Below are 72089 nucleotides of genomic sequence, written 5' to 3' on the forward strand. Positions count from 1 at the left end.
GTACTGACATGTTCCCCAATTATACAAGCTTTTCATATCTGCGTTTACTATGTTTCACGTCTTTAGAAAAAGAAAAAGATAATCAAGCGCATGTGATAAGTATCTAAGTCAACACCATGGAATTCAAATAAGTGATGTCTCCTTGTGTTGCACTGGTTTATTATAGTTGTGGCATGAGCCGTGCATGTACTCTCATGAAGTGACAAGTGGATGCAGAATGACATAGGTCTTTGTGCGAAAGTGTTCAATGCCCAAGTCACTGCAAGACTACCGACCCCACAAAGAGCCGTGACAAAGCCACGCTACCGAAAGCAAAAATCACCCGTGCGAGAGCCCACATTGCATGGCCCAAAGCATGATCTTAACCACTTCCTCTTTTTGGATTACACTCTGCGCCGGGCACTCACGACAGTTGATACCCCCATTGTACCAACATCACACGTTCCAAAGAGGGTTGCAATATCTCAAGTGTATCTCCCCATCTCAACGACTGCTTCTCTAACAACGAGGCTAGGGCACAATCATCACTCTAATATCCATTTCCTGAGCCTTCGAAGCTTGACATTTCCCAACCCATTGAAAGGTTGATAGCCTCAACATATTGCAATGGTTGTACTCATGCAAGGCCAAAAAAAAAAAAAAGCACAAGAAAAAGAAAACGAAAAAGCAAAAAAAAAAAAAAAAACGAAAAGATACAAAGCACCCACGATCACAACACAACACCTAGGGGTCCTCAAATTAGGTACGTCCAGTGACCTTGGTTGGCTGGCTCCGTCCCTAGTCCCCTAGCCCTTTAGCATCACCCACAATTGTTTAGGGCACATCAAGGGCAGGACATACCTAGGGAGCTTGTCTCGCCTATGGTTAGACCTGTCCCCCTGACCCATTCGCACGATTCCCTCTTACACTCTGCCTTAATACCATTGCATTCAATTGTGGTAAGCACCGCATGAATGGCCATGAAAATTACACCGTCCTCATCAAGCAAGTCCACTAGCTCCCAGCTACCGAAAGTGTGGTGTCCCTGTGTTTAATTATGCTACGTCATGCAATCACAATGCAAATGATGTCTCATACACCTTTACGTGTACTTCTTCTCAACATGGATAGCTTTGCTTCATCCACACATTGTTACGAGAAGCCAGCCTACGGTCTTCTAACCACGTAATATCTAAGTATGCACGAGCACTCACATAATATCTACACCGAAATATATACACAGTTTGGGTCCTCTAGTGTAGAACAATACTCTCAGCTCGCTTAGAGTTTGACCTGTCTCCCAAACTAATTGAACTATGTCTTGTGCAAGACTAGCACTACCCCTAGGGAGAGACCACCTATGAGAGGTTTTCAATTGTAGGTATTAGACTCCAACGAAAATGTCGTTCGCTCTTCATCAATACCCAACTCTAAACTCTTATCCTTTATCATCCTACAAGCCCGCCAAGAATTGTCATGTGCAGAATCCCCAACAAGCCAACACTTGTGCTGGTCATCAGTGCAATCCCCAACAAAGAACAGCCCTACCACCAACTCCAACAACCCTACCACCAGCCACCTAGGCCACCAACGTGCTCCCAATGACCTTCCTCCATACCACCACCAACACTCCGCCATGGCAACCATCAATGTCCCTTTCACCCACGTCTTCAGTGCATGCCAAAGCCTACTACCTATGACAGTGAGTGCCATGGGACTGGCACTCGTCTAGAAGGGGGGTAATGTTAACCCTCAAACAAACAAAGGTGGAAATTTTGGAAAAGCTGAAGCTGAAGAAAAGGCCAAGGAAAAAGTGAAATGGAAGATGAAGGCGCGCCAAGCAAAATCTAGAAATACAAGAAGCGCAGAAAAGTTCTAAATAAGGGAAAAATGCACACAAGGAAAAGCGCAAGTCAATACTTTTGTAAAGGAGCACAAGCGCATCATGATTTAATTTAAGGAGCGTCGGGCTCTCACCCGTGCAATTTGTAAATGTAGATGGGCGATGGAAAGGAAGCTAGGAAGATAGAAGGACAATGGGAAAAAGGGCCTAGGCCACGGTCAGCCATGTAAAAAAGGGGATAAGGGGATGACCACCCAAAAGGGATTTAGGGTTTTGTATATAAAGTTGAAAAGTGAATGAGAAGCTCATTCTTGTGTGTGGCCAAAAGTGGCTCTCCGCTTCTTCTTCTTCTTCTTGCTTGCTTGCTTGAGCTTGCACTCGAGAGAGGGAGTGTGAGAGTGTGAGGGAGTGAGTGTGTGAGGGTGTGAGGGCGTGAGGGTGAGGGATCGGCAAGGAGAAGCTCTCCATCTTCTTCTCTCTTCTTCTCTTCTCTTCTCTTCTCTTGTCTTGCTCGCGATGATGGAGCTTGGAGCGTGGAGCTTGAGGATGGAGCTTGCTTGAAGCTTGCACTTGAATCGTGGAGCTACCGGAGTGTGCGGGAGAGGAGGTAACTTGATCGGTATGGAGGTAAGCTCACTACTCGTAGATATGGATGGCGCGTCGGCTATGTGAGAGGTAGCCATTAGTGCTCGGCTTGGAACACTTGAAACAATAAGTGGTCCGTGGGTCTTGGCGGTTGAGTGAAAGCTCCCACACACCTTCCTAGATGTAATTAAGAATTGATCTTGTCCAGACTAAAAATTATCTAGACTGTACTTATCACAAATCTACTCACATATCCTTGAAATGGAAGGAACTATATTGTTGAGAGCCTTCATTCCCTTCCTAATCTCTCTTAGGTATCTCATACCTTGATAAAATTTTCTCTTTACGCTTGGCTTAGAATGCTTTGGAGGCTTGGAGAATTGATAGGTATTCTATGAAATTTGTTTGGGATCTATTTTCTATTGCCTTGTTTATATGCTTTGATATGTTTCTCCAAAGAAAAAATCTTCTACAATTTTGTAGCTTTTGCAACAACTTATCTCTATGCTTTGTTAATAAGTGATTCTCCATTCTAAGAATATCATTCTCTGCCAACAAGATTAAGTGTATAACCTAAAAGTCCATTATAACCATAACCAATAAACCTCATAAATGAAGAGCTATTTTAGAAAGAATGAGTGCTATTTTTTTGGGATCTTTGGGATATAACCTTCCATCCAAGCAAAGATCGAGATTTTTATTTCCTTCAAATCCATATGCATGTTTCATGGACTTTGAAATAGAATTGGATTTTATTGTTTTTTTTATAAGTTCATACTCACTTTTTCTAGCTCAATGTGAAGATGACTAAGAGATCTTTTGCCAGTGCTAAAAAGATCATTGGATGATTGATTCTAGCTATCTAAAGCTTCCAATGGAAAAACTATGAGAAATCCAATGGAAAAACTATGAGAAATCTCGTAAAAAGGAGGGGAAATGAAAAGGAGAATGAGGATGAAGGAAGATAATTAAATGTCAAAAAATTCAAATTAAATATTTTCTTTCCCTTTTATTAAATGAAGATAAGATCTACATTAAGTCAATCATTGTCATCTTTATGGTAACCTAGATTTCCAGGTTTGATGTAAGACACTTGAATATTATAGTAATGAATTCTTAATAATGTTAGATATGTTTATTTACCAAAATATAGATTCCAAAACTACAAAATGAAATTTATTTTCTAAAACATTTTCTCTCTCTAGGATCTCTTATAGGGCATTTTTGAGACCTCAAACCTCCCCTAATGATAGTCGTGATGGATGACCTCATCACCAGTACTAGAAGGTAGTAGAGAAGGGATGGCTATGCCCTTCCCCTTCTTGATAGAAGAGTGTCCTTTCATGCCTTGGCCTTCACCTTGGCTAGAGAGTCTGAATCATAGTCGCAAGAGGACAAGGAAAAGGATGATGATGACTCATCAAAAGAGTTGTTCACATCCTACTTATTTTCTTCTCCTTCCTTGATGCCACTAGTTCCTTAAAATCCTTGTGTAGGTATCCCTTCTTACCATATCAACTCATGAAAATAGAAAGTAGTCATAGCATCTCTCTATGTCTATCAATGATACCTCTATAGTATATATGACCATGGATTTTGCGCCTTTGGCCAAATCACCAAAGTGGCCCCTCGTGTAAGCATGGACTAGGAGAAAATCTCGCTTTTGGTTAAGAAACAACCCATCATGGACTGGAATGTCAGTTCCAACTCCAAGATTTCAAAACTTGCTAAACTTTGGTCAATGCATAAGGGAAGCCTCTCTTTGTGTCCTTTGCACCTATATGGAAGTACATGAGACTCAACAACTCCACCTCTCCACCCTCTCACACTCCCTCTTTGACACTAGATAGTCATGAGAGATAATCTCACCATTAGCACTAGATAGTCATGAGAGATAATCTCACCATTAGCACTAGAAGGTAGGAGAGAGGAAGGGCCAATCATCCCTCTCCCCTTGACAAAAGATGTGATCATTTGCACATTGGCTTTCGACTTGGTCAGGGTTTCACTTGGAGTCAAAGAATGATGATTTGTCTTGAGAGTCCATATCTTGGTTCTTGCTTCTTCTTCTTCTTTTTCTTCTCCTTCCCCGATGCCACTAGTTCCTTAAAATATTTGGTAGGTGTCCCTTTCTTAATACAAATATCATTGGGCCTTAGTTTTCTTCTTTTTATCACCCCCCTTTGAAACTACAAAAGCCTCCTCTATAACCTCAAAGAAGCCTCATGCTCAATCATCACCTTCACATTAGGGGAGTTGTGGATTCACTTTTGGGCCTTAGAATTGACACGTCATCGTCTTATCAAAAAAAGGGGGCCTATTGATAACTATATACATTGTACCTCAAAGCTATATCATGTAACATATCATTGAAAAAGTCTTGTTGAGAGGATTCTAAGGCACCAATCTGCAAAAAATTTGGAGTTTTTATACTCAATTATGGCCTCCCAACCAAAAATTAACCTCAAAAGTTTTGTAACTTTAGTGTTACCCTCATTGGTCCTTATGGAATATTCCTAGAGTTTTCCAAAGAGCTAAAAAGGCCCAAAAGTGAGTCCAAATCTCCCCTAATGTAGAGGACATATTTATAAAGCTAACTAGCTTCAATGATTTCTAGGCTCGTATATCATTGGCTACTCCATTAAACATCGAAGGGTGCATATAGTGTATAGTTCCCACAAGATGAGGCTCTCTAAGGGTAGATTACATGTCAGGAAGCTGATCTTACACTTGTGTAATATGAAATAGAAAAGACTAAATAGTATCCTTTGGCTCAAACTTCATTTGATGGAGCTAATCATAGAGTGTCACAACTTGCATGGTTGATGGAGCATTGTACGATATCTGTAACATTTTCCATAGTTTTGAAGCTACTATAGTAAGAGGTAACCATCAAAAGAACCTCTTTAGTAACACACCTAATAAGAGAAGAATAAGCATGTGTACCGTCTAACTCCCATGTAAGATTGCTTCCTTCTAGTTGTCCCAATCCCAATCTAGAGAAATAGGATTTGGCATCTTGGAACACATAATAGCTCCTTGTCACAACTTCACACATAGTGTAAGAGGAGCTTATCACAAAACAACCACTCCAAATGGGTAAAATTAGATCAAGCACAACTAAGAAGGATCAATCATGAAGATTACAACCAATAGACACATAGAACGGCTTGAGAATATAGTTGCCCATCCTAAAAAAACATTAAGTGTAAAAAATAGAGATATTGATTATGAAAATGTACAGTGATTAAGCATTGAATGTAGTTGCACTATAAGAAAACATGTTGTTTCAATTGTATAGAGGCTAGAAATTCAAAATGTAGGACGATGTGACAAAAATAAAGATTGCAAAAGGTTAGAAACAAGCTACTTCTGATCAAAATTTGGTTGCCATGGCAATAGGCAAAGAAGACAAGATTAGTAAACAACAAGAGAAGGTAGGGGAAGACTTACAACAATAGAAAAAACACCTCAAGACCTACATGAACATCTAATACCATGTCCAAAGTGGGTGTACAAGTGTGAGAATCTATTGTAATAGACTACACAGCACAAAAAAAAGATACAAACTATGAAGAAAGATGAACATTGCAAAAGAACTTAGAAGAATAATGATTGGGAAATGGAATCCATAAACAAAACAAGTGACACTACAAATTCAACAGTGAGTTATCGGTTTTGTGGGCAATGACACTAATTCTCTCTCTCCCACCAAGACCTGCAAGTATAGAGTATGCAAACATTGATGATGTCTAGGGAGGAGGGAGCCCAACCCCTATATATAGGCCAAGTTCATTAAAATTTTAGCTAGTATCTGGTAGCCCAAAATATGTAGTTGACCAGTCAAAAAATGACCAAGCAATTCCATCACAATTGGAAAAGAAATGCTCAACCCGACAACTTAGATTCATATGTGAAATGACTATTCTGCTAAGAGATTTCACAAACCTCTTCTACGTAAGCATAGACATGTTATTGTGTTCTTTATGTTTACAAACAGAGTTCTCAATTCTATTATTTCATTATACTAAGACCAAATCTAAGCAGTGCAATATGCATATTGAGGCCATGTATGGTGTGGTCCAGAAGAGTCAAGCATAGGGCCTTCTTGTTGGGCGTAAAGGCGCATGTGCCTAGCTGCCCATGTATTACCACACTGACAATACCCACACCTACACACTACAAGTAGCGCGCGCCCATCACTATCACTTCATTCTTTTCTCTTTCAATGACATTTGAATAAAGGGAAGACTAATCACACATTGTGACTGTTGGAGTTCCCACATCTTGAGTCTCTCTCTCTTGTTCTCTTGCTCCATCCACCATAGCTCACACCTCTCTTTCTTTCACTTGCACATGCTTCCACTTGGGCTTCTCCCTTTCTTGAGCCTACATTGAGCTTATTATAGGGAGTATTCATCTAAATTTTGTAGGGCTAGAAATACAAGAACATTTTTTAAGTTGTGACCATTTTCAAGCACTTGTGCTTGCTCAATCACTCCTTGGCATTGGACAAAGGCTTTGGCATTGTTTACCACTCCTTCCAGCATTGACCATTAACATTGAGCATTGGTTTTGAGTCATTGAGCTTTAGCTATTAACTATGCAAATAGGGCAGCATGCTGTCATAAAGCAGGGACAACCATATCTTCAATGTTTGGAGCTTGTATATGCTTCTGGGAATGCCCGTACACCTATGTTTTGTTGCCAGATACTTGGGGGATCATACATAATTGGTTTGAGATGCTATTGGACTTATTTGAGCACTCCTTTAGCTCAATTTTCTCATAGATATCACTTTGTCATAACAGGGTTGAATGCTATTTTCTTGGAGAGTGTCATGCTCTTGGCTTACATGATGCTCCCAGGATGCTCATTTGATATTGGAGACTTGGGGAAACTGAAGGATATTTTAGCAATGAAATCATATGCCTATTGCTTGTCGATGCTTCCCAACTACTTGGGATGATACAATGATGTCTACGGTTGATGCCACATGCTTGGCCATGCTCTCAAATGCTTTTGGGCTTTGATCGAGCTCACTTTTTCTTAGTCTTTACTATCCAATTTGCGTGTCTTTGGTTATGAGACTTTTTATCATGTACCCAAGAACAAGCGCACAAAGTTGGATCCTAAGTCCATGAAATACATCTTTCTTGGTTATGGGGATGCAGGTGAGTTGGGCTATCGCCTATGGGATCCACAAGCTTGGAAAGTCATCCGCAACTATGATGTAGTTTTCCATGAGGAAAAGATGCAAAAGCAACATGAGCAAATAGTCGAGATACATAGGGTTATATTTCAAGAGGAGCCTCTTGCTCCCGCGTGCATCCAGCTAGATGGCCTACAACATCTAGTTGATGCTCCAGTGGCCCATGACCATGATGTTAGAAAGAATGTGTAGGCTCCTCGACCTACCTTGAGATGCTCTGCTAGAGCCAAACGTCCTCTTGAGTGGTTCGAGACCTCCGTTGATTATGTGATGGTGATAGATACAAGTGATCCTCTCACTTATGATGAGGCCATGTGTCGTGGTGATACTCACTCTTGGGAAAGGAACATATAGTCAAAGTTTGACTCTTTACAAAAAAATCATACATGGGAGTTGGTTTCTTTGCCTAGTGAAAAGCGTGCATTGCCATGCAAGTGGGTGTACAAGTTGAAGAGTACCCCTGGACACCCAAAACCTTCCTATAAGGCTTGATTGGTTGCTAAGAATTTTAAACAGGAGCAAGGTGTTGACTTCAAGGAAGTATTTTCTCTTGTAGTCAAGATGACTACCCTATGTCAGGTACTAGCATTAGTTCCTCAATTAGATGTGGACCTTTATCATATGGATGTTAAGACGGCTTTCTTACATGGGGACTTGTATAGAAGATTTATATACAGTAGCCTAAGGGATTTGATGAAAAAGATAGAAAACACCTAGTGTGCACATTGAGAAAGATCCTTTATGGCCTGCAGGAGACACATAGACAATGGTACTACAAGTTTGATGCTTTTATGCATTCAATCATAGGGCTATACAACCAATGATATAGATCCGTGTTTATACATAAAAGGCTTGTAATGGTAGCCTTTTGATTTTGGCACTCTATGTGGATGACATGTTGATTGCTAGGATAGCTCCTACTGAGCTAGATACTCTGAAAAGTTAGCTCAACAAGAGCTTGGAGATGAAAGACATGGGACATGCCTCACATATTCTTGGGATGTGCATTACACACGACCGCACTCAAGGGCTCCTTTACTTGTCACAAAAGGAGTATATCGAAAAGGTCCTTGAGCAATTTCATATGCAAGATGTTAAGCATATCGATTGTCATTTGCCTTCTCATGTGAAGGTGAGCCAAGCCAATTGTCCACAGTAGTCTGATAAGCAGAAATCCGATATGGCCAAGATCCATTATGCATTCACAGTGGAAAGTTTCATGTATGCCATGATAGCTAGTTGTCCTAACATAGCTTTTGCAATTGGAGTTGTAGCACGCTATATGGCTTCACCTGGCAGGAGACATTGTGATGCTGTCAAGGGCATCATGAGGTACCTGAAGGGCAGAGCAGATATGTGCATATATTATGGTGGCCCAAATACATAAATCGTGGGGTACACTAACTCAAATTATACAGAACATGCAGGCAATAGAAAATCCACCTCTAGCTATGTGTTCACCTTTACTCGGGGTATTGTTTTTTGGATGTCCAGGGTGTAGAAATTCACAGCCCTCTCTACTGCAGAGGCCGAGTACGTTGCAACAACTCAAGCTTGAAAGGAGGCTCTCCGGACCTTGATATAACTAAATGGTCCCTACACTACATTTAGATTCTATGAGTGCTATCCAATTAGCCAATAATCTAGTCTTTCATGCAAAGACAAAGCACATTGAGGTGTGGTATCACTTTATTAGAGAGTTCATTGAGGACATGTCTATTGACCTTGTTAAGATCTCAACTAGCCAAAATTTTGCAAATCTACTCATGAAAAGTCTCTCAACATAGCATTTTTCCTTAGGAAATTGATGGGCATTGGATGAGATGATCTCTATTCCTCATCCTATTGTACTCTATGTACACATTGTACTTTGTAACTTTTTTCTTATTCCCTCTTCACTCAAGGAACATTCATCTTTAAGTGGGTGGTTTTTGGGGGTAAAGGCGCCTATGCCTAGCTCCATGTGTATTATTATACTGACAATACGTGCACCTACACACTACAGGTAGCGATAGGTGCCCATCATTGTCACTTCATTCTTTATTCTCTTGGTGACATTTAAATAAAGGGAAGGATGGTCACACATTGTGATTGTTGGAGTTCCTACATCTTGAGTCTACTCTCTTGCTCCATTCACCATAGCTCACACCTCTCTTGCCTCCGCTTACTTGTGCTTCCACTTGGGCTTCTCCCTTTACTTCTCAGCTCAAATACTAACTCTTTAGTTTAAACTATATTTGAGACTCTCATAAACATGCATAAGTTGGCATCTCCATTGTTACTTATGGATATAATCTTCACACCACATCTATCCCCATACACCACATGTACCCATAATGTAGTTGCATGGTACATGTATATTCATATAAGAGTGGAGTGATCAAGAGGGTGTTTCAAGAGAGTAAAGTTAATGCATGATATAGATGTCTAGTGAAACCCTTAATAGACATATAGATACACCTATGCATATACCACAAAGATGTTGGATTGTGAGTGCGCCCTTATAATATCATGTGCAAAAAAAAGGGATTCTATCTCTAGTATGTGCATAACATAGTTACACTCTTGCATACTTGCACATATGTACACAATGAACACCCATGTGCCACAACCACATATCGAAACCCATGTAACATAGTCATGCTCTTGCATACTTGCACATGTGTATATAATGATGTAACACCCATGTACCACATCTGAAGACACATAAGGTGCATATATATAGGCACAGGGGCAAACATATAACTAAATGCAATTGACTTTTCACACAAAATGCATGTCCATACATGCAATGTAGAAGATGTTTATAAAGTTGAGGCGAGAGATTTAGACATCGAATAGAACTTATAATGTTCCACGGGCACATGAATTGTTCTACACATCTCCAAAGGGTGCCAAGTTTCAAAATACTCTTTCTTGAAATAGCCTTTTTAGTGCCATTCACTCACATTGGCCAACTTTTGACACATTTATATGCTTTCACCTTCTCTCTCTCTCTCTCTCTCTCTCTCTCTCTCTCTCTCTCTCTCTCTCTCTCTCTCTCTCTCTCTCTCTCTCTCTCTCTCTCTCTCTCTCTCTCTCTCTCTCTCTCTCTCTCTCTCTCTCTCTCTCTCTCTCTCTCTCTCTCTCTCTCTCTCTCTCTCTCTCTCTCTCTCTCTCTCTCTCTCTCTCTCTCTCTCTCTCTCTAAATACTTGTGGATGATACTTTATTCCCCTTATTCATACAAAAATGTTGTATTGTAGTCTCTCAAAATACTTTTGGATATACTTTATTCCCCTTATTCATATGAAAATGTTATATTGTAGAGAGAGAGAGAGAGAGAGAGAGAGAGTAGATGCAATAGTTGTACTGCCACATAAGAGGTCATGAATTATACATATGTCATCTATAAATTTTACAATCAAGCCAATCTTGGTAAGTTTAGAAAATGAGAGAATTTCTTCTTGGTCTCTAGTACATACAAAATATTTGTAACTATGAAGCCCTGCCCTTAGGGACAAACTCAAGATATGTGAACCGACTATGTTCAGAAGTAATATGCTCAATGGAACCATTGTCAAATACCACATATTTGAATCCATGATAGACATGCAATGATCATGAAAGGTTTATATCTGCATTGTGCATTAAATGCCCACTCAATATCTTACACAACATTTACGCATTCTAAGGAAATCGTGTAAGTATATGGGAGTAGATTTTTTTTTTTTTGGGGGGGGGGGGGGGGGCAAACAAGGTAAAGGGGAAAATGGAGGGGTGTAGGAAAATTGCATAAAGATTGCCATAGTTAATGTAGCCCTTTCTTTCATTGTCACCATCAACCTACCCTTGGGCTCAATTATCCATGACAAAGTAGGCTCAAGAAATCACCATCAACCTACCCTTGGGCTCAATTATTCATGACAAAGGAGGCTCAAGTTCATGTCTCATTAACATTACTATATCTAATTTCATTGTAGCTCTAGCATAAAAGATGTGAGAAACCCTAACTTGTATACTGCATGCCACCTATTTAAATGTTTCCTATGTTGAACAACATTTATCATGCACACAAAGATTGCTGTAAATAAAAAAATCAATTGGAACATTGATATGGGATTTATATTTTGAAACAATACAAATGACAATATTATTGTATATATCTTGTTGTAATACTTTGAGACTTTGGCACATTTTTATATTTTGCATGTGTCAAATTTTAGTGTGAAAATATAGAAAAATCTCAATATAACATAGATGTGTGTGTGTGTGTGTGTGTGTGTGTGTGTGTGTGTGTGTGTGTGTGTGTGTGTGTGTGTGTGTGTGTGTGTGTGTGTGTGTGTGTGTGTGTGTGTGTGTGTGTGTGTGTGTGTGTGTGTGTGTGTGTGTGTGTGTGTGTGTGTGTGTGTGTGTGTGTGTGTGTGTGTGTGTGTGTGTGTGTGTGTGTGTGTGTGTGTGTGTGTGTGTGTGTGTGTGTGTGTGTGTGTGTGTGTGTGAAGGCTTAATATCAACTCTATTTTTTAAAGTTAACCTAATTAATTTATTATATGTTTGAAATACCATCTTTTTGGTATTCAAAATAATGCACTATCATGAAATATAGCTTTTGGAGTGGCACAACAACCTGTTTCCTTTAAAGTGCAACATGTAATTCTTGTATTAGAAATATTCTAGTCTTTTAAGCTTAGTCAATAAAAGAAACTAAACATTCATAAGTGATGTGTAACATGTTCAACTGAGAAGCCCTTAGTGGCACAATTTATTGATCTATCAAGAGACTTTTCCTAAAGCGACACTGCCCAATACTCCTTAGAATAACATAGGGTTTGTCACCTAAGTGCTTTTGAGTTTACTCTACAATGGAAGGCTCCAACCATAAACCATAATGATCAACATGAATCCAGGTTCCTAATTCAATACTAAGGTCACCTATCAACTTAACTAGCATCGGTCCTTCAACCCCCACTGCATTCGCAAGTCAATTTAAACCAAAGCAGACCATTACCACACTTGGTTCAAAGAGAGTGAGAAATGAGGGGGGGCATTATGCATCAACCCCTCTACTTGTAGGGTATAATCTCAACTCTGGTCCCCTACAATGGCATTGATTAGAATCTAAGATGACATGCTAGACAGTTAAGTACTCAACCTTTCCTACTTGTATCGTTTTGCAAGAAAACTCTCGGCTCACTAAGACCAACCCTTCATGGGATAGACCCATCAAGAATCTCATCCTCTCACTTTTCTTGAGGGTGTATTATAGTTATATAATTATCCTAACAAAATTATGTTGACACACAAAGATAAATTTATTAATAAACTATTAAATACTAGTTAGTTCACATAATTTAGTATCACAAACACAAAGACAATATCAAGCAATCCTTTGAAAGGAGTTAGAAAATACATATTTGTTCCTTTGTATATTCTCCAAGATGCAATTCCAACCTAGCATTTTGTCCCTTAATCTGAGACTCTATCCAATCTCATGCACATGATCCACCAATCTGCCCTTATCTAGTATCAAGGCCTTCTAGAAAGTCCATCGGGGGATCGTAAAGATTAGGTTGATCCTTGACAAACCCAAGGGATTTACGGCCAGGCCCCTAGCACCCTTGTTGCCTCCTTTCCTAACCTCCTCCCTATGGAGAGACCTCTCGCATTTGGAGCTAGTCCTAGCATCTAGCATGGTCAAACCATCTCCTTAGTGAAGGGTTCCAACCACTAACCTTGGGGGAGGTTTAGTGCGTAATCTGAGATCCACCCATGAGGGCACAATATCTTTTATACAATTACACAATCAAGCAATCAACTTATGATCAATAGCCAACAAAACATTTCATTTCCATAATATCAATCCAATAGTTTCTTTGACTATTTCATAAATGTCAGTCACTTTATCTTTGGCTACAAAAACCGTCTCTCTCACAAAACAATCGGTGTTTCCTTTAAAAGACAAATTCAACAAATCGAAACAATGTCCTTTGAGTACTTTGCAAGGAAGGATATAATTTATAACGTATTCTTCCGTGAGGGTGTAATTATACACCAATCACATATTAAAAGTAACACATCTTCCACTTTTCTTTACATCACAATGATTCAACAATTTATTATGTGTAATCCCTTATCATTGTATCAAGAGACATCTACCTTGGTTTCTATCTTTCACCTAGGTCACTAAGATTCTCTACAGCATAAACTATTTAAGTATTACTTGGCAATATGAGTTGCTACTTCACAAAGCAATATGAGTTGCGCTTCAATCATGTGAACAATCTTTATTTCTATGCAATAGCAAAGTGATCTAGATATTAAAGCTATGGTTTATGAGATAAGAGATTCTTAGACTAGGATGATATAGCAATAGTAATTTCAATTGGCTTTATAACTAACCAAAACAATGAAAAGGAATATAGGGGGTACCTATAGCCCTTACAAGTCAAGGTCCTAAAGTGATCTCACCCAATGGAATAGTAAGGTTGAAACATTTGTCATGGAACCGTCTTTTAGCTTCATGTCTTTCCAAGATTTGGTAATGTTCCTATGTATCTTGGGCTTCCAAATCCTTGAGAAGTTGTATGACTCTCTCTCTCTCTCTCTCTCTCTCTCTCTCTCTCTCTCTCTCTCTCTCTCTCTCTCTCTCTCTCTCTCTCTCTCTCTCTCTCTCTCTCTCTCTCTCTCTCTCTCTCTCTATTCTCGACTTCTACCTCTCTCTTCTTCTTTTCGCTTTCTCTTCTGCCTCTCCTCCTCTATCTTTCCATCTTCCTTTTCTCATTCTCCTCCTCTTCTTCCCCCTTCTTTCTCTTCTCTTTTCTTTTCTATCTTCTTCTCTCCTTATACCTCTCTCTTCTTCTTCTTCTATCTCATCTCTCTTTCTCTCCTCTCTCCTTCTATTCTTCCTTTTGTCCTCGTTCATCCTGTTCATACTCCCCATGTATAGCCACATATCGAGGTGGTACTAATGTATGGTTACTATGCTACAGTAGTGGAGGCATCGTTGTTGATGATAGAGAGGGGGAGAGGAGCTCCTATATGATGATCATGCAGATGGCGACAATCCCAAGTTGACATATGAGAGGTGGAGGAAGTGGATGATATGTTGGTGGCAACAGAAGTTGATGAAGATGATGTTGTGAGGCTACATGTTCACTAAAGAAAAAGCAAGGAAAAGACATGTATACATTTTGACTATGTGCTTAAGGGTACTTAAATCAGATCGTTAAGGATTTTCAAGGTTGGTCTATCAAAATAGTCTAAAGATCTATTATTAAGTTCTAATAACTTAATGAGAAGTTTGGATGGATTAAAATACATATAAGGACTTATCATAAGTGGCACAAGTCATCCAAACGCAAAAATATAAAAAGTGATGTATTTTATGAAAAGTGGTATTTTCAACTATTTTAAGAATATTTTCTCAATTCGTTTTGCAAAGGTATAACTGAAACAAGTTGCAACACTCAAGGCCTACAAAAAAACGAAAATAGGAAATGCAAAAAGTGAAGGCAAGGAAGGCAAAAGCAAGCTTTTGTGTTTGGAAAGCAAGATCTTGAGTTTGTAAATAAGGGATAGGGTTGTATAAATAGAAGCATGGATGAAGGAGACTGCCTGGGCAATCAGAGTTTTAAAGATAAGTTGTGTCTTGGTAAAAAGGGTGCAAGCTTGAGTTCTAAACTGATACCTTAGCTCAGAAGTCTACCCAAATAAGGAGATTGAGCAAAGATTCTACATGAGTGTGGCCTAAAATATCTGAAGGTCTTGGCGAGACTAAGGTATAGGCAATCAGAGTTCTAGAGATAACTTGTGTCTTGGCAAAAAGGTTGCAAGCTTGAGTTCTAAATGAGTGCCTTAGCCCAAAAGACTAGTAGGTGATAGTTGTGCTCTTCATTAATTGGAGTAAATGGAACTTGCAACATCCTCAACACCATCTTTTTCTATTGCATTTTCAACCCCCTAAACCACATCAAGACATACGTCAATCCCATGGACAATGTTCAGAAGGCCTTTTACAACCAATACATGATGTACAATCTAAGCCAATAGCGGATAATTGCTTCAATCCAACTTATTCTCAACAACCAACATAAGAAATACATCATTGTTGCTAGCCATTGCCATTGACTGCATTTGATGCAAAAGTCACGTATAGAGAAAAGTCTGAATAAAACCCAACTTGTGCTATATAGTATAATGCAATGTAGAGTGGAAGAGTCGTTCCTTGCAAAAATGACTACTATTAAAAAATTTACACAATAGGACAAATACCATGTGCAGTAATGAAAATGGTGCAACGATTTTCAAAATGAACTTGAATAAAAATCTAATGATGCCAACCCCTATGGGCTTGCTTGCAATGGATATATTGACTTGCAAACACTCATCAAATCTCATTTCAATCGGAGGAAATGAAGTGGAGGGTGTTGATAACTCTACCCAAGAGGTCAAAGGTCACTCTGATGTCAATTGCTAGATTTAGGATTCCAAGAATGTGCACACACGACTTGATCAAAAGAAGCTTGAGAGCATATAACACAAAGTGTATTGAGTGGTGTAAATAGAGAAGATTTACCAAACTAAGTATGTCCTAGAGTAAAATAAGATATATACAAAATAGGGGGAAAAAGACTTCCTAGAGAAGGGAAAAAGTACCTCGACAATCCTTTGTGTATTCGCATACATCACTATCGCAATATGGTAACAAGATAACAAGAAATGTAGTCTTCCTTAACTCAAGTCCCTTTAGGTGGAAGGCTTTTAGTTACAATCAACCTAAAAGTGAGGAAAAGTCTTTTTGATTCTCACGAGTCACAAGATCATGCAAACAATGTAGACATGCATAATTGTGCACATTCATCACATGCATAATATGCATATACTTACTATACAATGAATCAATTGATTTTTTAATAAATTGAGAGTAGGAAGAGAAAGAAAAATAGCCTATGTTCCTATGTTCACTCTTAGTCAACAATACACTAGCATGGCTTCCTTCTTGATCAAATTAAGGATATACAAAAGACAAAATTTAGCATGTCTTCATAGATTATTAATAGTATCCTAATGTGGCTTCCTCTTTGATCTTGAATGGGAAGAAGACCTTCAAAAGAGGTGTCATAATAAGTTTATAAGCCATTTGAGTTGTACAATGATAGTAAGAGATTGAGATATTTGATTATGAAGAACTAAAGGAGATGATGGAGATATTTTTGACCAACTTTGGATCTATTTTTAACGATTATACATGGTTTACAATGAGGAAAAATTTTAACTATTGTACATGAGTTTACAATGAGGAAATCTAGTGTAGAATAAGAGAAAATGAGCTCTTCTACTAGAAGAAAAGAAGGCATAGTGCAAATTGGGAGAGTAAAGTAGCATAAGACAAGTACCCAACCACATGTTGTGAAGTGGGGCAAGTGATGCAACACTTGGAAGCTAGAGTAACAAGTGTCCTTATATATATCTCTCTTAATGGCTTTCATGTTCGCATTGAGAATTGTCAAGAATTAAAAATGATGACCTTCTAAAATTTACGGATTTCCTAAAAGTTAGCACCCTTGTCATAAACATATTAGAGCTATCATTGAACACCACCAAGAGATAGATGCCAAGACACCTTAGCTACATAGAGCTACATTTTCACTTGAGGGAGATACTTCACTAAGAAAAAGAATATTTACTTTTTTATATTTCCTTTTTTAGTAGTATCATTTACGTCTATACCACATATAGTCTTACATAGAATATCGCCAAGCATCTAGTCTTGTGAGCACATCCTTTACTTTTTTTAAAAGAGAGAGATACTAAATTATATGTATTGCTTGAAGACTAGTCAAAGCTTTTTGAGGTGTTCCTCCCAACTAGAGTAGATACAAAGATCATCCACAAATACTTTAAGCTAGCATCTTAGCACGTCCTTAAAAATAATGCACATTAGTCTTTAACAAGTGGGAGGTACGTTCGTCAAACCAAAAGGCATGACAATGTAGGTGAATACTCATTTGGGTGGATTTGAATTTAGTTATACTCAAATTTTTATATTTCTCTTTACCACCTGACAATGGGTGATATCCGTTCCATATTCTCAATCTCATAAATGAATCTTGATTTTTGTAATTTTTCAAGCTCTTCTCGCACGTGGTGTACATAACGAGGATTCATGGAATAGGATCATTGTTTAGTAAGCTTGCCATCTAGCTGCAAAGGAATCACATGTGTCAACAAATGGGTGGAATGCCCTTGATATTAGAGTAATTTCAAGGGAACATATCGCAATACTCCTTGAGTAGACCGACTACTTACTATTCGCTTTCTATGCTGAGGTCCTTAGCTATGTAGATAGTTTAGGGATTTCCTAGGGTTCAACAAGGCATTGGGCCCTCAATGGGTTCATTGTTTTGCCCCTCCCTTTTTGGGCCAAGCAATACAATGACTCGGTTTCCTTTTTTGTAAAACATAAAGTGCTTACAGCGATTATGTAGTTTTTTATGGCTCTTACTTGCAAACTTGTTTTCAAATGGGATGTCTTTAAGGTGTATGTGCCTAAGATGAATCAAGAGGTTTGTTTTTTGGAAATCTCAGGGCTAGTATCTACATGTGTCCCTCAAAGATACACAAATAGTGATGATAAGTATGATCTTTTCTTGCTTGACTTTGCTTTCTTGGACACAATTCATTAAAATGATTGGTGCAACCTATCTATTTCATTCTATGGGAAAAACATGGAAAGTATTTGAGTCATATGTAGGTCTCTTGGAAACATATTATCATGCCAAAGCATTTCAACTGCACTTGGATATAAAGATTCATGACAGTTTTGTGGGTGGCCTTGTTACAATTATTATGTGTAAGACATCATCCTTGCTTTCATTAAGGAAATTAAAAGGTCAAGTAGTCACACTAGAATCCAGACCTCTTGGTGACATGCCTTAAATTTAACTAAAGTAGTAAAATGCCAAAGTCTTTTCTTCTTTTATCCTTGATTACATGTAGCAAGAAATCCTTCACTTCACTATTTGATGTCCCCTTGACTCTAGAAACGAGACTAACTTGTTACAAGCTAAGGTTTTGTTCACATCTAAGTTACTTGACAACAACACACGAAACATGATGAGTTTAATAAGATTACACGACCAGGTTGGGCACTACACAACATGCTATTATTCCTAGTCAATCTCGAGTTTACTCTTTCCATTGTTTCTAACAATGTTGTCAACCTCCTCAGAGTTACAAGCTCATTTGGACCAACTTGACGAAACATCTTCAAAAGCATTTCCCTTCACTTGTATTTCAACCTTCATCCCCATTTTTGGACTGGGCTTTCTATGCCCACTAACAATTTATTGAGACAATCAACTAATCACGCTTATCACAATATGATTAAGGATAAGATATGCATAACAGAGCAAGAAAATAAAGTGTGATTTCTCAAAATAGTAAAACTAAGTGGCCATGATTGATTGCTTCAATTATGAAGATCTAAACACCTAAGTTTAGAGTTCTCATTGTAAGTTATATAAATTAAAAGCATACTCACCAATGAATGTTGAGGCACAACAATGCTTATTTGCTCAATCCCTAGCTCCTCCAACAACAATGATATGAACGATGATGACAAAGAAGTACTCAACCCCCAACTCTTTTAGCACCAACAACATTGATGACAACAAAGGATAAGAAGAATAAGGCTTAGACATGCACTTCATTATAAATTTTTAAACCAAGGCATCACTTATGCAACCCAAGCATTGCATAAGTGTCATTCTGCACTTTGTAGACGTGGCCAATAACCTCACTAGCTTTATCACATATGCATTGTTTAAATTTCATTGTTTATGCGGCACAAACTCGTAAGTCTTCTTACCAAAGAAAAGTTTTTATTTGGATTCTTCTTATCAAGGGTCCTCCCCACAAGATATGTTATATCATCGCAAGATCTCTAATGGTAGATGTCATTCCGCTACACGTGATGAGATTTTTGCCCATCTTTTTAATTCTTGCACAATTGTTGTGAAATTATACAATTTATTCTAATTCATAAAACATGATGGTCTTGTTTACAACAAGCCAAGGGAGAATCCTCAACTTCACATATACAATCTGATAGTAGATGTGAATGCTTCGCTTTTGGAAATTGCAAATTTGGAAGTACAACATTCAATTGCTATCATGTTATAAATTTTAACAATGATGTGGCATACAAATCTACATCATGAATTGAAGTGTAATATAAAGAATGCATGATAACCGAATCTACTTTCTAATGCCTCAAAAGATTGCTATGATCATCTAGACATCATTGCTGTTGGAACTTCCTTTTTAGAGTTGGATGTTGTTGGTAACTTGTTGCCTCGAGCTGTGAGCAAGCCTTTACGGTTCCAATAGTAAATACCTTTCTATTCAATTGATCCTGTGCAGACCATGCATATTTTTTCTATACACAAGGGTATCATTTCTTGTGTGTGGACTTCAATAACATACAACCGTCCATATTTGGGTTTTGGCCAAGATACCATTCACAGTCACTCTAAACCCAAGCATCCTCATCCTTTTCATTGTGTGTTTGGATTGGTCATCGGCACATTTGGCAAGCATGCAATGGACTTATTTTTTATTCAACCTCACGAATCCATGGTCATGTGGACTTTGTTGGAGGATTGTTAGTGTGGCAAGTTAGGTCCATAGTTTCTACTGGTATGGTCCTCAGAGGCTGCTGCTCCTTGCACGGATATCATCCCTCACTACCCTAGTTGTGCTGCTTCCTGATATCCCTTTCTATTATTGTATCCGTGTTTTTTCTAGCTTTCCAGCTCTATCTGTTGTTTTCTACCTATCTTTTGAGTCCGTTTGGTTGGCCAAAAGGCCCTTTGTAAATATTTCAAGTTAATTCAAATTTCGACGAATGTAAGAGAGAGAGAGAGAGAGAGAGAATCGGTCAACATTATTGAGTCAACAAAACTGGAAGGCTCTGAATTACTAAAAAAGAGTCTCCCTTACATCCACCCAGTAAATTCTCAAATTTCGAAGACCGCGCATTGGGGCCACATATTATCAGCCCAGTAAGATATGCTCCATATGTCATGGAGTCAATATTTCAGAATCACAGAATGCTCAGGCTTCCAATGGTGAAAATTACAAACCCCTTGGAAGTTTGGACCCCTCCCCCAAAATAACAGTCCTCTTACCTTTCAGCAAGTTCAAAGGGCCAGTTGTGCTGAACAGGAAACAAGGTGCTGTTCCACTATGTGTACAGGATGAAGATACCCATCTTAGATTAAAAATGAAAGAATGGCTAAACACGACAGCAGGGCAGAAAGTAGCACTATTTACTGGATCCACCTGATTTTTGACTGGATATACCATCAACAACTGTAATACCAGGTAAATCAGAACCATAAATGTGCCCCATCTTTGATCTTTTCGTTTCTAGATATCTTTGATTTTCTTTTGTAATTGGAGAGATGACTGGCACACGGCCTGTAACTGCTAAACCATACCCTTTCAGACCCAAATACTTGGAAGGATTATTTGTCATTAGTTTCATAGTCTGAACACCAACATCTCGCAAGATCTGTCAAACCAAAGCCTTTGTAAGCAGTTGGCAATGTTACAATAAAAAGAGCCTTCTAAAACAGAGCACTAATATTACCTGTGCACCTATACCATATTCGCGAGAATCAATTGGCAGACCAAGATCTACATTAGCTTCAACAGTGTCACGACCTTTGTCTTGCAAATTGTAGGCCTTCAACTTGTGGCCTAATCCAATACCTCTGCCTTCATGACCACGTAAATAGACGACAACTCCTCTTCCAGCATTCTCAATCCTTTGCATTGCCAAAGACAGCTGGTTTCCACAGTCACACCTAGCAGATCCAAATATGTCTCCTGTGAGACACTCTGAATGAACCCGTACAAGTACATCAAGTCCATCTCCAATGTCTCCCTGTAAAAGCAGAATATCATATGTTTATTCACTGGGAACCAGGGAAAAAAATTAGAGGAAAGTCTGTCAACACTATCCAAAGCTCCTGCTTTAGAAATGTCGCATATTGAAATTCAAACCTTTCTTTTTTATGACCTGAAATAAAACCTCCTCTACTGGTTTGAGAGTATCTGCAGAATGGGTACATCTTAACTAACCTTAACCATTGCAACGTGTTCAATACCATCCAGTTTAGATTTATAGCTGTAGGCATTGAAGGCTCCCCATCTCGTAGGCAAGCGTGCAACTGCTGTACGTTCAACCAACTTTTCACGCTTTCGCTTGTATCTAATTTCAAAAGGTAAAAGTCAAGATCAGTGAAATAGATTGCCCCCATCTGCCTCCAGGAGAACATGAAATGTCCCTCCCACTATAACCAGCTTGAAATTTGAATGCCACACTAAAAATGGTGAAATCAATCAAAAAGAGATTGAACACACCTTATCAGATCAGCTATAGATATAATAGGCAGGCTATGTTTAGCGGCGAATTCACGTAAGTAAGGAAGGCGCGCCATTGATCCATCTCGTTCATCAACTACCTCACTTAAAACACCGACTGCAGTTAGACCAGCCATGCATGCCAAATCAACAGAAGCTTCCGTATGTCCAGCCCTCTTTAGAACACCACCTTCCCTATACCTAAGAGGAAAGATGTGGCCAGGCTTCTTGAAGTGTTCGGGCTTAGAGTCTGGGGAGGCAAGTGCGAGAATAGTAGCAGCTCTATCAGATGCTGACACACCAGTTGTAGTACCAAACTTGGCATCCTGGCCACCAATAAAACATGCTTTAGTAACTCAAAGCTAGCAAATTGCATCAAGATTTCACAAAAAAATAAGGAACCACTATGATACTTACAACAGTGACAGTGAATGCTGTCCTCAGGGCCTCTTCATTCTCCTTGTCATTGACCATCAAAGGCAATTTCAAACGATCCAAGTCCTCACCTTTCATAGCAACACAGACTATACCAGTACCATGCCTTACAAGAAAAGCAAGAGCACTAGGTGTAGCCATTGAGGCGCCCATTATCAAGTCACCTTCATTTTCCCTATCTTCATCATCCACAACCACCACAAACTGGAAAAAGGGAAAACATTAAGCATCTCTCTTTTTTTTTTGTAATGGGTAATTTATATTATATCAAATCACAAGAGTACAAAATTCAAATGACATGAAAGATACAAAAAGTCACGGCAAAGAAGCAAAAGATATTACCTACCCCTCTCTCTCTCTCTCTCTCTCACAAATGAAGAAGCTTGAATAAATAAATTGAAATATTTATCGAGGGCCTTCTAGCCAACCAAGCACATTCAAAGACAGCTCCCTACCCTCAAGGAGGAGGAAGTATCGTCTTTGGATGAGGAGGAGAAAGTTCAACAACTTGTAATCATGCCACTCGAAAAGCCATTGCTGCAATGGGTGAAGCAGCTCTATGATCCCAATAATCCTATGCCTACAACTATTGAGGAAAATGCAAATGGACCAAGGAGATCTCAGAGAATAGAGGAGCAAAAAAAAGTTTTTGCTCACATCATCAATACAGCCTTGATGGCCGAGATTATGAGAGAATAAAAGAGCCAAAGGACTTGGAAGAAGCACTTGCCGATTCAACAAGGAGAGCAGCTATGCAAGCTAAGTATGACAACATAATGAAGAATGACATTTTGGAGCTAGTGGATCGGCCAAAAAAGAGGAAGATTATTGGTATCAACTAGGTCTGGAAGGTAAAGTATAAGGCTGATGGCAGTTTAGAAAAATAGAAAGCCAAATTAGTTACACAAGGATTTCCATAAGTTGAAGGATTTGATTTTCAAGAATCGTTTGTTCCAGCTGCCAGGATGGCCACTATTCGCAAAATACTTGCAATGGCGGTTCACAAGGAACAGCCAGTTTACCAAATGGATATTAAATCAGCATTCTTCAATGGTAACCTCAAGGAGAAGGTGGCTCAACCACCTGGATTTTAAGGCCCCCCATTCTGAGAACAAAGTTTGTAAGCTAAAGAATGCCTTATATGGGCCAAAACAAGCCCCTAGAACATGGTACCCACAGATAGATAAATTATTTTAAGGCTTAAACTTCAATAGATGTGCCTCAAATGCTAACTTGTACGTTTACGAGGATAGTGAAAAATCTTTAGTAATTGTCCTATATATGGACGACCTTATTATTACAAGCGACTATGAAGATATGATCCATTAGACTCGAAAGGCTTCAAACTCCGAGTTAAAATGACACACTTGGGCTTGTTGCACTATTGTTTGGGGATTGAAGTCTGTGAGAGTCTGGCAAAATCTTCATCTCTCAAAAGTAGTATGCATAGGAGATCCTAAAAGCATTTGGCATGATTAAGTGCAAGGAGATAGCTACACCTATGGAGGTCAATGGGAAGCTATCCATTCAAGATACATCAGTAGTAGTACACATTGGGAGATACAAGAGGTTAGTCGACAATCTCATCTATTTGTATAACACCAAGCTAGATATCAGTTTTGTTGTTGGTGTCTTTGTCAGCTTGCCTATTTTAATCTTGTCAATCTATCATCTCCTAGTGACCTCCTATCAAAGTCTAACAGAGACATGGGAGATCTGGCATTTTAGTGTGCATTTCTTCTGTTTTAGGCACATTTATTGTGCATTACCTCAGTTTTTCAATTGGTTTACACCCCTTGCCAATGTCTATCTGCTCCACAACTGCCCAAGATGTTGTGTCATCATTTTTTCCATTTTATTGTGCAATCAGACTGCATTTATTGCAGCCACATGCATTTTAGCAACAAGCCGGCCATATTTTTGGCCCATTTTAGCAGTCAGCCAGTTTTGGTGGTTCCTTGCTATTTATAACAGCCACCCCCCACTTGGTCTATACATTCTTCTACAAGTTGTGCACACATCGTCTCTGACACTCTCCAACTTTGGTGCTGCCATTTTCATCAGCCTGATCCAGTGCCCTCACTAATGTTGTAGGCTGCATGCAAGGACTGATCAATCCTCCCTTTGTATTCAGCATTCATTTTCAGTTAATGCAATTTTCTTCCTTCTTCATGCTGTCTCTCTCTTCCTTTCTCACTATGTTTGTGTTCCTTCTTCCATTGCGCACTCTCACACGGTATCATCACCTTAATTGTGAGACAATTGAGCCCCCCTTGAAGAGATGACCACCCAACCTTCGAAACACACATCATTGTTGAGAAACCACTTCTTCAATTCACACACTTTATTTAGGGTTTCGCACTGACAGCCCCAAAAAGGGCTAGTGTCCACACAATGGTGTGCCACCCTAGATAGCTTATGCCTATAAACAATCACTCCATTCATTCTAATACCTCTCTCTTCAATCATTCTTAACCACCTTCTTCGGTCACCACCACCACTTCCCTTCTCTCATCAACCCCTTCCACTACCCTCACACCCCTTCAGAAGGACATTGCAGTTCGTGGCTCATGGCTTCCTTCACCCTTTCTCTTTTGCTTTAGGCGCCCTGTTCCTGCATCAAGCCTTACGTTTGGAGCATCTTCCACTTGGCATCACCATCATCTACTTGGCATCAACACCCTTCTCCTTTAGGCTCCACCTTCACCTGCCTTGGTCAATTTGGAGGTCTTCACCTTGCTAACATCATCATCTCCAACTTGGCGTTAGTATCCTAACCTCTGGCAACAGTCTCCATTACCGAGTGTCAGTGATTTCATCACTCGTCTCTCGCACAAGTGGACTTCCTGCAATCCGCATGACCAACATAGTTTGCATTCGTAAAGCCAACAACAGACGCCTTCTTCTTCCCAAAGCAGATGTACAACTCCTTTGTGCCTTTGAGATATCTCATAATACCTTCAATTGCATCCCAATGCTTCTTGCCAGGGGTTGTCATGTATCTACTAACCACTCCGACTGCAAAGGCAATGTTACGACATGTAGCAACCATAGCATACATCAAACTGCCAATAGCTGAAGCATAGGGTATCTTGGCCATTTCAGCCTTCTCATCATCAGATGTAGGGCTGTCCTCTGCACTAAGTTTCACATATGGAGGCAATGGAACCCCAATTGTTTCCCTCCCCTCCATATTGAAACGCTGCAAAACCTTGGAGATATACTCCAACTGAGATAGATAGAGTAAGCTTGCCGACCTATCTCTGAGTATTCGCATGCCAAGAATGTGATTTATATAACCAAGATCCTTCATGTCAAAGCTGCCATGAAGACTTTGCTTCAATGAATCCAAGGCATGAGTATCCCTGCCAACAATCAGCATGTCATCAACATACAAAACCAAGATAATCAAGCTACCATCTACTGTCTTCTTGGTGTACAAGCAGTGATCCACTTGACTTCTATGAAAGCCTTGAGACTACATGAATGTATCAAACTTATGATACTATTCTCTTGGTGCTTGTTTCATCCCATACAAACTCCTTTTGAGTTTACATGTCATCTTCTCTTTCCCTTTTTCCACAAACCCTTCAAGCTACTGCATATATATGTCTTCATGTAGATCACCTTGTAAAAATGCAATCTTTACATCCATCTATATGAGTTCCATATCCTCAACTACAACCAAGCCCAAAATGGTTCTCAATGTAGTCATCTTGACTATAGGAGAGAAAATCTCATCAAAGTCAATTCCATGCTCTTGCTTATACCCCTTTGCAACCAATCTTGCTTTGTACTTTGGTGAGGAACCAGAAGTGACCTTCATCTTGTAAACCCATTTGCATGAAAGGGTTTTTTGCCCTTTAGGCAACTGCAGTCTGTACCAAGTCCCAAGTGTCATTTTTCTCAAGAGATTCCATCTCTGACAACATGGCTTTATACCATTTCTTGATGTCCTGTCTGTCCATTGCTTCCTTGAAGCAAGACAGTTCATCACAGTCTGTCAACATAACATAATTAGTCACATTGTTTGCACCAAGAACAAATCTGTCAAGTTGTCTAGTAGCCCTAGACGATCTCCTAACCCAATGATCATTGTTTGCTAGCTGTTCCTGCAAATTTCCATTTTCAGCATGCTGTCTTGGCATTTCAGCCTACAAATTAGCATTAACAGCTTGTTGTCCTAGCTATTCCTCCACATATAGGGTAAACCCATACCTTTCGTGTAGCATCGTCGACAAAGGTAACAAAATATTTCTTTTCCCCTAAAGATAATCCTGGTATCTGACATACATCTGAATGTACTAACTCTAGAGGAGAAGATTTCAAAGAAAGAGACTTTTTATGAGACTTCTGTGCATGTTTACCATAAATACAATGATCATAATGCTCAAAATCAGCATAACGAAGACAAGGCAAGTAACCCAAACGAGAAAGCACTTTCATTCCTGTTTGACTCATGTGTCCTAATCAAGCTCTTCTTGAGCTGAGATACATGCCGTACATGCTAAAGTGTAAAGACAGAGCCATGCTGAAACTGCAACTGCACATTGCCAATACCTACAATGTCACATGCATAGTTGTCCCCAAGATGGACAACACCATGTCAACCCCCTATATAATCAAAGAACCACTCACGATGAGGGGTGACATGAAAGGAAGAACCTAAATCGAGAATCTAGGTATGCATGTCATCATCTGTATCTCCAAGTAAAGCATGTGCACCAAAGTGTAAAGAGACAAAAAGTACGTCACTCCCACTATCACTGTCATGAGTGACTACATTCACCTCTTCAATTTTTACACTGCTCTTATTAGGGTGACTTTCCTTCTTCTCTTCCTTGTTCTCATCTATCTTCTTTCCTTTTCCTTTCTCTTTTTTCCAATTTGTAGCAATCACATTTAAAGTGACCCTTCTTGCCACAATGATGCCATTCAGCATCTTTGCCACATGATTTACTGCATCCCTTGCTATCATATTTGCCTCTCTGTTGTGATCTGCCCCTAGTATCCAAAGCACTGGAAGACTTACTGGATGCATTGTTCTGCCGGTTCATTTCTTGCATGAGTAGAGCACTCTCTACATCAGCATACAAAAGGATTACATTAGAATTGCTCATAGCAGTCCTGAATGTATCCCAACTCTTTGGTAGAGTGCAAAGCAAAAAAGTAGCCTTAGATTCCTCATCAATCATGAACTTCAAGGCAACCAATTGGCTGAAAATGAAATTAAACTCACTCAAGTGAGTAGACATTGTTGTACCCTCTTTCATACGCAAATCCATAAGCTTTTTCAGCCAATACACTTTGCTTCCAGCACTCTTCTGTGCATACAGTTCTTCTAGTCTAGTCCATATAGTATATTCAGAATCCAAACCTTCAATGTTGAATAGCAAGGCATCAAAAATCAATAGCTCTATGGTTGAGCGTGCAAGCTCATTTAACTTATCCCAATCGTCCTGTTCCATATCTGCAAGCTTTGCCCCTTGTGTTTTAATCGGCTTTGCCTGCTTCTTTTGCAACAGGATATTGTAGCACTGCTTTTGCCAAATAGCAAAGTTATGTGCTCCTTCAAGCTTCTTTATGTGCATCATATTACTGCTATCATTGCTGCCAGCCATGATTTTCAGCCCAAATGTGACCAAAAAATCAGCAAATGCAGACCCAAAACTGTCACCCAAGTGACCAAGGTACAAACAAGTACCAATTAGCAATAAATGACCACACAGAAGCACAGATTTCAGATCTGTAAATAAATTTTCAGAAGCACCAAACCATGTGGTACAGCATTCCACAACTGATTACAGCTGTTCCAAGGGCATATACATCACATTACATTAGAAATTCCAAATTTTAGCTGCAATTTCTGTTGTACATGTACCCACGGGCATAAAATTTGACTCGAACGGTCAAAAGCCCCAAAATTTTTGTGCTCAAAGCATCAACCACACATCTGCATTTTCTTTGACATGCATAGAACAGGCCAATTTTGCCAAAATAGAGCAATTTCAGCAAAACCTCCAAATTTTACCAAGTGTTGATGTCCAAATTGCATGGAATTCAACCTGCATGTACATAAAATGACCAAATGCTGCACAGATTTTGCCCAAACTGCAAAAGCCCAAAATTGCACGGGGTCCAATGTGCATCAATGTTGAGAAATTCGGGAAATTTCAATCCAATTTGTGCCAAACATGAAAAGCCCCAAATGTCGGAGGCAAGATTTCACAAATTCCTGCAATTTCGGAGACAAATTTGCTTGTCCTGCATCACATTTCCCAAATCTCAAAAAAGCCCCAAATTTTCTGGCCAAGATTGCACAGATTTCAATGGAATTGACTCATCCAAGAAAAACCTCACTTGCATTTGAGAATCCCCAAAAATTTTCTAAGGCCTGCACATTCAATGTCTGCAATTTCTGGTCCAGGGAACACTACAATGTGTGTCAGGCACAAATTTGGGAAAACTCCCAAATTTCAAGACACAAATTTGCCTTGTATGATTGCAGGTGTAAACACCCAGTAACAGGAAGAGGAATTTTAAAAAGTTTGAAGGGAAAAAAAAGTTGGATGGCAAGTTCGTTGACCCATCGGGGATGACAGCGCCTGTTCGGGAGAGTCAACTGCCGCGTTCGTCGTCAGCCTCGTCAACCTGCCACGCACTCCTGTTGCACAAGACAGACACCCGTCAGTCCCCGCTAGTCATCGCCATGCTAGTCAACGCCCCACTGCCAATCGTTATCCCACTCGCCAGTCCAATAGTCATTCGTCAACTGGAGCCTAGCCCTGTCGCACTCTCCACAGCCCGCCTTCTACAGCTCACGACCTATTCAATGGTTGCCTGCACAACCTATTGCCCAATCACGAACTCACGACCTGAGCTTGCTTGTCAGCTCCTGCTCGAACTCCGAGAAGTACAAATGCCTCAACCGCAACTCTAATACCAGTTTGTAGTGACTGGAGAGGCACGAAGATCAAGACAGTCAATCGTTACACACAACGAGAGACACAAAGTGAGAGAGAGAAAAGTAGAGAGTGAGCACATTTAAAGGTACAATGACAAGTGTGCGCCTTTAGGTTTTTAGATAGATATATATGTGTAAGTACAAGTGCTAAGGGTGTGTTCACACCCGAGCACATTTAAAGATACGAGGGCCTTTATTCCCAACGCTTCCATCATCCGGTATCATCATTATCCACCTGGCGTTAGCGTCTGGGCTGCTCTCCCTGCATTTGACAACTCCGATACTCCAGGATTTGCGTTTTGCTACCCAAATCATTCCACAGCATTAGAGGACTGCGGTACGCTTCCTTGACAGCCGATGATCATCTTCCACATCTCCGATGGCATTAGAGGACTAGGGTTTGCTCCCTCAACAGCCTTCCTTCACCTTCGAGTGATTACTTCAATAGCCCACTACCCAAAGGATTGCATTTCACTCCCTTCAGTATGAAAATTTCCCACAGATGTTGCCGCTTAATTCAGACAGGATAGTGCAGTTACCTTTTGAGCTTCAGCTCCACTATATCAACTTTTCTTTTCATAGCATGATTCGGTGCATCATCATTGTGTTCTTCTTGTGTTTTTAAATTTCTCTTCTCTCTTAATGTTTGCCGTACACACATTGTGTCGCTCCCCACAAACCCTACTGTCTCTCTGCACTACCGCTTATTTTGACATGGTATCAAAGCATACCTGTTATTTTTGACATGGTATCAGAGCATACATGTTATTTTGATAGTCATATCCTTGCATCTGCTACACAGACACCCTCTCTACTTGAGGTGACCAGCTTTCATCCTTGGTGACAGTCTTCTAACAATAGGTAGCATGTCTTTCACATCAATTGACAACTTTTTGGCTGCAAACACAAGTTTTCTCCTTCAAGTGACAAGTTTTCTCCTAGCCACAGCCTGTTGCAGCAAGCAACAACATATTTACCCCAAGCAGCACAGCTACACACTTCCTCCTATTCATGTGCTCTTGAAAGCCAAATGCAACTTTTCTAGGTGATTACACGTTCTCGAAGATGTCTCAGAATCAATTTTTTGGCTTTGATGACTCAAAGGATGAGGTCTCTTATCATTCATCTAAGAGATGGAGACATTATCGTGCTAGTCCACGCAAAGATCGAGAAGAATGGAGGTCACCAAGCCCATTTGTACGGGAGTCTTCTCCTCTTCCCTCCCTTCATATTTCTCATAAGACCTAACACCATGGCCTTAAGATGCCCTTGATGGCACCCTCTATGCAAGTGCCCGTGCTTTCTTCTTTGCCCAAGGAGAACCGCTTGGATGGTTCCAACTATTCTTTGTGGTCATGTAAGGTGGAGTGTATTCTTGACACCTTCGACCTTTGGGATTTTGTTTCTCATCCCATACCCCATCTAATGGAGGATCCCACCGTTAGATCAATGATGGATCATGCTACCTTATGGGGTTGGCTCAACTCTCAAGCTAGATCCTTTCTTTTTATAAGCTTATAAGATTTTGTCCTAGTGCATATTTGTAGATTGAAGACTGCTATGAAGGTTTGGAATAAGCTTGCGTCTCTTTACCATTAGAAGATGTTTGATCACCGCATATCTCTCGAGAAACTTTAGATACCCAATGTCGATGATTCTCGTTCCATGAAGGACCACATCAACAAATTGGAGGATCTGCTATGAAGGTTTGGAATAAGCTTGCGTATCTTTACCATCAGAAGACATTTCGTCACGCCATATCCCTCCAGAAACTTTAGATGCCCAATGTTGATGATTCTTGTTCCATGAAGGACCACATCAACAAATTGGAGGATATGAGAGATAAGCTTGTGTTTCTTGGATGAACTATATCCTCTGAGAACATGGCCATGATTCTATTGACTCAGCTGCCATCTCCAAAGTTCGATGTATTCTACATCAATCTTCTTACTTCAAGGACCCAAGATATGCATCTTTGGAAGGATCTAACCTTGCTAGTCTCAGAGCATGATGAGCAGCTCAGAGATATAGGTACCATCGGATCCAGCTCCACGAAGGCTTTTATTACAAGTTTGGAGAGACATAGCAACAAAGAAACGCGTTTCTTTGAGTTTAAAACTTATGAAACCTTTCCTAAAGTAAGAGACTTCCCTCCCCCCCCCCTCCTTTGGTGGAAACCCAGAAACATGGTTTTTTGACAAAAACTGTTGGGCGATCTTAAACATGATGATAGTAATGAGTAATGACTTCTGAAGACTCAAGATTTTGAATGGGAGACTTACTTATTTCAAATTTTGTTTAGTTATTGGACTCTGTCAAACTAGTATCTATTCTTGTCTTGAAAGTTAATTATTATACGACTTTAGTCTCATTTATGAGTTATTTATTATATATTATGATTCATTCTAGATTTTGATATTTAATCAATTTATTTTGAAATGATAATCATGACAAGGCGATTGTTTGTATTGTTGGGAATAAAGGCCTCGTGTCTTTAAATGTGCTCAAGTGTGAACACACCCTTAGCACTTGTACTTACACATATATATATCTATCTAAAAACCTAGAGGTACACACTCGTCATTGTAACTAAAAACGTACACACTCTCTACTCTGCTCTCTCTCACTCTCTTTGTCTCTCACTGCGCGTAAAGATTGATTGTCTCAATCTTCGTGCCTAGCCCGTCACTACAAATTGGTATCAAAGCTACGGTTGCGTTCGTACTTCCCAAAGTTCGTGGAGGTCAATAGGTCACGTTTTTTTGTCAACCGACAATTCCAAGGTGTAGGCGCAGATTAAAAACATCATCTCTAGATAGACAACAGGCCATTTCTTGACCTGGCACGCAAACGTGAGCCAGGCGACACCAGGCAACAGCTTTCAAGTGCGTGACAGGTCAGCGCGACGATTGACTAGCGGCAACTTCTGACAATAGGCGACTAGCAGGTGGCCCCCCCCCCCCACGCGCTAGACCTGCGTGGACAGGCGGGAGCTGTAGGCGTGGCATCAGGCGGTGCCTTTTCTGCAATGCGATTGCAAGCGACAAGTCACATCGTAGGCAGGTCATCAGGGTCACACTCTCTAGTTATTGCAAAAGTCATGATAGAGAAAATGCAAATGTGTGGTTGATGCTTTGACAATAAAATTTTGGGGCTTTTGACCGTTCAAGTCAAATTTTATGCCCATGGGTACATGTACAACAGAAATTGCAGCTAAAATTTGGGATTTCTCATGTGATGTGATGTATATGCCCTTAGAACAGCTCTAATCAATTGGATAATGCTATAGCACATGGTTTGGTGCTTCTGAAAATTTGATTACAGATCTGAAATCTGTGCTTCTACGTGGTTATTTATTGCTGGTTGGTACTTGTTTGTATCTTGGTCACTTGGGTGACAGTTTTGGGCCTGCATTTGCTGTTTTTTGGTCACATTTGGACTGAAAATCATGGCTGGCAGCAATGACAGCAGTAATCTAATGCACATAAAGAAGCTTCAAGGAGCACATAACTTTGCAATTTGGCAAAAACAGTGCTACAATATCCTAATGCAAAAGAAACAGGCAAAGTGAAACCAGCCTTCCTTCTTGGAATGGGTGGTGATAACCTGATTTAAGAGTTAACAGCAATAAATAAATGCACATAAAATGAAATACACACTTTACCATAACATTCTTGGACAGTAGACACCCTGTTGGCCCCAAAATTGGCGCCCCTTGCGGTATTTCTTTAGCTTACATTCAATTGGAAGGAGTACAACTTGAGATTCTTCAATCTCCTCCTGCTAGCCAATTGCTCTTGCTGTCATAAATGTCCAGCAAGCCGTTTAGGTCATTTGCCCCTTGTTTCACCCAGGACTTCTTCTCCAATTTGACCCTTGGCTGGCCAAATGCTGCCCCAAATCAATTCGGGATGGGTTGGCTCCTGAAATCCCTTGATAATCTTCAATTATCAGCTGCTGATTTCAGCCCCTTGAGCCTTCAATCTCTGGCACGGATCCCAAGGTGGCTGCTAAACCCTAATTTCTACTGTGAATTAGGGTTTACTGCAGAAATTACAGATTAGCCCACCAAAAATGGCTGAGATCTCCTCCGAATGGCTGAGAATTGCTGAGAATGGCTGAGCATAGGCTGAAGGAGATGAGAGAATGCTATAGAGATAGAAAATTTTGAGATTTGTCGCGAAGAACTAATCAAAATCACCTGCTGCCCTGCTGTACCAGCCCCAAACGAATGCACCAACAACAATAGGAGCATCAGAGACTATGGTCTTCAGGAGAAAGTGCATCAGCAGCAATTGTCAACTTCCCAAGGCCAAGAATATGCAATCTCCATCACCAAAATGGTCTCCAATGGCTGGGAATTGGCCCCAAAAACTGGCAGCAACAGTCCAACACCTCTTTCCAACAGCTCCAAAATGAAAAAACCAAATTTCCCTCTCCCTTCAGCCCTATTTAGCCTTCCCCCCCCTTGCATGGGAAAGTTTTGCCAAGTGGCAGCTTTCTTAATCCATTTTCAGCAATTTCCACTCATTTAATTAATTTTCAGAATTAAGTAATTCTGAAAATTAATTCAACCCTTAATCCATGCCCAGAAAATTGACATTGCCCATCCAAAAATTAATTGGCTAGGCCATTTGCAACCCAAAGTGGTCCCATGCATTAATTGACCCTTGGGCAAGCATTAATCCATTAATTAATGCCTAGTCTCTAGTGTCACCACTAACATTTAATGGCCAATTAATGGTCCTAGGGGCAAATTAACACCAAAACTCACCTAAAATCTAACAACTGTAACTTGTTACAACTTTTACCTTTGACACCCATCTTTTTCACAGGGTCCTTGGGCCTTCAACTGTGAAAAAATAGCTTGCACCTCACATATGCAACACATGTGTATCTTTTAATTGCATATTTGATTAATCCTTTAATCAAATGTCAATTAAACATAAGCAAAGCATCAAATTTTCACGTCCTCGTGACATAAAGCTGATTAAAACACAAGGGGCAAAGCCCACAGACATGGAACAGGAAGATTGGGATGAGTTAAATGAGCTTGCACGCTCAACCATCGAGCTATTGATTTCTGATGCCTTGTTGTTTAACATTGAAGGTTTGGATTCTGCATATGCTATATGGACTAAATTGGAAGAACGGTATGCATAGAAAAGTACTGCAAGCAAAGTGTATTGACTGAAAAAGCTTATGGATTTCCGTAGGAAAGAGAGTACAGCAATGTCTACTCACCTAAGTGAGTTTAACTCTATTTTCAGCCAGCTGATTGCCTTGAAGTTCTTGATTGATGAAGAATTTAAGGCTATGTTCCTGCTTTGCACTCTACCAAAGAGTTGGGATACATTAAGGACTGCTATGAGCAATTCTAATGTAATCCTTTTGTATGCTGATATAGAGAGTGCTCTACTCGTGCAAGAAATGAATCAGCAGAACAATGCATCCAGTAAGTCTTCCAGTGCTTTGCATACTAGGGGCAGATCACAGCAGAAAGGCTAATATGATAGCTAGAGACGTAGTAAATCACGAGGCAAAGATGTTGAATGCCATCATTGTGGCAAGAAGGGTCACTTTAAACGTGATTGCTACAAATGGAAGAAAGAGAAAGGAAAAGTCAAGAAGAGAGATGATAGCAAGGAAGAGAAGAAGGACAATCAGCCAAGAAGAGCAGTGTAAAAATTGAAGAGGTGAATGTAGTCACTCATGACAGTGATAGTGGGAGTGACATACTCTTTTGTCTCTTCACACTTTGGTGCACATGCTTTACTTGCAGATACAGATGATGACATGCACACCCGGATTCTCGATTTAGTGCTTCCTTTCATGTCACCCCTCATCGTGAGTGATTCTCTAACTATGCAGGGGGTCGACATGGTGTTGTCCACCTTGGGGACAACTATGCATGTGACATTGCAGGAATTGGTAGTGTGCAGTTGCAGTTTCAGCATGGCTCTATCTTTACACTAGCAAGATTGGTTGCAAAGGGATACAAGCAGAAGCATGGAATTGACTTTGATGAGATTTTTTCTCCTGTAGTCAAGATGACTACATTAAGAACCATTTTGGGCCTAGTTGCAGTTGAGGATATGGAGCTCATACAGATGGATGTAAACACGGTGTTTTTACATGGTGATCTACATGAAGACATATATATGCAACATCCTGAAGGATTTGTTGAACAAGGGAAGGAAAATATGGTATGTAAACTCGAAAGGAGTTTGTATGGGCTAAAACAAGCACCAAGAGAATGGTATCATAAGTTTGATACATTCATGCAATCCCAAGGCTTTCATAGAAGTCAAGTGGATCACTGCTTGTACACCAAGAAGACAGCAGATGGCAACCTAATTATCTTGGTTTTGTATGTTGATAACATGCTGACTGCTGGCAGGGATGCTCATGCCTTGGATTCATTGAAGCAAAGTCTTCATGGCAGCTTTGACAAGAAGGATCTAGGTGATGCAAATCACATTCTTGGTATGCGAATACTCAGAGATAGATCGAAAGGCTTGCTCTATCTATCTCAGCAGGAGTATATCTCCAAAGTTTTGCAACGTTTCAATATGGCGGGGGGGCGGGAGGGGGGGACAATTGGGGTTCCATTGCCTCCATATGTGAAACTTAGTGCAGAGGATAGCCCTACATCTAATGATGAGAAGGTTGAAATGGCCAAGGTACCATATGCTTCAACTGTTGGCAATTTGATGTATGCTATGGTTGCTACACGTCCTGAAATGTCTTGGTATATGGATTCCATTTCCCGAGTATACATCTGAGTTCTCATCAGTATTATGTTCTTTCTTTCCCTTTCTCTTTTGTCTTGTGTTTCAGCAATTTACTATAGCTTATGTTTACCCTTCCATTGTTGCACCACTTCTAACAAGTGTAATGTATCATCTCCTTTCAGTGAGCAAGATCTGTGCTCTTGGTTTGACAATCGAGTTTGATAAGGTTCTTGATGGTGTATCTCAACAAGTTCTTTGTGCAAGACATGAGGAGAATGAAGTCTACAAGATCTAGTTTTCTTCTATCATTTTTTCTCTTCTTCTTTCTTCACAGACTCAAAATGAGCTTGAGCATGCTCGATTTGGCCACCTCAACTACAAGTACCTCCCAAAGTGGGCGTACTTCTTGTCATTGAAAACCGAAGCATTCTCACATTTTAAGGATTGGTTGATCTTTGAAGAGAGTAGGTCTAGCAAGAAACTCAAGACCCTTTGTTTCAACAAGGGTGGAGAGTTTATCTCCGAAGACCTAATTCCTTTTTGAGTAGATTGTGGCATTCACTAGGAGTTTGCCAACACAAATACCCCTCAAGAGAATGGCATATTGGAGCAAAAGAATCATAGTGTGATCAAGATGGCGCAGGCTATGATGGAGCATCGGTAGACACCTCAATGTCTTTGAGCCAAAGTAGTGGCCACCACCATCCACATCCTTAATCGATCCCCTACCTCCACCGTGGTTGGCATAACCCCTTTTAAGGCTTACTTTGGACAAAAGCCGGATGTCTCTCATTTCAGGGTGTTCAGGTGTGATGTCTATGTTCACATCCCAAATGTCACGAGGACGTGAAATTTTGAGATGCTTTAATCTTGCTAGTAACATTTGATTAAGTTATTAATCAAATGTGCAAGGTTGTTTAGCACATGTGATGCCCATGGCAGTTATTTCATGGGAACGGGGCCAAGGACCTCGAGGATGCAGTGGGTGTTAAAAGGCAAAAGTTGTGTTAAGTTATACCAACTGGGTTTTGGTGGTCAGTTGGTGCCACGTTGGACCCTAGGACAATTGTTTGGCCATTAAGTGTCAGTGGTGGTGACACTAGGAACTAGCACTAATTAATTAATTAATGCTAGTCTAAAGGTCAACAAAGGTTGGGAACCACTCCAAGTTGCAAATGGCCTAGCCAATTTCATTACAAATGGGCATGTTTAATTTTGGGCAAGGTCAAAAGGGCTGAAATTAATTTTCAGAATTAATTAATTCTGAAAAATTAATTTAATGGCTGAAAATGCATTAGGAATACTGCCACTTGGCAAAACTTTCCCATGCAACTAGGGAGAAGGTTGTTGGAGGGTGGTGGAAGTTGAATGGCAGCCATTCTGAGCTTGGTGGAGGGAGCAGTCATTCTGAGCTTGGTGGAGGGAGAAAAGGTGATCAGATTTGGCTCTGAGAGGCGACGACGACTGATCGCGCGCTGCGACAGGACAGGGAGCAGCAGGTTTTCTCTTCCGCCTCAAGAGAGGCAGCGGTAGAAGCAGAAGGCTCGCCAACCGAGCTACCAAGCTGGTGTTTTATCCCCCTTTTGAAGCTGTTGGTGCCATCAAATTTGTCATCAAAGCTACGAATCAAATGATACATTTCAGCTGATTTTCTCTCTCTACAGCATTCTCTCATCTCCTCCAGTCTATGCTCAAGCATTCTCAGTAATTCTCAGTCATTGGTAGCAGAGTACAACCAAATTTGGTGGACAACAGAGAGTTTACTGCTGTAAACCCTAAATTACAACAGTAATTAGGGTTTAGCAACCACCTTGGGACCCGTGCCATCAGTCAAAAGCATTGTACACTGAAATTAGCACCAGAAATTCGTGGAATTGTGAGGATTTCAGATGCCAGTCCATCTATTGTGAATTTGGGACAGCATTTGACTAGTTGGGATTCCATTAGAGCAAGTCCTGGGTGAAAATCAAGGGGCAATTTGCCCGAATGCTTTGCTAATTATTGGAACAGCAAGGGGCTTTTGAATCAGCCAAGGAGATCGTGAAATCTCGTCTTGTGATTTATCTATTAGCAATTGAAATTAAAGAAATACCAAAAGGGGCGCCAGTTTTGGGGCCAACAAGGTGTCCACTGTCCAAGTTTATGAAGGTAAAGTGAGCATTTCAGTTTATGTTCATTTGCTGATTGTTGTAATTAAGTGCTTAATCACGTTAAACCACCCTATCTGAGAAGGAAGGCTAGTTTCAACAAAGAAGAAAAGGGACAAGTTTGAGCCAACTTCCAAGAAATAGGTGTTCATGCGATATAGCTCGTAGTACCAAAGATACATGCTTTATGATCTCGCTTCCTGGATGCAAGTTTAGAACAAAAAGCAGGTCCATCAAGGTCACAAAATGCTAATGACCAGCAAGGAGATGAAGAATATGATGACTAGTTTAAGGCTTGAGTTGAGGACAGCAACTAGTATATTTACCCAATTAGCCAAGGATCCTCAATTCATGAGTTTCTTGAACTCCTTGAAAAAGGCCAGCAAGGGCAAGAAGAAGATGCCATTCTCTACAGTTTGCGGCAACAAGAAGCTCCCAAAGAAGAGGCATTAAAGCCTCAAAGCTTCCGAGTAGCAATAAGCTCCCAAAGAAGAGCCACTGCAAACTTAGAGTGCACCAAACGTCAATGATTAACAAAGAAAGTAGAAAATCATAATATTGGGATAAGATGGAGATTTTGGGACCAACGCCTTCCCCCTGCCCCTCCCGCCCCCCCCAAAAAAAAAAAAACTATATGTGATTTTTACCAAAAACAACTCATGCTAGTGGGGCAAGATATACAAATGAAAGACCATCTTGGTAATGCAAATCCGTTGGTTTTTGGACAACAGGGCATGCATGCTAATATGGGTTGTCTAGGATACTTTGGTGGTGAAACTATCTTCCATGCAATGGCTAGTCAAGGACTATATATTGGGACATATGGAATGAACCCATATGATATGCAGCAGCCAATGCATGGAATACAAAACCCAATGTATCCAGGTATGGCAATTGGAATGCAAAACCCTATGTATAGCAATGTAGGCATGCTGCCTGGGGCACAAAGTGGAATATATGATAATGCATTTGCACTCCCTGGTGTGTATGGGGCTCAAGGAATGAATGTTGGTCATGCATATGCTTCGTATGGTGCTGGTGGTAATGCAAATACAGCAAATGTACCCTTTTAGCAGCCACTAGTTTATGATAATGTGGCATTAAAGGGGCCAGCAAAGGACTATGATGAAGGTGGTAAAGGGGCCTATCACGAGGACATGTATTTTTAATGCTTAGCTTTGGCATTATTAAGTTGTGCACATATAAACTGCAAGTCAACTGAGTCACAATGATGGCCTAAGTATCCCAAGTGATCAATAGGTGAAATTGGCAAAAGTTGTATAAAGTTATGCATCACAGGTAATTGTGGATGCCTGGTGTCAATTCGAGTCTAGGCTATTGATTGGACCATTAAATGTCCAGTGCTAACATTGTGGGACTAGACATTAATTACTTAATTAATGCTAAATCCAAGGCCACCTAATGTTTAGGGAAATTAAATGTCCCATAGGGATTAGCACATCAAAGATGGATGGGCACTAGCCAATTCTTGGGCAGTGACAAAGGAATAATTAATTGATACGGCAAGGGACACCAATTGTTGGGGCCAACCCACTATAGCCTATCTAAGATTAAGTGGTAGAATTTGCATTTTCAGATTTATGTCTTTATTGCTTGTTGCAAATTGTGGTAAATCAAGTCATTCACCATCCTTGCCAAGAAGGCTAGTTTCTCTTTGAGAGAGAGAGAGAGAGTGTGTGTGTGCGTGTGTGTGTGTGTGTGTGTGTGTGTTGCAACTAGCCACATTCAAGGTTGCCTTACCCTTCAAACGTTTATGATCACAAGGTACTAACTTATCCTTGTCAATCACCCCTATAGTCCCTATGGGAGTAATTTTTAAAGTAAGACCAAACCCCGATGGAGCATTTAAAAAATGGCATCTCATATCATGTAAACATGCCACAAAACACAACCAACAGAAGGATTGGATAGTCCTCTTCCAAAGTGCCTTGTGGGAACCCTACCAAAGATGCAGTCATTGATGTTAGCAGATTGCTGAGTCAGTCATGCAGGAAGTGCAATGCTCACAATTGGTTTCAAACTTTGGAAGTCCAACCATAAAGCATATGGGTAGGTCTCATTTGCTAAGTAATGCCTTCTTATGGTTCCTAAAAGCATCATCTAAGAAAGGCTATTGTGCATCCTAAAAACTTCCCTTACCACACAAAAAGCTCACAGTTCCTGTTCTTCCAAATACAATTAGAAAGAGCTTATGCCAAGAGCTCAAAAGACAACGTGACTGCCAACACCAATGTTTTTGAAGACCCAAAGGCAGCATTTCTGAACTCCCACCAAATGGCAGGTCATGAAAGTGCTGCTTTGAAACTGAACTTAAGTGCTAAGACATTTTCAAGACTTAGAGATGCATCTTTAACTCGAATATACCCAAAAAGCTTGAGGTTGAGCCAATGTCCCAGGTTCCTTTGGGACCATAGCGCAAATGCTTGATGGATGTTACCCAACTTAGCGTCATCTTTGAATGTCCTACAAGATGTGAGCAATTTTTGCTTCTCCCCTGATTTTCCAAATTTTCTCTACTTTTCTCCACTATAAAATCCTTTGTAACATGGTCTTTATCAACCTTGAGATGACCCTTGAGATGACCGAGCCTTTATTCATAGATCCACTCGCTTTATGCCCGATAAGTTTCATAGGATCACCATTGTAACAGTCATGCTGTAAACCACTGGGGTCATATGAAAATGCTGTGATCAACATTGTAAATATTTTTCTGGTTTGTAGACCCTTCAGGTCTTTTGTGGACCCATTGAGAACTTCCACTTCTTCTCCCTCTCCCTCCTGATCAACATTGTAATATTTACCCTTCAGGTCTTTTGTGGATCAACATTGTAAATATTTTTCTGGTTTATAGACCCTTCAGGCCTTTTGTGGACCCATTGAGAACTTCCTCTTCTTCTCCCTCTCCCTCCTGATTCTAGGCATTGCTTCTCACATGAACACTGACAATCATCTTGCTTTCTAGACATCATGCTTCTAAAAGCTCATGCCAAGAAAACTAGAAATATTCACAAGACTACATAACCCAGACATGGGTGAAATGTCAAGTTCAACAACACCCCAGAACTTGCAAAATCCCTTGAAAACTACTGCTTTTGAGGCGCTAGCACCTGTGGAATTTAAGTCTGCCATTTTCTGCTAATGTGTCCTTTGAATTTATGCATCATATTAATGATGCCTGTCAGAGGTCCCCTGGCTTTTCACTCTCTGCCAATGTACCACAAATAGTGTGTTTCTTCAGCAAATTTTCCTACTTTCCCATACAATTACTTATAGACAGTTCATGAAGAGATCAGGTACAACCAGTGTGACTCCATCTATGTTCTTTCAAATATTAAATTTTTTGCACCCTAGAGAAACTACAGCAAACACTCTCTCTCCTTGGTTCTGGCTTTCTTGCTTCTTGTTATTCAACTAATAAGAGACAGACAGCTTACCTTGCCATCACGAACAGCATCAACTGCCTCTGTAACCGAAGAGAAGCCTTCAGAGGGGCAGTCAGGATCCCCTTCCGTTTCACTGGAAAAAAACTGGTCTGTTTGTTGGGTTATTTCTGCTGTCAATATTGTAGGTTGTGTGATAGTGACACCAGATTGGGAATCATCAACTCCCAGGAAGTTGCCAGATTCCAGCAAATCAGTTTCACCAAAAGAATTGCTGGTGATAGCTCCATTTGTTGTCCCTGATTGCACAGTAATGCAGGCCCTCTTATGTTCAATGTGACTCATCTGTCTCCGCAAACCAGAAAACATTTTATCACCAAAGCTGAAACATAACAAACAGACAAGCCAGTCAGACTACACCCAGGAGATACTTTGCATACGTTGACAGTGTTCTTCTCTGCATTATAAACTTTATGAGGCTTTCCAATATTATGGCATATTCAGACTCCAGACTTCACAAAATCATCCTCTGATGGGAGATGGCAAGAAACTTTCAAAATATTGAAGATGCACAAGAAAGCAATAATGAAATAAAGTGACACTGTCTGGATAAAAACTGTGCAATGCATATTCATAAAGTGTAATCCTAGACTTCCATGAGTATAAGCTACAACAGTGCTCATTGCTCATCCTAGTGAGGCCTTGGTGAATACGACTACATCTTCTCTGTTTCCATTTCCCTCCACAAAGATAAGGACCATTTTCTCACAGGACATTTCTCATCTATCCTTGAGGGCTAGAACAACCTCTAAATTTTCTTCTTTGGTTAGACTGTCCATTCTTATGATAATCATCTGGTGTACTTCAGTCTTCTCAATATGGTTCCAAGTGTCATGTAAGGGAGGCTAAGTGCTTACATCACTTCCTAATGCTTCTCATTCTTTAGTCGACTGGCATTCAGAGCTCCAATTTTCAGCAACTTTAACAGAACCTAGACTTGTGGTTTTGAGCTCAAACCTTGGAACTTCAAAATTAGAATACCTAGAGTCACACACTCACTGTAGACATGAGTTGTGCTCAGGAGAAAGCCACATTCATGGAGTATTTCCACAAGATGGAGGTATCAAATAGCATTTGCCATTACTAGGTTGACTTCCAAATGGTGAAGTTCAAGTCTAGATGGAGCTCAAACATAACTTGAATATTGCTGTTTTTTTTTGTGCATTATTAGCAATTTTTTTATTGAAAAGAGGCCACTAGCTATTCTAGGCAAAAGAGTTTGCCAAAGAATGTCATTTTTGCTAGCAATCGTGTGCGTCATGTATGGTCATCTCTTGCCTATGTGCCTCAATCTAAGTCAAACGAGGACATTAGGAGCTCTAACAATGTATTTGTCCATCAGTTCATTGGTCCCATACACTTTAGGTGGAGGCCCACTCCTACATTTCACTCCTAGCAGTCTATTTCCCTTTTTTAAGGGCACGCGTTTATGGCTAGATGCAACACGCATTTTATCGAGCACACGGGCAACATTTAAATGCATTTTATCTAGAATTTTAGGTGTTATTTGTTGGTCCAACCTACATATTTATTGCTATCTATAGTTGTTGTAACCAACCTTTTGTATATAAAGTATTACCAAGACATATTGGCTTTTCAAATTAATTTGAAGCTTGCTTGCTTTGAAAGGCAATTTATATTATTCGCATCTTTTAAAATATGGTTAAATGTTGATCTTTATATTCAAGGGTGGCCAATGGCTAGAACGCCCTAGAATAACACTTGGGTTATCATTGATGAGATGCCCGAGAGAAATTACGAGTTTAGTCAGACAACCTATTATGAGGACATGTATTTTTGAAACCTCACTTAACATGTGGATTAATTTTTAATCACATGATTAAGTAAATGCAGCACATGTGAGATACGACTGGAGTTAGAGTAAATTTATGAGCCCAAGACCCGAGAAAATCACGGGATGTCAAAGGCAAAAGTTGTAATAAGTTATGTTACACAAGTACTTGGTGGTATCTAGTATCAATTGTTGGCCTAGGTCATTCATTTGGCCATAAGTGTCAATTGGTGACACTAGAGATGTCGCATTTAATGGTACCTAACGCCGATCTAATGGTTAAAGATGGCACAGAGAGACTCCGGAGTGGAAGATACCTAGCCATTTTAATTATGGGCCAGTCAGATTATTTTTCTAGGCACTGAAATAATTATCAGATTCATTTTCAATAATTAAAGGCCGAAAATTAATATTTAATGATAGATTATGTCAGAAAAACCATTTGAGAAGGCTGCCACTTGGCAAACTTGCCCATACAGGCTGGTAAAAGGCTGAAGAAGAGGAAAAACGAGATCATTCTTGCTGTGGCAAATGTGGGAGGCCTACGGCAACCATAACCAGCCTATTTCCAGCCATTGCAGCCAGCCACGAGTGAGTTTTGAGGAGTCAATTGCAAATTCGGACCCTCCACAACTGGGCGATCGCATCCATGTACAAGGTGACAACAGCTGATTTGGATGTCTCAACTGTAGGCAACAGCATTTAATGCTATTGTGGCAGGGTAGCAGCTGCATTTGACTGATTTTCAATCATTCTTCGTGACAAAACTCTGAATTTTCTCTCTCTACAGCTTTCTCTCTCGTCTCCCAACCATTTTATAGTCTTACTCCGAACATCTCAGCATTTGGACCCTTGGAGACTGAGAAATGTCAAATTTCTCTGCTGTAAACCCTAATTTCTATTGTAAATTAGGGTTTACCAGCAGCCTCGAGCGGTGTGTCAAAAATTGAAAGCTCCAAGACTTGAATTTTTTAGGGCTGAATGAGAATTTTAGCTAAATTCAGGTGGAGAACTAGCTAGCCATTGAATTTGGGGTATTTCCATGTCTATGAAGTGGGTGAAGGCCAATTAAGTACCCGAATCAAGAGGCAAAACAGATTGAAGACTTGCTGGTCACTTTTGACAGTAAGGGGAGTTTGGATTGCGAAGGGGATCGGGAGAATCCCATTGTAAATCAACTTTTTTTTTAATAAAGCTAAAGATATATCGAAAGGGGCACCAATTTTGGGGCCAATCGGATGTGCATTGTCCAAGATCAGTAGGTAAATTAGTATTTTCAGATTTGTATTTATTGTTTGCTGATGTAATCAAGTTGTAATCAAGGATTTACCACCCATCCACAGAAGAAAGGCTAGTTTCACGATCAAATTGACCAAAAAACCCAAATGACTAAGACTTTTTCACTCGGGTAGTCACATTGACTAGAAACACATATAATGGGCAATTTCAAAAAGTAAAATCAAATGCTCATAATCAAAAAAGCAAACCATAAACCACTGAGCCTATATAATTAAGCTCTCCAAAATCTAAATTTGCCGACTCCTACAATTTAGGAGGTTACTATTTTTTAAAATTACTTAGATGAAACTTCTGTTCACAAAAAATACTCCAAACTTTCATAAAAAACAATGTTATCTTCAACAACTATCTCAAATTCTTGACCATTTGAGAGATTCTTAAGAATACAAGATTTAGAACCTTCTTTCCCTAGAAAAGCAGCATGTGACATCTAGAATAGCACATATGTCATTTCAAAGAGATAAGTGTCCCTATACTTGTCATTTTCAACAAACACTTGTCATTTGTAACCTCTACTTTTCACTTTTGAGCACCTAAAGACTATCACTCATCCAAGTCACACTTTCTACTTAGCTTTATATAATCCAACCACTAAAGTGAAAATCAACTTGTTGCCCAGAGTATACACGAATTAGGCTTTCAAAACACTAATTTTTAGAATTGCAGCAAATCAGCCCTTTGTATATGGTTTACGCACTTGGTGCTCATGGTTTATTTCACTAAATTTTGTATAAGGGGAGGTGTCGGTTCTCCTCTCAATGTGCTATCTTAAGTTCAAAGTATTGTCGTTCTTACGTTCTTCCCCGTGCTTACATTTGTATCGAACTGAGAACATCTTCCTTGCAAAGTATTATCATTCTTACGTTCTTCCCCACACTTACATTTGTATCAAACTAAGAACATCTTCCTTGCAAGAACTTTTGAGGGCGACGGGATCTTTAGGCTTAACTTTCTCACCATGTCAAGAGACGAAGAGAATTTTGATAAACAACCGGAAGGCTCCCAACACTCTATATCTGTATGCTTCTCTGATTATGAGAAGATACAAAAATACAAGGAGCTAGAAGCACGTCCAAAATTTCAAACTTTGATGGAGACAAGGACTAAAGAACGAGCTCAAGCGAAGGTCTTTGAAGATTTTCTTACCAAGAAGACTCTTGAGACAAATGATGTTACAGCTGCAAAGGCCTACCTCAGCATGAAAGCTATCAATATTATTGATGCAACTAAGTCTACGAAAGATAACACATCACCTATCATTTAAGCATCCACCCAAGCAATGACTTCAAAGTCTCATCATATACAAGCTGCCTCCTTTTGTCCCAAGAATCCCTCCATAGAGAAGGATAAGAAGAAAGTCAAAGAGTCAACTATTTCCATGGTAGTTGAATCTCCAAATATGCTTTTAGCAGAGGAAAATGTACTAAAAGAGACTTTAAGCCTAGAGAGAAGAGCATCAAGTTTGACATTTTCTATGATAAGAGAGATTCTCAAAAAGTTGTCTTTTATTAGACAATTTGATACTGCTTTTGGTCGTAAAGATTATACAGAAAAATCAAAGATTAGGACGATTAAAATGAATCTGAAGAATGCCGCTTTAAATTAGAGGCTCAAAGTTGCTCAAGAGGAAAAGGAATCCAAGTCTTAGAAAAAGTTTAAGGAGATGTTTAACAAGAAGTTTCTACCTTCATCTTTTGAAGCCGATGTGCAACAAGAATGGGATGAGCTATGCAAAGTCAAGGAGACAATGTTGAGACATATATCAATAGGTTTGCAATTGTTTCTCTTAAATTTACATCTCTTAATAAAGTTTCTTCCGATATGGAGATGAGAAAGTTTATCATGGATTACATCCAACAATACGATTAGTTGTCAAGTTGACAAAGCCTGATAATTTGAAAGTAGCCCAAGATGCGACCCTAGAAGCTTAGTAAAACCTTCAAAGAAGAGCCACAAAAGATTAAGACCAAGATGTTTGACGGAAAAAAGTCAAATAAACAAAAATGAAAGCATCTGAATGACAGTATACCATCTTTGCCATCCAAAAAGAGGCTAGTATATCAATAGTTAGCAGAATATGCAAAAGAAGAGCAATGTTTCTCTTTTGGAGGAAAGGGACACATGGCTAGTCAATGTCCTAACAAGGCAAAGAAGGAAAGCTAGTTCCAAAAGACACCCAATTAAATGCTATACTACCTAAGTAATCCTTACAACAAGGTAAAACTTCATCTAAGAAAAGAAAGCTTTGTATGGCTTGGGGTAAGATTGTTAATCAATTTATTCTCATTCATTTTGATGCAGGGGCTATATATTATCATATCCATCCTTGGATTATTGAAGCTCTAAATCTACCAAAAGAGAGGTTTGAAACACCAAAAATGCCCGATGCTGCTTTTCAAGAAATGAAGTCTCAAGTTACTCCCATTTTTTAAAAACTATGAATTAAGATAGGAGATTATGTAGATCATGAGAGCTTTGTAATCGAAAATCTTGGTCATTGCGACATTGTATTGGAAATTCCCTCAAATAGAATAGTAAATCCACCTCATTGACTGGAATTAAAATAAATATAGATTTTTTTTAAAGGTTAAAAATATATCTTCTAATGCGGAAACAGAAGTAAACTCTATTCCCATCTTCTATTACAAAAATTGTAAAGCACTAAAAATTTCTATTTTCTCATACTTGATTTTTATCAAAGATTCTAACAAAGTGTCTAGAATTGAAGAGTACATCTCAGATATGAACGAGGAGCAAATGAGTTTCTTAAAGAAGTATTAAGATTGATTTGCAGACACTTTACCTCACAAGTTACCACCAAATAGACCAAAAGATCGTCACATTGACCTCATTTCTAGAAGCTCACCTTCAAATAGACCACTCTATGATGTGAGTCCAATACAAGAGGAGATTATGAAGTAAGTGAATGAGCTCTCACAGAAGGGTCTAATAAGACCCAATTCCTTACCTTTTTGCTCTCCAGACCTCTTATTGCAAAAAAAAAAAAAACTTGGTGCAAATGTATGGATCATAAGATCCTCGACAAAATTACAATTTAAAATAGATTTTTAATTCCAAGAATTGATAATATCTAGGTAAAGTTGGATGAATCCAAAATATTCAATCAGATTAACTTGAATAGTGACTCCCATCAAATAAAAATTGCTCCTCAAGATATTCATAAAATAGCATTTAGGTTGGTTTATATGAGTTTCGTGTATTATCATTTGGTCTCACTAATGCTCCTCCTACCTTTAATAGAATGATGGAAAGAATTTTTAGAGCGTATAAGAAGTTTATAGATACTTTCTTTGATAATATTTTGGTTCATTCAAAAGATGAATAAGAGCATAAGCAATACTTGAAAATAGTGTTTTGACTAGTGTCCATAAAGTTTAAAGTTTCTTCGAACTATGCACTTATTACAAGAGATTCATCAAATGGTTTGGAGTGGTTGCAAGACCATTGCATGATTTGACCATGAAAGCAACGGCATTCCAAAGAACCAAACTAGAGAAGAAAGCCTTTGAAGCTCTAAAGTTCTATATCAACAAAGAACTTGTTTTCTTATACCTAATTTGTCAAAACTTTTCTTTGTGAACTGTGATGCTTCAAGAAACTGCATTGATGCAATCTCAAACTGAAAAGAACATTCAATTACTTATGCATGCACAAGGTTGCAAAATACAAAAAAGAATACTACTACCTATGAAAAGGAGTTAAAGGCCATCATTCAAGCTTTAAAAGATTGCAAACTCTTATCTTTTAGGTGAAGAATTTCCCATCAAGAAAGACCATGACAATCTGAGACATTTTCTCAACCTACCAAAGATTTCTGAGAAGCATATTTGATAGGCCAATTATTTATCTCAATTTAACTTTCAGATATTGCATACTCCTAGAAAGCAAAACAAGATAGATTATGCCATGTCAAAAATGCCTCACATTCATGAAGTATCCATGATTCGTCATATAGATTTTACTAATAAGAGGGATGTGTATGCTTCTAATGAAGACTTCAAAATCATTTGGGAGAATTTACAACTTGGTAAAAAAGTAAATTCTTATACTATCAAAGATGGATTCCTTTTGATGGAGAATAAGTTGTGTATAATAAAGAAATTTACTTGGCAAAATCAGTACACCTTTGAAAAACTAATACAAACTAGGAATCAGGGAATCTCTCACTCTCTCTCTCTCTCTCTCTCTCTCTCTCTCTCTCTCTCTCTACATTTCAAAAGCATCAATGCCAATTATGTAGGTAATACCTAAACTTAGAAATCAGTACCACCTCTTTCTATTCAGTTCAAAAATCTCAGCACCAACTAATGGCTAATCCAAGAACTTATCACTAAGGCACACTGGATGGAGGTAAGTCTTAAAGACTTTTTTGGTCCGAATTTTGTGTTTGTCCACGTTCATAGCAATTAACTCACTTTTTCGTAGACACATCCTGTCTCTCACTTATCCATAGACACCATCGTACTTACATCAGGTCTCATGTCAGAACAAGTACTAGAAAGGAAGTTTCTCTATTCTATATAACATGCAACAGCTAAGTTTTGTGCACTTGATTCAAGACTAATATGGCAGATCCCAAGAGATGAAGTACCATTGTGTGAGACCATGGATTTGGTCTAGCTCAATCTGGAATAAGACACAGCATTTCTCCACTGCAGACCTAATGACAACTATGTACGACAAGACTACAGGCAACGATTGCGCATGGTAATCAAACAAAACACATAACCAGCAGCATACAACTGGCAAGAATCACTGCTTCCCGTGTGAGACAGAATACAAAAGACATAATTACCTGGGAAATGCATGGAGAGCAGGAGACCATGAGGAACTTCCGAAAGAAGCGGAGGTATTGCTGCAGGGAATGAGGGAGGGATCGGGGACTTTGAGGAAGGAGCCATCGCCGGGCAGGCGGGAGGTGGTGGAGGCAACGGCGGCGGCAGGGTATTCCATGGTGAATGGACTGGCGGCAAACGGCAGGGGGATGAGTTTTCACTATGGCGCAGACATACACAGAGGGGGGCAAAGGAATCAGATGTACTGCACTCTCCCCCTCTCCCTCTCTCTCTCTCTCTCTCTCTCTCTCTCTCTGTCTGTCAGAGAACCTCTCTCGACACGGATCAGCTGAGGAAGGGCTACCTTGGCTAAGTGGGATTTTGGTTTCTTTTCTGGTCGCTTAAAAAGGGCTAAAATTTGTTGACCACGATATTCTGATTTTAATTCCTTGACGCCTTCTTGTCGGCGTTTTTTGCCCTTTTTTTATGAACTTTTTCCCAAGCAAAAGTCCTTGAATAAAAGTGCAGCTCGCTTTATTTTTGTGGAATTAAATTATTAAAGTGTAGGTCTTGTCCATTATTTTTTTGGGAATTAATTTATTAAAGTGTAGTTCTTGTCTTCACAAACACAAATTGCTGACGGGTCAATGACTCAATACTAGTGGCTCACTCCCTCCAAACGTCAGCCACTAGTATTACTTATGATGCTAGGGCAGTTTTGCACAGTGCACGGTTTGTAGGTTTAGAGTCACTATAGAAATTGTCTCACTTTTGTAGCTCTGCCAATAGACGAAACGTTTGAGAATTAGGGCACAGTTTGCTACATGAAGGTGCAAAGAAGAAAACATTTATTGAAGGTATAGTCTACGTGCGAAGGCCCTTTAATATTGCAAGGGGAGATATTTTCCCGCACATGAGGTTCCAAGGTCAAACCTAGGAAATGCATTGAGGGCATGAGACCATGAGGAACTTCTAAAAGAAGTGGAGGTATTGTTGCAAGGAATGAGGGTGGGATTGGGGACTTTAAGGAAGGTGCCCCATAGAGTTTTTAGGGACTTCCATGTGCAGTAAAATATCCCCCCCATGCAATATGAGGAAGGTGCCCCATAAAGCTCAAGTTTTTGGGTTGCATACTTTACATATCCTCATGCTTCAGACTCTATGGAAAGCTAGGAACAAAAGAACTTTTTGGGGGGAAAGCATGGAAGTAAACTGGAACACAATCAACTATAGAGCTAGATGGTTCTAAAACACTTTTTGTATGCTTGGGAAGTTGGATAGCTAGGACTTAGTGAGAATTGAATATATTCAACTAGTCACTTGGAAGTTCTTATCTTACTATTATAATACTATTATAATATAGTATCTATGCAAGTCTAATACTAGTGGCTGGCAAAGAGAAGTGTTTCTTTCAATGAGTCACAAGCTACATGACCCCTAACCCAATGTTTCAAAGGCTAGAAGGGAACCACAAATTGTGAGAGCTTCTTGTAACTCACTTTTATGGTGCCCATGTTGAGTTGAATGTTGATTTGCATGTAAGTCATACTACAAGTGTCTTTTAACTTCTAATGATGCAAAATCCAAAAGAAGAGAATATTGCTAGTTTCAAAATCATGTGTCAAGTTTTCCTTGTTGCAAGTTTATAATAATGCCAAGTTTTGGCTTACTAGCCCAATCAATATTTTTTATTTTATGTGCACCATGTTAAAGGAACACCATTCCAACATAAAACTTACATAGGCTTCTATACGAGGAAATAAGTGTAAGAATCAACAACATTATTCTATTAGATAAACTTACATATGCAACTACATGGAGAGAGAAGTACATAAACCAATGACATTATTCTAATACACACATGGAGTATATATACATCTTATATATATATATATATATATATATATAGAGAGAGAGAGAGAGAGAGAGAGAAAAGCACGCGTGGAATGCTATGCCGCTTTGCAACAACTTTGTTGCCCAAAAGTGGCAAGTGAAGTTGCACTCAACAATCCATTTCTCCTCTTTCTCTCTCCTCTTTTCCCTCTCTGTTTCTAATTTTTTTCTCCCTCCTCCTCTCTCTCTCTCTCTCCCAATTTCCTATGTCTAATTCTCTCTCTCTCTCTCTCTCTCTCTCTCTCTCTCTCTCTCTCTCTCTCTCTCTCTCTTTTATTCCTCCCCTCAATCTCTCTTAAAGTATGTAAATTTTATATTTCCCCTATATATAATTCTCTCTCCTTTTATTCTCTCTCTCTCTCTCTCTCTCTCTCTCTCTCTCTCTCTCTCTCTCTCTCTCTCTCTCTCTCTCTCTCTCTCTCTCTCTCTCTCTCCGCCCCCTTTTCTTCTCCTCCCCTTTCCCCTAATTTTTCTTTTTTTCTTCTCTCCCTCTCTCTTTTCCTCCCCTCCTTCTTTCTCCCTTCCCCCTCCCTCAAAAAATATTTAAATTAAAAAAAGACATTTCTCTTTCCTCTTTTCCCCTATCTCTCTTCCTCTTTTTCTCTCTCTTCTTCTTCTTTTTCTCTCTCTCCCCCTCTCTCCTCTCTTTTCCTTCTCTCCCTCTCCTCTTTTTTCCTTTTTTCTTCTTCTCTCTCTTCATTCTCTCTTTAAATTTTTCTTAATTTTACATTTTTTTAAAAATCTTTCCTCTCTCTATAATTCTCTCTCTGTGTTCAAATTCTATGTCTTCTTCTTCTTCTTTTCTCTCTCCCTCTCTCTCTCTCATTTCCTTCTCTCTGCACTTTTATTCTCTCTATCTCTCTCCCCCCCTCCCCCTCTCGTTTTCTTTTTTCTTTTCCTCTCTTAAATTTTCTTTATCTTTATTTTTTCCTCTCTCTTGTCTTCTTTCTTTTTTGCTCTCTCTCTCTCTCTCTCTCTCTCTCTCTCTCTCTCTCTCTCTCTCTATATATATATATATATACCCTTATTTTTCTTTCATCTCTCTTTATCTTTCAAGTTATTTTCTCTCGCTCTCTTTTCTCCCTATATATTTTTTCTTCTCTCGATTTTCCTCTTTCCTCTCTTCCCCTTTCTCTCCCCCTATTTTCTCTCTCTTTAAATCAAATACTTTATGAAAAAAGGTTTAATTAAAAAATACTATTCTCTTTCCTCTTTTCCCCCTCTCTTCGTCTTTTTCTCTTTCTTCTTCTTCTATCTCCCTCTCAAAGTATGTGAAAAATTATGTCAAAATTTAAATTTAAAAAAGCTTTTTAAAATGTTTAATTAAAATGAAAGTTTCAATTAAAAAGTTTCATCAAAGAGAGAGAGAGAGAGAGAGAGAGAGAGAGAGAGAGAGAGAACCTAGGCCCTACACATGAGAGAGAGGGGGGAGGAATTTAAATAAAAATGGGAGGGGAAGAGAAAGGAAGAGATTATAGGTGAGAGAAGGGAGAGGGTTTTGATTTAGAGAGAGAGAGAGAGAGAGAGAGAGAGAGAAGGGGGGAAGGGCTTTAATTAAAAAGGGGAGGGGGAAGACAAAATGAGATATTACACGTTCGAGAGAGGGGAGGGGAGGGGAGGGGAGGGGGTTTTAATTTAAAAAAGGGAGGTTTGGAAAAGGGGGTAGGTGTTTGGGAAGCCCTCTGGAGGTTCGGAGCTTCTCGAACTTACAACCAAAATAATATAGTAGTAAAATGTATATATGTATGTGTATGTGTATAACACACACACACACAACTTTCCCTATGTCTCCACACTTTGCAAGGTTTTTTACAAAGGTCTATTGGTGGAAATTTGTTGTAAAGAACATGAAAGTGATGTTTTTAATCAAAATAAACACTACATTTGTTACATGCTTTTAAACAATATTAAAATCTGAGCTTGTTATGCAATAATGGTAAGACAATGCATAAGAATACAACCTAGGTCTTTGAAATCAACTAACAACCAACCAACTTATTTTTGTGCATGTAACCTCAATGTTTTCAACAATAAACTATTGTTTCGAAATTTCATAGGGGTAGAAAGAAGCCCTTTGACTATCTCATGGCATGCACATTCTCTCCTTCTCACTAACTCTCTTTCATGTTTTTAGAGGGCTAGAGCCTCACACAACCACAATATGTGCCTATCAACATATTCTTTGAAAAGGGAGAGAATAAGTGTCATGCTCATTTTCAACAAACATGGATGGATGTTGTACATGGATAACATGTAGACATGCTTTTGGAAATCTCAATAGTATAATAGTAGTCCATATTAGATTTTTATTGTAGCATCATCAATGAAAACATTACTTCATTAACAAAGACGATAAAATCACAAACCTTGCCTTACTAGGATGTACCACAATATGCATAAGGAAATACAAAGAGAAGTAAGTTAATATTTTGACAAAACAGAGAAATACATTATTCAACAAAATGCACCCAAAATCTAGCTAACCCTAACTGATTTTTGAACTTGACCTGAATTCAAAAAATTCTATTTAGTTTGTATGTATTCTCAATAGTGCAAATCCACCTTTTTGTTGTTTCCCCCAAAGAGACAAAGATAGAAGCATTGGTGTAAATCTCTCGTGAGCAAACACGTAATCACCACATCTTCACACGATGTATCCAAACATCAAACTTACTAAAATACACTTTGTGTAAAATAATGATAGACAACCCTTGATACATGTGTTGTAGAGACCAATCATCCTATCAAAGTTAGATAATCCATGATCACACATACAAGCCTTGACAGATATGTTGTAGAAACCAATCATTCTAAAGGATTCACATTTCAAATGTTATATAAACTCTACTTTACATATAAAATAGCCAAAATGTGACTATTCAACCTTGCTATCCCTTTAACTTTTTTTAATAATGCATTGGTAGATTGATATTATCAATATCGAAATAAAAAAAGGGGGGTATATACAAAGCCTAGATAGGCCAATTTCAATACACCGGTCCTATGTCCTTGACAAGGCTCTATAGAAAACTCTAAATACCTTATATGTGGTCTAGCAAGCTTTAAGTGCTCCCAAGACTTCTCACTTGAGCCTACAACACCTTGCCACTATCATGCAAGGTTGCTATAATTGTAGCATCATAAGAAAACCAAAGCACTATCTTGGCATCTTCCTCATATCTTATTCTCTCTCCTTTTACATTATATTTTTTAATTCTCTATCATTTTAAAATTATTTTTAGTTCTCTCTCTAATCATTTTTATTCTCTTTCTCTCATTATTTCCTCTCATTGTCACTTTTCTCTGTCCATTATTTTTTCTCTCTCCCCCTTTTTTTCAATCTCTCTTCTTATATATAAATATATCAATCATTTAATCCAATGCCATTTATGGTAGGTTATTAGATACCTCACAATGCCCTATGCAGGTAGAGTTTTTTATTCGATTTATCTCTATCTCTATCTCTATCTCATTGTTTCATTGCTCTCTCTCTGAGAGAGAGAGAGAGAGAGAGAGAGAGAGAGAGAGAGAGAGAGAGACTGTGTGTGTGTGTGTGTTATGATATATCTCTCTCTCTCTGTCTCTCATTCTTTTTTAATTTCCTTCTCAATCCCACTACTGCACTTCTCATAGTGTGTATCATTGTGAAGCTTGTGAGGCTATCTCACTTTGCATTTGGCTAGGCAAGAGCTTTTTCTCAAAATAAATACTTTTCAAACATGTTTCCTTCATGGAACACACATTTGTAGGAGAATATTGTTAAGGTTCATAGCATTTAAGTTGGAGTGGGTACCATTAACTCCTTAAAGCATCCAAGTTGGAGTGGGTTAAAACTCAAAACTTAGTTTTTACAATATGTGAATGAAACAAACTCTTCTCTCATTATCTCTCACAACAAAGCTATGCACAAGTGCAAGAGATCATGCAAAACATTGAAATTCCATTTTAGATTGTCTCACATAAAGCCAACAAATAGCAAAAGACCACAAGCGTGAAGGTCCCTAACAAGCTTGGATGTGCAATGGCCCCCCTATGCCCCCTGTGTGTGTGTGTGTGCGTGCGCGCGCGCATGCACAAATGTGCATGTGAATTCAACCCTTTAAGATCAATTCCCTAACCATATGGGGCTCATGCTTCATCTTAATTTTTGCCAAAGGCATATAATTAATTTCTCTCAAAATTTGTAAACAAACTAGAGGTGATATTGCATGCAATACTTTGTTGGATCTTTGATAAATAAAGTGATTTGCATGTGACACCTTGTTATTAGACATAAAAAAAAGTGTATGTATGATATGTGTGGCATGTCCCTAATGAAGGAATCAATCCCCGACTTATGCATTCGATAGGCCTACCAAGGAGTTAGCTCCAACATAAAATGTCAGACAAAAGCTTTAGCTTGATTATTGCAAAATCAAAATTGTCTCTCTCAATCTTTCTCTCAAGTTTGCAATAAATTATTTTGACATATGAGCAATGTTGTCCATTATAAACACTTTTAAATAGATGTGTCCTAGATATGGAAAATATGATTGCAAAATAAGATGATCATTCATCTCTCTCTCTCTCTCTCTCTCTCTCTCTCTCTCTCTCTCTCTCTCTCTCTCTCTCTCTCTCTCTCTCTCGTGTTATTGAAGAGTGGAACTTCCCTTAGACATTCAAACACAAAGCTTGATAGGTAGATAGGATCTTCACCCATAATTGAGATAGTATGACATGGACAATAGGTGTAAGATATAAACACGATATGATGATTTAAGGAGAGTGAGAAAGGGTTTGGGGGAAGGGGGAGAAAAGGGGGGGATGCCTCTAAAGATCAAGTAAGAGGGCGGATACCTCTAAAATCAAGTATATATATGTGCTATGTACATGCATATAGCGTTTATGGAATGCATACTCTATTCAATGATGACCCAAGAGCTAGATGGATAAAAATGTATATAGCCAGAATAATCGCTAAGGTAGATTCATGGATGATAAGTTTAATAAATAAAAATTTCCATCCCCGGGATCCCTCGGGCTGCCCTCTCTCTCTCTCTCTCATCGTGGCCTTTTGTTATCACGACTCACGAGTGCTTGCTCAGTCGCTGGCTTCTTGTACAGCTACCTCACACCTGCCACCCCTTCCAGTTGCCTGCCATCGTCAACCTGTAGCCTGTTCTGCAGCTCATGTGGTTCCACGTTGCAGGCTGCAGCTCTTTCCCTTTCATGTTGGTCCCACACTCCCGTGCCATCAGCCACAGTACAGCCATTGCCCGCACGCCACCTACGTCACCCCCTCTTTGGCTACTGCAACCACGGTTCAGAGAGAGAGAGAGAGAGAGAGAGAGAGAGAGGTGGGGGGCATACTGTGCTCTGATTGCTGCTTATACCAGTGTCTCGCTCCACCCACTTGGGTCTGTTACGAGAGAGAGAGAGAGAGAGGTGGGGGGCATACTGTGCTCTACTCTAATATGCTCTGAGAGGGAGAAAGAGAGCTGTGCTCTGATTGCTGCTTATACCAGTGTCTCGCTCCACCCACTTGGGTCTGTTGAGAGAGAGAGAGAGAGAGAGAGAGAGAGAGAGAGAGAGAGAGAGATCAGAGAGGGTTGCCATTGCATATCAGATCGACTGAATTGTTCTTACCTATTTATCATCGCGGCAGTAAGGGCTGAAGCTCAAAGACTAGTGAGTAGTAGCAGACTGGCACGCAATGTCGGAAGCTCCCTGTCGCCTGTTTGTCTGTCCCATCCCGTGGGCAAGTTTGGAGAGGGAAGTTGGAACGCATTGCAACATTTGCTTTCGCTGCAATAGTCCAGTTTCTTTCTCGCTGGGAGGGATTTGTCTTACTCCAAAGTGCAGACGGTTCAAATAAAATGCTAAAATCAAGAGATCAAATGTAAGGCTTAGGGTCATGAGTTGTGCTGGCCACTGCTGCTAGGCCCTCTAGTCCTTAGGTCCTCTCCTTCAACCTGCAAAGGTTTCATATTGACTAAGACATACTTGAACCGTGCGACCGAATTAGCAATAGCCTTTGATCATAGACATCTTTGACACGCAACAAGTGATAGTGTTGTACATCATGTAATGCGATGGCTATTTCTATGATGCATCGTGATGGAAATGAAATAAGCATGTTGTTGATCCCAATTTACCTGCGTGCAACCAAAACACTTGTTTTTCAGTGGCTCTTCAATCAAATCACAAATTTCTATTGCAAAAGGCACATGCATCCATTCTATGCAAATCTTGTTGTCTATTACAGACATCTAGTTGAAATGAAAAACTAAAGCACTGTAGAATTTGATTTTAGTACAAGCCCAAATGGTATGATCAACATGTATCCAACCTACTTAAGTATTTGCAAATGGCTCCTAGCACTTTCCTAAACAAAGTTACGTCTATATGTGAACACAATCAAACAAGGAAAAGAGAGCAAAGCCTCAGCCATGGACAATACTAACATACTAAAATTCATGGCACTTCATACCTGCACTAGATTAACACCTCCTTACAAATCCTAAGAGACACACTTCAAGCATGGTATTGCCTCATTACAAAGAACATAAAATTTATTGTTCCACCTGAAACAACTTGTATGAGATGCCTATGTCAATGAATGCATACACAAGTATGAAACATGGGCTCCTCCTTTGCTCTTGCTAAAATATGCTTTACATATTGTTCACACATATTTGCACATTGCATACATACATACACAATTCTACATGTTAAAATTTATGCAATGATAATGATGCATATGAATCGATGACAAACACGTATAATAGATGCAAAACACTGCTTTTCAAGTGAACATGGTTGTGCATAGGGCCAATGCAAACAAGAGCTCCAATATGCTATCATGTGCTTTCATAAAATGTTGTTATGTGAATATGGATGATGGTACACAATCAGGATTGTTTAGTGGTTTGTGCATGCAGATATGGCATCCATTTTGTACATGCAACAAAGAATGCAACAAAATGATATCATTTTGGATTTGTGGTGTTTGATTTGTAGTCAGATTTGATGTAGGGTTCACACATTCCAACACTGTGTGATCCCCGAATTGCATGCACCGAAAAAAGCAAGCACAGTTTATCATTATTTCATTGTGTGTGCAACATATGGCTAGTTCTCATAAGCTTGCAATATCTTTGCTTGGAATCGAGGACATGTGCAGAATTTCATATGTGTGCATGCATTAATGCGGTACGAAGGACATGGAATTCTGTATAAATATATACATTATGTCATGCCATTCGGCCTCTTCAAATGCAAAACTGAAACATCCTTCACCAAAATTGGTAAAAAGATTCATGCAATATGAATTAGCTCTTGATGATTAAGTGTTACATTACAATGTGATACTAATTATTTCATAAGTTGATGTCTTCCATAATGCAATAAAACCTGCAATTCTGAACACTTTGAAGGTTAAAGGCAATGTGTACCCAAAAATTCACATTCAACACAAGACGATATAGCATCACTTTGCAATTATTTTGGTTTTAAGATATTACATATTGTCATTGCAGTTTCCTCTTCTCCACATGCACATGAGTTGGAAAAAAAACTTGTTTCATATGGCTAACCTTGAATAGATTTTCACTACAATAAATGATGCTATAGTGTTGTGCTTGATTGTAGTTAGCATGTATTGGAAAAATATGATGTCAATTCACAATAATGAGGATGATGCCAAATGTGATGAGATGGAAATATATGACATGGAAAGACACATGTCCATGCCTTTGATGGGGGCTAATTTCACTTCATTATATGCATGTATTTTTTTGATTGTGTAGGCAGTTCAAGATGTTGTATCAAAGAGACATGCAAAATTTCCTATTTTTGACTATTAAGTCAAGCCTCATTCCATCAATTGGTGGGACTTTTATATTCGAGCAATGAGAGGTGATAATGCTCACTTCAAGGAGGTACTTCATTTTCTTGTTAGCTTGTTCATGCACCTTTCAAACATGATGCATGATCACTTGAGGCAAGGAGATATTCCTTACCCTTTGACAATAATATTTAGTAGAGTTATAACTATTGAGAAAATGGTGCCATTGCAATGCTTCTCTTGCTAGTGACACATGCTATTAGAGATTAGTGAGCACTTTGGTGTTGAAAAAAACATAGTCATGCATAAATTTATTGATGCAGTTTTGGAACACAAATCACACTTTATTCGATGGCCAAGAGATGCGAATATGACTAGAGTGAAAGAAGGTTTTTTGTTTGCATAGGGCATTTCTAAATTGTTATAGGGCTTTGGATGCAATGCATGTGAACATGTATGAGCCTCGGGATGTAAGCATTATAAATTCGTTTGACAAAAATGAAAACTACTCCATGTTTGTACAATGCATTATTGACATGGACTTGCATTTTTTGGATGTTTATACAGGATGACTTGGGTAACACATGATAGTTGTATCTTTTGCAACTTTGGATTTTATGCAAGAATGCTTAGTGGGGAGTATTTGCCGAGGCTTGAATTCATAGATGGTGATTTTTCCAAATTTAGGGAGTACATTATATGTGATAGTAGATATGCTCTATATAATTGGTTGATGACGCCATATAGATTGCCACACAAAATGATCTCAAAAGATATTACAATTACATGTTTCCTCTACTAGAACTATTGTTGAGTGGCCCTTTGGCCACTTGAAACAATGGTGGCAATATTTGAGAATGGAATAATATCATGACCCTCATTGAGGTTTCTTACAAAATGTCGAGCAAAATGCATTGTGATTTGTTGTGCATTGAGCAATATCTGCATTGATGGAGAGGATGTGATCGACAATGACTATGCAAGGATTGGAAATCAGAATTTTCATTTCATGGACCCTCTAGATACCATAGTGTAGAGGTCCAAAGGTTGTTCTTGCACGTTATGTTTTGCCTAGAGATGCTTAAGGTAGAGTCATTCTCAATTTGATGATTGAGCCTTTCTCATTGTAGGGCCAAGATTGCAACATGTGTGTCACGTTCCCATGCTAGTTGCCTCTTCTCCACCTCTAAAAAGTGATTCATTAGTTGCTTTGTGGTCTCTTCCAAATCTCGGCTTAGGGTTGTATTGTTTGGTTTATGCCTCTTGTGGCTCGAAGTGGTGGAGTTGTCTATGGGAGTTTGCTACTTCACTAAATCTTCTGCTCCTTCTTCATGGGTGGCGTCATGATACTGTGCGTCCACCACTGCAAAGCCATTTTGGAGTGTTCAGATGATAGTCATTTGTGTGGAGGAGAACTCGGGGTTGTGAGATGCTGATCCGTTGTCAGTTTCAATGCCATCAGTGCTGCATGTAGAATCTGTCACAATCACTTGTGCGGCTTAAATGCTTGTATGACACTGGGAGCTCTAGGTACAGGCCAAGAAATACACACGATTAAACAACACATGGAATCTGAGGGCACGTGTCCTGATTCTGTCACTTTTCTTTTGTGCTTAAAAGCTATTGGTGTTACAAAAGATTTAGAGACAGGTCATCTTTTACATGTTGAAACAATCAAACAGGGTTTGGAAAGAGAGCTTCGTGTGGCCAACACACTTTTGGATATGTATGGCAAATGTGGCTTGCTTCTTGCTTCGAGATGCCCACCAGTGAGTGTTTGATAGGTTGCAAGTTAGAACTGCAGTAGTGTGGAATGTGATGCTATGTAGTTATGCTGAACATTGCCAAGATGAACTCTTTTAATCAGATGCAGCTAGAAAGTGTGCATGCAAATGCTATCACATTTATTCTATGTTTGAAAGCCTGTGGCAATACAGGAGCCTTAAAATAGGCCGAAAGGTATATGCCAAGATTAGGAAATCTAGACTAGAAAGAATCTACATGTGGGAAGCACATTGGTGGACATGTATGGCAAATGTGGTTCTATTGTAGAAGGAAGGGAGGTGTTTGACATGTTGCAAGTCCAAGGTGTTGTGCCTTGGATTGCAATGATCAAGGCATATGGTGATAATAATGAGGGTGACATGGCAAGGACTATGTGCTTGTGAAAAGCGACCTTTAGTCAAGTATCTGTGACAAAAGTAGATGAAGCTATTATTAGATAAAAAAGAAACGTTGATTATAATAAGGCTAATTTTGGAGGGGAAGAGAGAAAAAAAGGACTCATAGAGTTTCTTTTTGAGGAGGGACTTAGCATGTTTGTTTCAGGGGGGGGGGGTTAGTTCAAAAAGGAGGGGACGACAATGATGGGAAGGAAGATTAGTGCTGGAAGGGAGAGAGACCAATCATCTAAACAATGAATTGGGTCTGCTTAACTGTAAAACCCTTCGGGGTTCCCTTTGAACCATCAACCTAGCCTGTAGTATCCCAAAAGTAGTACCGTATTTTGCCATTGTTGGTATAAAAAATCCAGTGGATGAACTTCAACACCGATTGTGGGTTCATGTCTCTTCTCAAATTCACCAGTCAAGTGACGTTTCACAAAAGTATTCTTTTTCATTACTCCATCGCCTACGATGACCAACTTAAAACTAGGATAGTTTGATTGCTGATCAGGAAGTGCCATGGTTGTAAGATTGGTCGATCTCTTTTGTTCGGTGTAGTGAAGAATGGAATGCACAGGTGAATCTTTTGTCTCGCAACTCGGGGACTTCTGTGGAATAATAGAGAACAACTCATGGAGAGAAAGCATAGTTGGAGTAGGGCCAACTCTACAAAAAACTGTTGATCTTGCTGCAAGGTGTGTGGTAGATGCAAGCTTGGAGCTTTTGAGAGTTGTTGTTACCTTCCTAGGACAAGGAAACAAACAAGAGGAGCTTGACTTACCATTCTTCATCTTGTCTTTAACATGAATGCACTTTGAAGTCTTGGTATTGTTGAGGGCCTTCAACTTATTGGATTTGGAATAGAGTTTTACCTCCAGTACACACTGGTTCTGATTGTATTGACAGTTTATACTGGTTTTGAGTGTCTATCATGTGTTGATTCATCACTTCAAGTTGGAGCACTATAAGCATGTGATTGCAATGGGCTACTATATGTGCATTGAAGTCAAAGAGTTGGAGTGAACATCATGGAGTGCGAGCACAACTCTGAAATGTGTTCAAAATTTGTTCCAAGCATTGAATAGTCGGACGAATTTGAGTTTGTGTAAACAACTTTTGTGAATTAATAAATCAAATCGTTTTGAGTTCTTTGAGTCTTTGCTTTCTTCCATGCTTGTGATCTCGAGTAAACAGAGGCCCGACACCTTCTATCAAGTCAAACCGCGAGATGAGAATTCTTGATCCGTGCAACATCTGGTGAACTCGATGTGAAGACCAGAACATCTGGTGAATTCTTGATCCGTGCAACATCTGGTGAACTCGATGTGAAGACCGGAACTCAGATTGCAAGCAATGGATGAAGTAGTGGAAGATGCACTAGATGCAATATATGAGGAAAGGGTTGTATTTGATGGTTATGATGCTAAAGGTTATCTTACATGCTATGAATAAGAGATGAAACTTAGAGGTGTCTTATATGAACGCATGATCAAAGAATTTAAACAACTAGTGATTCTGGATTGGCATGAGCAAATATATGAATTGAACAAAGTATATGAAGACAATTTGACACATTAAGATGTTGTTATACAAGTGGGTGACTGTTATTTGGAAGAAATAGGGAAAAATTTTGGTGATGCGGGTGCTCCAGAAGAACAAGAAGATCAAGGTTTGCAGCAAAAGCCAAAGTATGATGAATTTTGGGAGAAAATTTGTGCAAATCTTGAAGCAAAGAAAGATACATGCCTTATCAAAGATGGTGATGTTATGGAACCTCATGATGAGGACAGAGTTTGAGTTCTCCATGCATGATTGGAAAACAAGGTTTTGGGCAATTCTACACACGTCGACATATAAACCGAATTGAGCAAAATTTTTCAAAGGTGATGAATGTCAAAACTACCTCGGTTTTTCATTCTAGATGATAAGAATAACAAATGTGCGTTGAAGTCAAAGAGTTGGAGCGAGCATCATGGAGTGCGAGCACAGCTCTGAAATGTGTTAAGAATTTGTTTCGAGCATTGAATAGCCGGACGAATTTGAGTTTGTGTAAACAACTTTTGTGAATCAATAAATCTAATCGTTTTGAGTTCTTTGAGTGTTTGCTTTCTTCCCTGTTTGTGATCTCAAGTAAATAGAGACGCCTTCCGTCAATCGAACCGCAAGACGAGAATTCTGGATTTGTGCGACAGCGGGTATACGATTATCATCATGGTTTGTAGTTTCATGCCCTTCTTGTGGTGCTATGAAATAAATTATGAATATTGTAACAAAAGATTTGTACTAATTAATATTTGGTGCAAGATTTTTATTTGTGCAAATAGAGAGTTGGCACCATCTTGGTTTGTAGACGTGTCCACTACATGGTCCCCTGGATTTGCCACATGTTGTTCACCTATGTGGCTATTTATGGTATCATAGACACCTATGTCAAATGATATTGACAACTTCCTAGCCTTCCTTTCCCGTGAATTCATATGCCAATATGATGGATGCCCAAATGCCACTCGTAATCATAAATTTCTTTTCACTCTTTACTTATTTGGTTCTATTAAGACTTGCATTGTCTTATTGACCTATGGACATTTGACTTCGCACATTGGTTGGTGACATATATCCATCTTCGCCTAGTAATTCTCATTTGCATTGGCAAGCTCCCTATCTCTATCACGTCATCCAAGTCCAATTTAGTAGTGATAAGGACTTTGATCTCTTAAATGTCTCAAGGATCCTTTTTAAAGGCTTCGGAGTCCTTTGCCAATAGGGGAAAACTATCCATGATCCGTGTAGCAAATGGAGGGTTATCATCGCCACCATTGTAGCATTTTTGGTGCATTATTGTGAAGATGGTTTTGCTCATTTTTTCTTGGAGGTGTGAGATATAGTGGCTCTACCCCATCCTTAGTAGGGGGATGAGGAGTGTGAGAGGTGGCTCTTGGGAGGCCCATAGGTGGAAACCATAGGTGTCTAGCAACATGTCTATGAATGTTGGAGAATGGTGGTGCTAGATCCGTCCATATTTGAGAGGTATTGGTCATGCCAAATTGCAAGGAATTGCATTCTTCGAGAACCCTTGTTATGGGAGCACTAGACTGTGCTCGAGAGACTAGACTAGATGCAAGATTTGTTACAAGAATTCTAATTTCAAGATAATCCCACATAGGGGCACAAAATACAATGATAACTTAACAAGATATGAAAAATACCACAACTCGGGACTGTAGGTATAGATAACAGAATTTGATAGGATATCTAAATTACAAATCTCCCTCAACAGGGATGAACAAGATACAATGTACTAGACAAGATCTTGCACTACGAGATTACGAGGTTACAAGACAATATGTGTATAATGGAAAACATGACAAGACTAGGTACCATGTCTAGATAAGAACTAGAACTGGAACTTGAAGTTACTTACTTGGAGGTCTTGACTCCTTGAGCTCCCAAGACTAGCATTGGCAAGACGAAGGAGCTCTATGGCAAGCCCCTCCTTTTATAGGTGTTGGGGGGTGGTTAAAGATCTTCTAGAATGTTCCATGATGACATCATTGATGATGTAGGTGATGACATGCGCATATCTTCTAGAAGGTTCTATGATGACATAGCAACGCTGGGTTCGCATGGTTGGCTTGAGGATGTCCTATTGTGGATTCATGTGGCATGAGCAAGAATTAATTCGTACACTTGATCATAGCATTTTCATGACACTTGTGTGGTCACTAGTAGATTCTATGTTGTGAATATGAGAAAGGAGGGACCACCATCCCAAGAATTGATTCTTGCTAATGGACTACAATAGGACTAGTGAATTAATAGTTTGATATTTCATGGGATGAAGAGATGCTTGTGCCTCTCCATGGTAGAGGTGGACTTCGAGATGGTGGCGTGGCATAGAAAGGGGATGGAGGAAGTCCAATGCCATTGAGTGGACAACAAAGAATGGAAAACCACCATTTCGTGCACATACTTGTGGTGCATTGTCTAGCACCCTTGGAACACTCCCGTGTAGCAAACTGTATGTGTTGTGCTCAAGTTGTGATGATGGCACAAAATTGTCATCTAGGGCATCCAAGTCCTTGCCCTGGGGCTAAACCTATGAATTCATCATGTACATGAATATAAGCTACATATTATAAGTCCAGATATACTTACAGGGAATATAAACTGGTATGTTGGCGAGGAAGGAGTTATGTACTCATAACTTTGTTCTACAATAACGAAATGACTACTTTCGGTTGCATGCGATTGCATCTTTGCCTTACTCTTTGTTAATCTCCTGCTATTGCACGTGTCTTGATGTGTCATTGTGTTCATGTGGGATGGTTTTGGCTTGTTGCAAAGTAGAAGATCACTAATTGATGAGAGAAGGATACATTAAAGAGAATAATAGTTTCCATAGTTGAGGTGTGTTTTATGCAATGGACTAGTGATTAAAAAGTCACCTATTATTGCCCAATTAAAATCTATATTGGATCTATTTCATGGGTTTGACCATGACATTGAAAGAACAAAAATTTACCGCACTCGAGATTGTCATGTTGAACTGAATTTCTAATGTGAACATGCTAGTAAAAAGCAACATATGCAAAGGCATTTAATACAAAGAATTTATCCTCTCTCAATGTAAAGATTTCCAAAATCCCTCTATGCATGCAAAACATAATGCTCCCAAGATTATTATGTTGAATGAAATTTCTATTTTGAACATGTGATTAAATGATAGCATATGGAAAGGCATGCAATCAATTGCATTTCTCATCTCTCGGTATAAAAGTAGTAATGAGATTGCTGACGAGATTGTAGCTCGACGGTCAAACCTGTAGTGTCTTGCGCACACTGAATAAGCCTCACATGCATGTCATGCATGTGGTAAAATCGATATTAAAGATATGACCAATAACAATGATCAAACCAAAAACGAGAGTGCAATGTAATTCTGCAACTTTGTCTCTCCCATAGACAAAACAACTCACTATACATAAGCCTCTATGTGTGTGTGTGTGTGTGTGATTTTTCCTTCCCTTCTACCTCCCCATCTATGCACATGATAGCACACCCCTTTTGCTAGTACTCGCATGCAAAATACATGAAATGGGAATTATCTCCCATAGAACATGCATCTTCTTCACCTCAATTGATCCTCTTTCAATAAAACAGATGAGATGAGATGCATTAAAGCAAATGAGTGAAGAGAAATAATGAATTAGTCTTGACGTTGCACTTTAGTCATTCAAGTGGAAAAAGGAGTGATTGGAGCTTACATGTGAGGTTGCATTGTGGTGTTAGAAGGGAACGGGGCAAAGGTTGGGGGGGGGGAGAAAGCGAGGAGATTGTTGCACAAGGATTCCAACTTGTAATGTCCAATGCAATCAATATGCTTCAATTACATGTCATGCATGTGGCTAAAATGCTTAGAATTATGTATTTGCTTCAATCTCCTAAGTAGAATAGAAAGGAATTATTGAATTCTTGCCTTATAATGCTCTATACTCTGAGTGGGGAGATATGGTGGAATTTTTCTAGGATTTGCTAGGCATTTACAAATAGATGAATACATTAGTGACTTCTAATGGCTATATGTGATAGCGAACCGACAAGGCAAGAGGGGAAGAGGCTTGAGAGAATAGGCAAGGTGAGGGGGGAAGAGCCACTACGAATAGGCTAGGTGCGAGGGAGGGAAGAGAAATGGTGGCCATAAGGGAGCCTTGGTGAGTGATGCACCATAGCCTCATTGCTTGCAGCTACATGATTGTTATGGGTGGGACTAGTTAATTAATGTTAACTCATATTAATAAGACATCTAGCTATTTCCACATGCTAATGTTACAAAATAGGCATAATGTTTTGGATGAAACATGACCTTGGGGGGTTTTTAGAAAACATGGTGGCTTTTTGCAAAAATCAAGAACCTCCCATGTGAGTTGGAGAGGTTCTTAGTTTTGGGGAAAACCATTAAATCCACCATATTCGAATCATAGAGAGTTAAAGTGGAAAAAGGATAGACAATTGACGTGCGCGCACCAACACACACACACACACACACACACACACACACACAAAATTCAAATTAGGTTTGGATTATGGCACAAGTTTGGGAGGCTTTTTGGAGGTTCAAAACCTACCATGCCCACAACTAGAATAATATATTACTAGCGTTCTATGCGCGCTTCACGTGCACAAAATGCCAGGCCGCTTCGCGGCAGCTTCACTGCCTCGAAGTGGCAAGCGAAGTTGCCGTGCTATCGCACAGCAACTTTGCTCAACAATCCATTTCTCATCTTTCTCTCTCCTCTTTTTCCTCTCTCTCTCCCCCCCAAATTCCCTATGTCTAATTTTCTCTCTCTCTCTCTCTCTCTCTTTCTTTGCCTTCTATTTTAGTTTATTTTTTCTTTTCTCTTGGTTCTCTCTCTCTCTCTCTCTCTTTTCTCTCCCCGCTTTTCTTCTCTCTCTCTCCTTTTATTCTCCCCCTCTCTCTTCTCTTTTCCTTCTCTCTCCCTCTCCTCTTTTTTCCTTTTTTTTTCTTCTTCTCTCTCTCTCTCCATTCTCTTTTTAAAAATTTTATTTTCTCTCTCTCTCTCCTTTTCTTCTCTTTGCACTTTTCTTCTCTCTCTCTCTCTCTCTCTCCTCTCTTTTCCTTCTCTCTTTCTCCTTTATTTTTTATTCTCTTTTTCTTTTTAAATTTAATCTTTTCTCTTTCTATAATTCTCTCTACATATTCTCTCTCTCTTCTTCTTCTTCTTTCACTTTCTTCCCCCCCCCCAAGTCTCTCTTAAAGTATGTAAATTTTATATTTTCCCTATATATAATTCTCTCTTTATGTTTATATTCTCTCTCTTCTCCTCTCTCTCTCTCCCCTCCCTTTTCTTCTTCCCCCCTTTCTCCTAATTTTCCTTTTTTCTTCTCTCCCTCTCTCCCTTTTAAATTTTATATTTTTCTTCTCTCCTTCTCTCTCTTTTAAATTTTATCTTCTCTCTCTCTCTCTCTCTCTTCCCCCCTCTCTCCTTCTCTCTCCCTTCCTTTCTCTCTCTCAAAAAATATTTAAGTTTTAAAAATAATTTTCTCTTTTCTCTTTTTTCCCATCTCTCTTCCTCTTTTCCTCTTTCTTATTATTATTATTATTATTATTCTCTCTCTCTCTCAACTCTCCTCTCCTTTCCTTCTTTCTCCTCTTTTTTCCCTTTTTTTCTTCTCTCTTTAAATTTTTTTCTTTTCTCTTTCTTTTAAATTTTAGCTTTCCTCTCTCTATAATTCTCTCTGTATTCAAATTCTCTCTTCTTCTTCTTATTTTCTCTCTCATTTTCTTCTCTCTGTCTCTGTCCCCCCCTCTCTCCTTTCTTTTTCTTTTTCTTTCTCTTTCTCTCTCTTAAATTTTATATTTCCTCTCTCTATAATTCTCTTTCTCTCTATTCCCCCTCTCTCTCCCTCCCTCTCCTCTTCTTTCTTTTATGCTCTTTGTGTGTGTGTGTGTGTGTGTATCTCTCTCTCTCTCTCTCTCTCTCTCTCCTTATTTTAATTAAAAATAAAGTTTCTTTTTTTATTTTCTTTTTATTTTCTCTTTCTTTTAAATTTTATCTATTCTTTCTCTATAATTATCTTTATAATTCTTCTTATTTTCTCTCTCTCATTTTCTTCTCTCTGTCTCTCTTCTCTCTCCTCTCTTTTCCTTTTTTCTTTTCTTCACTCACTCTCACTCACTCACTCACTCTCTCTCTCTCTTAAATTTTATCTTTCCTCTCTCTCTATAATTCTCTTTCTCTCTGCTCCCCCCTCTATCTCTCTCCCTCCCTCCCTCTCTTCTTCTTTTTTGCTCTCTCTCTCTCTCTCTCTCTCTCTCTCTCTCTCTCTCTCTCTCTCTCCTTATTTTAATTAAACAAAACGTTTACATTGAAAAGTTTAATCTAACAAAGAGAGAGAGAGAGAGAGAGAGAGAGAGAGAGAGAGAGAGAGAGAGCCTAAGCCCTACGCATGAAAGAGAGGGGGAGGGGGAGAAGAAAAATGTTTAATTAAAATAGACTATTCTCTTTCCTCTTTCTCCCCCTTCTCTCTCTCTCTGTCTTCTTCTTCTTCTTCTTCTTCTTCTTCTTCTCTTCTCTCTCTCTCTCTCTCTCTCTCTCTCTCTCTCTCTCTCTTTTATTCTATCTCCTCAAAATGTGTGAAAAACTATGCTTAAAAATTTAAATTAATTTTTTTAAAAAATGTTTAATTAAGGAAAAGTTTAAATTAAAAAGTTTAATCTAACACAGAGAGAGAGAGAGAGAGAGAGAGAGAGAGAGAGAGAGAGAACCTAGGACCTACACATGAGAGAGAGGGGGGAGGGGGGAAGAATTTAATTAAAAAGGGGATGGGGAAAAGAAAGAGAGAGATTATAAGTGAGAGAGAGGGGAAGGGGTTTTAATTTAAAAAAGGGAGGTGAGGAGGGGAAGGCTTTAATGAAAAAAGGGAAGGGGAAGAGAAAATGAGATATTGCACGTGAGAAAGAGAGGAGGGGAGGCGGTTTTGATTGAAAAAGGGAGGTTTGGAAAGGGGGGTAGGTTCAGGAAGCCCTCTAGAGGTTCGGGGCTTTCCGAACCTATAGCTAAAATAATATAGTAGTAAGATAAATGAGCATGAGCAAAAGGATGCTATAGAGACATTACTCCATTAGTACCTAACACACTTTCATGGGGGAAAACAAAAGAAAGAGAAGCAACCACACCATTAAGCAATGATAGAAAGTTTGATCATAAGGTATACATTTAAATAGTTTGTTCAACCATTCAAACACTTGTGTTTTGTATATGCTGATTTGCTTTTGATGAAAATTACTTTGCAAAATGACTTTTAAGAATTAGAACTAATAATGATAAGACAATGTAGGTCATTGTGGATGATTAGGTATGTTTATGTGTGAGCACAATTTAAAGTTATTGACATAGTATGTTTAGCACCACTTTGGCCATGGCCATTCTATTTAGGGTATCCCAGTTTTTGGCATATTGGCCCAGTGTGACCTTATTTTTCATGTACAAGTATATCATCACTGAACTCTCATTTTGTGCATGTATGCCATCATTCTATTCTCACTTTCATGTACATGCATGTCATCATTAAGCATTATAGAGTGGCATTTCCTATTTAGAGAATTGTTTCTTGGTTGAGTTTGGGTGGCCAATGTGAATGGGGATTAATGAGAACCAGCCAAAGAAGAGGGATGTGAAAAGGGATTTTAAAAGAGAGTTATTTTAGCCTTATAAGATAAGGCTATTATGATTAAAAGAAAAGCTTTTTATCATTTGTAGGCAATGACTATTTTTGGATGGCATTGATCATGCCATCCATGCTAGGATGTTGACATGGATTTGTTGGACATGATTGGGTTGAGAACACACTCTAATAGTAGGTGATCTGATTTAGAGAAGCCAATTGCAGCCAGTCTCTCTTTCTCTTCTCTTTTTCTCTTTTGTCTTTGTCTCTGACGATAAAGGAAGCATATGCCCTGTTTTAAGGACAACCAAGCCCTATGTGAAGCAACCCCTCAGCTTGAGTAGGGCCCCTACTTAAGTAAGCACCTTGCTAGAAACTTATTAGCTATCAAATCGAGAGTAGCCTTTTAATGGATGTAAAATGTATTCTCTTCAACAATGGCAGTCACTAAGAAGACCTCAAGATCAAATGACTAAGAAAATATACTATCTTATACCTTGCTTGAGCAGTTCATCTTCTTATGAGCCCTTTATACTTCCTTCGTTATGTGTCCCTAAAAGGTTTAATAGTCTCCAAAGTAAGAGATTTGAGGATCTTTTTCCTTGGTTACACTCATGAGATGCAAAATGATTTTCTTCCTACAAAATGTGACCCACCCTAATAAACACATACGTTATGAAAGTAGACAATGCAACCATTGTTAGCTCCATTGAATACATTGAAAAACTCTTCTCCATTGGCAAGATTGGAAATTGAGAGATACTTGTAGCACAATCTTTCAATCGTTCTTCATTAGCTCTAATGGTAGCTTCGATTTTCTTTTTTTAGTTTCATGTTCTGGTAATCCTTGACACGTGATTTTTGTAGACTCCTTGGAAATAAAGGCATTGAACAAATCTTGAATTTAATGAAAGATGAGTATGTAGACACAAACATGACAAAAAATAAGGAAAATTGTGAAAACACATGGATTTTAAAGAAAATTAGATAGAATCTCATTTGTATTTAGAGCATTTAAAAAAAAACCACCTTTCCTCCAAGTTTTGAGTTGTGTGGCTTGCATTTACCCTCACCAAGCCATACCACTAAGACCAAGAAATGTCCCATGGTCTTAAGTTATATTGCCATATCGAAAGTGTGAATCAACTATGATGTTGAGTTAGAGGCAAATCTAACTATCTCATTAGGAACCAAGGAACACAGAGGAACTAAAGGTGGATGGTTCTTCTCTTCACATAAAATTGAATGAGTATATCTCATATCAGCTGTAGAGACACTTCCTTCCTAGTTGTCTAGAGTGTTTAGATTTTTGCCCATCTTGCTCATCATGTTCCCCACTACTATCATTCTTATTTTCAAGAGGATC

The 72089-nt window shown here is 39.2% G+C and overlaps 1 protein-coding gene across 1 annotated transcript; it reads right to left on the bottom strand.

Annotated features, from left to right (window-relative positions):
* Positions 1 to 20849: 20849 nt before the first annotated feature.
* Positions 20850 to 50037, bottom strand: LOC148015219 (bifunctional riboflavin biosynthesis protein RIBA 1, chloroplastic-like). Its single transcript, XM_087665861.1, has 7 exons — positions 49675 to 50037; positions 41762 to 42089; positions 22444 to 22665; positions 22027 to 22352; positions 21745 to 21874; positions 21251 to 21547; positions 20850 to 21172 (listed from the first exon to the last, which is right to left on the bottom strand). The coding sequence occupies exons 1-7, from the start codon at positions 49830 to 49832 to the stop codon at positions 20924 to 20926; spliced, it is 1710 nt and encodes a 569-aa protein (XP_087521987.1). The 5' UTR covers positions 49833 to 50037; the 3' UTR covers positions 20850 to 20923.
* Positions 50038 to 72089: the final 22052 nt, after the last annotated feature.

This window comes from Lygodium microphyllum, chromosome 24 (genome assembly GCF_053477565.2).
Source record: "Lygodium microphyllum isolate KBCC chromosome 24, Lygodium_microphyllum_v1.1.10, whole genome shotgun sequence".
NCBI lineage: Eukaryota > Viridiplantae > Streptophyta > Polypodiopsida > Schizaeales > Lygodiaceae > Lygodium > Lygodium microphyllum.

Coding starts and splice junctions, on each gene's coding strand:
- LOC148015219 (XM_087665861.1), bottom strand. CDS start 49,832: ATGGAATACCCTGCCGCCGCCGTTGCCTCCACCACCTCCCGCCTGCCC. Junction 22,353..22,443: donor CAGCATTCACTGTCACTGTT/GTAAGTATCATA, acceptor ATTGGTGGCCAG/GATGCCAAGTTTGGTACTAC. Junction 21,548..21,744: donor AACACGTTGCAATGGTTAAG/GTTAGTTAAGAT, acceptor CTGCTTTTACAG/GGAGACATTGGAGATGGACT.